The 72,089-nt window shown below is 34.6% G+C and overlaps 1 non-coding gene across 1 annotated transcript; it reads right to left on the bottom strand.

The window, feature by feature from the left end:
• Positions 1-51,290: 51,290 nt before the first annotated feature.
• LOC131894017 (U6 spliceosomal RNA) lies at positions 51,291-51,396 on the bottom strand. Its single transcript, XR_009374806.1, has one exon. It is a non-coding gene; the product is annotated as a U6 spliceosomal RNA (small nuclear RNA).
• Positions 51,397-72,089: the final 20,693 nt, after the last annotated feature.

The following is a 72,089-nucleotide window of genomic DNA, read 5'->3' as shown; positions in this document are numbered from 1 at the left end:
TCATTTTCTCTTTGTTTTGTGTTTTTTTTTATTTTATTTTTGATTTCTTTTTTCTTCCTTCTTTTTTAACATTTCTGCATGATTACAATGAGAAAGCAAGAAAGGGTGTAGAGGTATGGATGTGGGTTACAAGGGAGGATCTGAGAGGACTTGGGGAAGAGGTAACTGTAATCAGAACATATTGTATCAAAAATGTATTTTTCAATAAAACATTAAAGGAGCAATAAGAGATCACTCAAAATGTTAATGAATATAAATAATGAGAACTACTAAATTCTAAAATGTTTAACATTTATTTATGAATCATGAAACTTCAAATTCTGCAAATATTTGTGACTCTTCAAGATGCTGATTTTCAATCCCCTGCTCTGACATAACACTAGTTACTCAAAATACTGTTTTAATGAAGGAAATACAAATTAGGTGTGAAAATACCAATTAAACATGCTTTCTATTAGTTTGTAAACTACTACTTCAAAAATATCACACAGTGAGAACTCTCATTTAGTAACCTTGAAGTCAATGAATCATTAATTATGAATATCCTTGAGATTAACTATTCAAATAAAGTTTAAGAAACATATTCAATAATCCCTTTTATATTTCAACATACTTTTCATTACACTTGATATAAACTTAACAATATTAATAGATTTAAAAGTTTTGCTTCTATTAAACACTGTCAAAACAGAATGTTTTGTTATTTTGTCTTTATTATTAATTGCTGTCCAACTTTTCTACTGATTTTTTAAAAATTGAATTCATCTTTCATCCCACAATTAGACTTAGAGATGAGAAATAAAATAATAGATGAAGTATTACTCTTTTGAGTTGCTGGATTTCCCTTTACACTAATTTGGTAAACAGTTGTCACTTGGAAGGTATTATTTTTCTTTCTACCATTCTTATAATATCACCCTTCCTATAAGTATCTTTCCCAAATTCATGTCATTTTTTTCCCACTGATTTTAACAAGGGACATTTGTGTGGTCATTAATTTGGAACCATGTGTGGGAGCATGGTTGAGTCACCAATGAGTACACAAAGAAAGGCAATTACCTCCCATTTCTTAGAATCAACCAACAGATAATAGTTCTGCAGTGATAGATAGTGCTTGCTGAACACCATCATACCTGATAATCAACAGACCCATTTTACAAACCACGGTGGCAGTGTTAAATTGTGATTGGAAGGTCTGTGACACATCACGAAGAAGCTTTTCTCCCTGTCTTCTAGGTCTTATCTATTTTTCTGCACTCACCTACATGGTATTTCCTAAACCTTAATGTGGATGGTAGAAATGTCCTGCTTAGGGCTGAGAATCCAACTCTCACCTATTCCTAGTACTTTCAACAGCTATGTGTCTCTATATACTGCCATTCAACTAGAAAGATATATTCTTCAGATTAAAGTTGATAGTAATATTTTCTATTGTGTGTGGAGGAGAAGATAAGTAAAGGTATCAGGTGAGAGTCACAGAGTGCATTATATACATGTTTAGAATTGTCAAGGAATAAACTTAATAAATTTATGTGTGTGTGTGTGTGTGCATTTTTGTGTTGTGTGTGTGTGAATGAAATAACTTTAGAATACATATTTTGAAAGGTACTTTAAAGACATTTTATGCCAGAAATACCATGCCTAAATGTGTTATCAAATTATTTATTGAGATTTATTAGATTGAGGGAAAAAAAAAAACCTTTATTGTGAGGAAATGACTTTGACATCAAACAGTAGTTAGAATCAGGTATAGAGAGAGGCTGGAGAGAAGACCAATGATTAAGAGCATTTGTTGATTTTGCAGAGGACTGCAATTATATTCCCTATACTCACATCAGACAGTTCACAACGGCCTCTTTCTTTGTGTTCTATTGTTATGGGGGGAAGCCATGGTCAAGGCAACTTTTATAAAACGAATCCTTTGACTAAGAACTTGTTCAGAGGCTTAGTCTATTATCCTCATAGAGAGGCAGATCATCCTCACAGAGAGCAAGTAGACAGCTGTTGTGCTGGAGATGTAGCTGAGAGCTTTTCACCCTGATCTTCAGGCAGCAGGGAGAAGGGAGTGAGGTGTGTGTGTGTGTGTGTGTGTGTGTGTGTGTGAGAGAGAGAGAGAGAGAGAGAGAGAGAGAGAGAGAGAGAGAGAGAGAGAGAGAGAGAGAGCGCTTAGGTCTTTGCAACCCAAAGCTCACCTGCAGTGTCTCTTCTTCTAGGCCAGGCAAGCCACATCTCTTAATCTTTCCTAAACAGTTCACCAAGTGGGGACTAGGCATGTAAATATGTCAGCCTATAGTAGTCACTCTCGATCAAAACATCAAAGACTCTAAATGCTGCTGCAAGGAATTTGCTTTTTCTGGCCTAGCTGTAGTACCAGCAACCAAACACCCCTCCAACACCATCACCACACACACACATAAATAAATACATATTAAAAACAAAAATGAAATAATCTTTAAAAGAACAACTGATTCTATTATAGGTTAGCTCAAAATGTCCCGCAAGAGTCTCTTAACCTTCAGACTCCATCTTCTAAACAGCAGTGAGCAAATGTGGTCTTTGGGAACTTATTTGAGTATGACGATTCTAAACACATGCATAATTTAAATAACCCCTTGTTTCTTTTTTTTTTTAATTAAGAAATTTTCTACTCACCCTACATACCACCCACAGAACCCACCTCTTCTCTTCTCCCACCCCCCCAAGCCCTCCCTCCCAAGCCACCCCCCCCCATCCCCATATCCTCCAAATCAAGGTCTCCCATGGGGAGTCAGAAGAGCCCTGCACACCAAGCCAAGGTAGATCCAAGCCCCTCCCCGCCTCACCAAGGCTGTGCAAAGTGCCACACCCCAGGCACCTGGCTCCAAAATGCTTGCCCATGCACCACGGATGGATCCCGATCCCCCTGCCTGGGTGTCCCTGAAATAGTTCGAGCTAAACAACTGTCTCCCTTACCCAGAGGGCCTAGTCCAATCCCATGGGGGCTCCACAGGCACTAGTCCACACACAGTTCATGGGTCTCCAGCAGTGTGGCCGGTCATCTCTGCACGTCTTCCCATCATGATCTGACGTACCCCCCCTCCTACAGAACCCCTCCTTCCTCCCATCTACTGGATTCCCAGAGCTCAGCTTGGTGCCTGGTTGTGGAACCCTGCATCTGTCTCCATCAGTCACTGGATAAATGTTCTATGATGACAGTTAGGGTATTCACTAGACGGGTCACCAGAGTAGAGAAGACAAGTCCAGGCACCCCCCTCAGTCACTGCCAGCAGTCCAAGTTGGGGTCATCCCTGTGGTTTCCTGAGAGCTTCCCCGGGACCCTGGCTCTTCCCACTCCCATGATGTCTTCATCTATTACGATATCTCTTTCCCTGCTCTCACACTCCGTCCCGGCTCCAGCTCGACCCTCCTATTTCCCTATGTTCTCACCCCAATTCCTTGCCCTCCGCCAAACCACCCCAGCCTGCTCATGTAGATCCCATCCACTTCTACTTCGCTGGGCTGTCCATATGTCTCTCCCAGGGTCCCTCCCTGTCAGCTAGCCTCTCCTAAGCAATAGGCTTCAGTCTGGCCATCCCTTGCCCTACATCTAGTATCCACTTATGAGTGAGTACATACCATGTTTGTTCTTCTGAGTCTGGGTTACCTCACTCAGGATGATATTTTCTAGTTTCATCCATTCGCCTGCAAATTTTATGATATCATTGTTTTTTACTGCTAAGTAGTACTCTATTGTGTACATGTGCCACATTTTCTTTATCTATTCTTCAGTTGAGGGACATCTAGGTTGTTTCCAGGTTAACCCCTGGTTTTAGAGCTGAATGACTTTAAGCTGCTTTGGAAACATTGAGGACCAGTATCTACCTGAAGGAGTTAGGTCAGTGGTAGTATATCATTGAAGTTTATACTTTTCTGTGACTCTCCTTCCTCTTTCTTCAGATCATGCACTATAAGTAGCTTTAATTCACCATGTTTTTCCTGTCATAATTTCAGGATGCTCTTTCTCTTCATAAGTACAGGAAAAATAGATCTATCTCAACATAGACGGAAGAATCTGAAGCCATGAGCCCAAATATATCTTCTTCTTTAAACATGTTTACTTTGAAGTGTGTGTGTGTGTGTGTGTGTGCGTGCGTGCATATATATATATAACACTGAGAGAAACCTAGCACAGTACTTCTTGACAAATATTAAGTTAGGTTAGACCTTCAGATTTTCATAAGCTTTGTTTTCTAAATTAGGCTCTAAAGACCTGACTGTTGAAATGTATTTGTGAGATTGCCCTAAAACAAATTCAGTAAAACAAATATAAATAGAATTATTATTCTAAGGTAAAGAAACCAATAAACTGTAAGTTTTATTTGGGCTCACTTAAATTTGATAGTTTAATGACCACTGTGTGGTTCTTTGTATCACAAGCGTTTTTAAGGTCAAAAAATACTTCTGTAGGTATTTTCATAACAAAAAATACCATACTTGCTTAAGTATGAAAGGGCTACAAGTGCAAGCATTTCAAATGTTGTCTCCAATAGTTTATCTTAGCTTCATAATAATAAGAGTAATTCTTTGCAGAATACTTTAATCCAAAAGCCAAAGTGAAGGTCAACATGTACAAACCTTGGACTGATAAAGTACAGCCAGAAATATGATTTCAAGTGGATGCTAGGAAATTCAATTTTAGACATTTTTATTGAAGTGCAGGACTGAATTTAGAAGGAGGAAATAGTCATTATAGTTCATAGTTTGAATATTTATGATTTATAGCTTGCTGTTTCTTCATACTTAACTCTTAAGCAATCACAGAATATCATCTTACAATTGACTAATATTATCCATCTGCCCTCCATTCTTTCCATAGTTAAATTTTAATTTCATCATGATTTCCTACAATTTATTCTTTTGGTTTTTTTGGGTTTTTATTTTTAAGGAGGTATATAAACACAGGCTAGGAAATAAATGTAGGTACAAAATGATTAACATAGACAAGCATATGCCCCACAAAAACAAACAAGCAAACAAACAAACAAACAAATGTCCCAGTCATTACAGCTTTGGTGCTGCAAAGAGATAAAGGTCTTTGTTTAAGTGAAGTATTTTTACTCTGAATCCATATTTCCTTTTAATCATTTGGATGCACATGTTTCTTCAGCACTTGTAATATCAAAGTTTCATTCCTGAGATATTGTAGACAAAGTTTATTCTCTCAATATTGATGCTTTCTGACTTATTTTCTGTGTTTGTGCATGTGTGTGTGTGTATTCATGTCTGTGTGTACATGTGGGTGGTGTGCATGTGTATACATGTGTGTGATATTTCAATAACATTTACATAGAAATGCTGATAGTCTTCAAAGGGAATAATCTTGGATATGCAGATTCTCCACAAAAGTATACTGTAAAACTGTAATAAGAAACATAGGCCCTTATTTTCTGTAAGTGGTAACAGTATAATCTACTGGAAAGAAGGGATAACTGTCTCTTAGGGGGCCAATGCCAGAGGTAAAGGGTTTTTTGTTTGTTTGTTTGTGTTTTTGCACTAGGCAGTCAGGCACAAGTAAGCAAGTAAGGGGCAGACCTATTTGTTGGGTTCATGTAAAGTATCGACCTATTGATTCCTTCAGATTTGCAATTATGGCTGAAGAAAGGAATGTAATGAGGAGGGAGACTACTGCCAGCAAAAAATTTTGAGAAGGAGATGGATTTTTTGCTAAAGGTATACTGAAAAGATGCTAAACTCATACTGCCATATGAAAGCTGACAACCCTATAGATCAGGAAATACACAGGGCTTTTGAACCAGACCCTAGTATGTACATTGGGAAAAGAAAAGACTAAGAAGCAGGAGGAAAAACAAATAAAGAGAGAAATATATGGCAATATCAAGCACATTAATAAAGCCGGCCAAAATGACCTTGAGTATTAAACTTAAATGGAAGGGCAATCTGGGAGACATAAGATATTAAACACCGTAGCCCTGACTGCTGTCTTTCCTTTGGACTCTCTCCTTCCTTTCCCAAAACTCTCATCTCAATCCTCTCTGTCGTATCTCTTGTTTCATTTGCATCTATTTGTGTGACTTCTTTCATTAATTCTGCTAAATATTTGCCAGTTCTCTTACCTTCTATTACAAAATGATTTGCTTCAATTATTTTGCTATTTCAGTTCTGATAATTATAAGCCTTCCATTTTGTTGTTGCTTTTTTAAGTTCCTTAGATGCCACTTTACACTCTTTGTTTGAGATCTTTCTTTCCTTTAATGTAAACTCTCATTGCTACAAATTGTACTCATTACAATTCTTGTGTACATGTTTCTAAAGGTTAAATGTTTATTTTTATTTCCTCCAAGGAAAATTTTAATTTCCCATCAGACACTTTTAATGATCCACTCTTTGTTCAATATTCATGAGCTTGAGTAAATTCTGCACTTTCTCTTTCGGTTGAATCATGGTGGACATAAAGGATGAAGAAAATTATTTCTGCTCATTGAATTCCTTAAGACTGGTTTATATTCAATAAAATGTCTATTCTAAAACCAAAAGACATGCGCTGATGAAGAGAGTATATGTTCTGCAGCTGCTGGATGAGAAATGCTCTAAGTGCCTACTCAATTCATTTAATGTGAGTTCGAGGCCAGCCTGGTCTACAAAGTGAGTTCCAGGAAAGACACAAAACTACACAGAGAAATTCTGTCTCGAAAAACCAAAAAAAAAATCTCTAATTCTTATAGTTCTTCATGGATTTTTTTTCTACATGGACACTCTATCCATCCGTGAGAGTGTAATATTAGAGTATCCCAGTGTCTGTGTACTGGAGCCTAGTTCTCTACTGGGATTTACTTGTCTTGACTTATTAAGTTTCTTGCTATAATGTTTTGATGATAAAATGACTAAAAACCACCAGTCTTCTTGATAAGTCATTCTCCTGAGAGTTATACAGTGACCTTTGACTTTTCTAACTATGTTTCTCATATAGTCTATTTTGTCACATATATATACATATATTTCCGTTTCTTTTCTGTTTTCTCATAATAGTCTTATTTTACCTTCCTTATATATATTCACTGAGGCAGACAACCAAGGATAGAAAATTACATCACACACAGATACAACGAGAAGACAATAGCAGTGGCCGTAAAGACCTGCCCAAAACATGGCTCTTGATCTTCTTTTGCAATTCTCCCACCAGGCTGTTCTAATTCTAAAATTTAGCCTGTTTACTTTTGGAGATTTATCAAAAGACATGGATTCACTTATTTTTTTTTATTTTGTCATTGTATTATCGCTGTTATGATATTGTGTTCCATCATCTTTCATTCAGGTTTGTGGATAGATGGGGAACTGTATCGATGGTGCTTGATTCCTATTTCTCATTTTTTTTTTAGTGTGTCTATTGTCCTTCACCCACACACTCATGGTAGGAATTATCTGCCCTACACTTTTAGGAGTGAAATTTTTTAAAGTATCAGTGTAATGTCGGCCAGGTATTCATAAATTCAGCTTATTTTATCCCTCCACTTTTCCTTTAGTTATGCAAAGAAAGCTTATTGGAGACAGTAATTTTATAGGATTGTTTGAGGACCCATGATGATGGCCAATGGCATATATATATATATATATATATATATATATATATATATATATATATTCTGGATGTTGCTTTTCCTTCTCACTTTCACTTGTAAGTACTCCTTGATGTGAACTGGCAATTCTCTAATGCTGAAGCTGGTCTTAATCTATTGAGATATTTGTCAAGTTGAGCTGGTATAATAAGTGTATAGCAGGTACTGCTCTATGAAATGTTTTGTATTGCATGTCACAGGAATGAGACAAAATTTTGAGTCATACTTGGCTCTTTTAAAACTTCCACGGGGCTGGGTGGTGGTGGCCCATGCCTTTAATCCCAGCACTTGGGAGGCAGAGGCAGGCGGATCTTTGTGAGTTCGAGGCCAGCCTAGTCTACAGAGCTAGATCCAGGAAAGGCGCAAAGCTGCACAGAGAAACCCTGTCTCGAAAAACCAAAACAAACAAACAAACAAAAATTCCATGGAAATCTCTGTGGGCAAGGATAAGTAGAAAAACAAAATTCTGTACTGGAACACAGCATTAAGTATCTTTAATCATCATCCTTGATTCTGGCATTGGGTACCCCCATGAAGAAGATACATCCTATTGTTCTAATGTATCTCAAAGGATATATTTCTCAGACTAAAATAGAGCATGCTCATATTCCTCCTTCTTCTTTGTCACACGCCATATTGTCAATCACATACAACTCCTACCTTGTGTTTCTCTGAAATTAGACTCTGTCTTAAGGCAGCCACCTTTCCGTGCAATCAAAAAGTACAATCTCCATGCACCACCACTGTCCAGCTCCTAGCACTCAGGAGGCAGAGCCAGGCGGATCTCTGTGAGTTCAAGGCCAGCCTGGTCAAGAGAGAGAGAGATCCAAAGCTACACACAGAAATCCTGTCTCAAAAAACCAAACAAACAAAAAAAGTATATAGGGTTCCAGACTTGAAATCATGTAGGAGTTCCTGACACAGAGTAGGCTAAGATAAAATAAGCCTCTTTTTAAGATTTTTCTCAGCTACAGTACCCTTAAGATTCACTGTGAAGTTTAGAAAATTCCTTTATTGAAGTGATCCCGCTGGAGTCCAGGTCTCCTCTCTGTTTAGGCTACAGTTCTTCAGGGGACCAATTTCTGTGCCTACAGAGCTTGTTGAGACTGACTTTTGTCTTTATTTCCACACAGGGAATATTTTGTGACCCAGCAGTGGACCTGGTTTTATGGTGAAGTTAAAGACCTGTCTGATTTTCTCAATGCTAGGGATAATGTTTCCTTTTGTAACTAATAAGAAAAAAAAAATGTGTGACAGACTTGACAGCATATGATTATCATCGTTCCAACCAATCTTCTACATGGCAGTTTAAACATCAATTGATTATTTTGGGTGAAACATTCTACCAGTGGTGAAAAGTAGCTATTTCTGCCCTTATTATGCCTTGTATACTTAACACTCAGCATTATTTCTGTTAAAAACACTGTATTTTGTCTCATAATGTCATTTTACCATTTTGAAGCCATGAGGCCATGAGTATTTTCAACTTGGTATGTCACAATCTGTATGGAATTGCCCTGCTTGGACTTCTTTTTGTTTATTGGTTTGTTTGTTTCTTTTCTTTTCTTTCTTTCTTTTAATTCCAATAATGTAAAATTTAGAGCCAGGCCTCATGTCCTTTGAGAATGTACTCATCCATGATCATTAGATTTATTCACTGTTTGGTTGTTTTACATGCTTAAGTGTTCATTTCTTTGTGGCACAGAGTGTTCCTGGTGCTCTTGTGCTTTGCATGTAATAGACCTGGAGATGTTTCATAGTATTTGAATTAGAAGTCTGGTATTTTATGCTCCCTTGAGAAAACGTCATAACTTGAATTCACACAGATAAAATATTTAATCTGGAAATATACAGCAAGTAATGGTTGTTAGTGCCTTAATGCCAGCACAGGGGGAAGAGGCAGGCAGATCTCTATATGTTAGAGTCCAGGACAACTTAGTCAGCATAGTGATTTACAGGACAGCCTGCTCCATACAATGGAGCACTGTCTCAAAGAAAACACACATGCCAGGCGATGGTGGTACACACCTTTAATCCCAGCACTTGGGAGGTAGAGGCAGTAGGTTCTCTGTGAGTTCAAGGCCCACCTGCCTACACAAGAAGTTCCAGGAAAGGCTCCAAAGCTACACAGAGAAACCCTGTCTTGAAAAATCAAAAAAAAAAAAGAAAAGAAAAAGAAAAAAGAAAACACACACACACAAACCACACACACACACACATGTAGCAATTTAATTAAAATTCAGCATCACAGACCACTTAAAAATCAAAAAGGGACCAGGTATGTTTCTTAGACTAAAATAATAGAAAGTTTTATTTTTATGATACATTATGTAATGCAGAGGACATATGTATTATAAAGCACAAAATTAAAGAATTAACTATAATAGAAATGGAAATAAGGAAACCTATCTATTACAGGAAATAATACTGTAACTTGTATATTAGAAATGATATTATCATAAAGAATTCCTTATTCATAGTATGTTGTCTTTTCATATTTTAATGCATTTATTTATTTTTATTATTTCTTTGAGAATTCCACACACTGTATTTTGATCATATTCAGCCCCTTTTCCATACCTAGTAAATTTTGTGTGCTTTTTTTTCTTTTAAAAATTCAAGATCAATTTGTGTTGCCCAGCTTACTCTTGAATTTCTTGTCTTCTACTTGTGAGTGGTTAACATGCCAGGGACTACACCCTTAGAAAAAGTTGTCTCTCTCTCACAGAAATGACATTTGCCAAAAGCTCCAGAGTTAAGGGTGGGATTGTACACCCAACTTGTCCTTCCATGTTGGTATTTTATCTGGCTTGGGCTTGCACGGGTTTTGTACATCTTGTCTCAGTGACTGTGAGTCTGTATATGCATCTGCCTTGCTATATACAGAAGACAGTGGGTGCTTGTAGTCACGCTCTCCTTCAGGCTAATGCACTCTTTCTGCTCTCTTTTGTAATGATCCCTCCCTGAGCCTTGAGCAAGAGCAGGGTGTGCTATGTATGTTCCTTTGGGGGCTGAGAATTCTTCAGTCTTTCACTTTCTGCACCTTGTCTACTTGTGGGAAACTGTGTTAATCACTATCTACTGCAAATAGAAGCTTCTCAGATGAAGGATGAGAGGTTCATTGATCTATACGTGTAATGATAAGTCATTAGGAGTCAACTTTAATTTTATGTCTATTACAATATTGTGTATAAGTATGTGAATGTGTGTGTTTGTGTGTGTGTGTGTGTGTGTGTGTGTGTGTGTGTGTGTGTGCACCATGGCCAGTGTATATAAGGGGATGGAGGACAACTTGCTGGAGTTGGTTCCCATCTTCTACTCTGTGGGTTTTGGGGCCTTGGGCCACCATGCATAGCAAGCCTCTTTTCTCATTGAGCCATTTGCTGGCCCCATACTATCTAAAACATGTCTAAGTAAATGACAATAGAGTATCTGGACCAACCCATTTGTTCAAATTATTCAGCAAATAAATACATCTTATATATAAAAGTACATTTTGACACTTTTTCCATATTGGTTAAATTTATAGTGTTGACTTTTCTTCTATTTTTCAACTTTTCTATATTTGTTTACATTTTTAATAGGAAAAGCTACAAAAACAAGTCATGATTTCCTTGACTCATAATGTGTATCGGATCCAGACTCTGTTGTAAGTGTGTACTGTATGTCTGTGTTCAACAGGACATCATGAAGAGTTTGAAATACTTCAATAATTCCATTTTCTGTATTTATTACAGATAATTATCATTTTTATGAAATGAATATGTAAGCTGAGAGAGAGTAAGTATGTACAAATTATAAGTAATATATGTGCTTAAGATCAAATTAGTGATCCTTTGGTAGGCTTGAAAGAAAACTCAGTTTCAGTTCCCAGTTAAAGTAGTTAGACAATTCTATAATTTTGTGTTTTGAAAATATAAACTGCTAGTATAGCACTAGCTAATTATGACTTAATCACAGAATAGCAAAAAAGACTACAATAAAATGACTTAAGTACTGTGCTTAACACTAATATTTCAGGTGAGGTAATTGAGAAGCAAATTTTAATTAAATCTCCCTGTGTGTGATATTTTTTTTCAGAATAACACAGATAGTATTTTCTACAAACAGATTTCTAGTTCAAGAGTTCATCATAAAAAAAAATCATAATCCTAAGTAACAGCTTTACCTTCTTATGTCACTACAGATTGTTGATTACCGACTAAAGCATTGTATTTATCATTTTGATTTATTTAAAGATTTATTTCAATTATGTGTATGCATGTATGTGGGTGGTTATGTGCATGTGAGTATAGATATCAACAAGGCTCAGAAAAACATATAATTTTTCTGGAGCTGGAGTTACAAGCATTTGTGAGTCACTTTGTGTGGTTAAAAACTATTGATAAATCTTTCTAGCTATGTTATTATGTTTATATCTTTTCACAGACATATTGAGGGATACTTGACAAGCATATGATGATATTCTTAATGTTGGTGAAATGTTTTGATATACAAATACATTCTGAAATAATACTAAACTCAAGTTAGTTAACATGTTCCCTTCATTATCTCAGCATTATTTGTGTGTGTGATGATAACAATTACTATCTCCTCCTTAAAACAATTCCTTAACAATTACTATTTCTTCATTAAATTCCAGGAATAAATATTAGTCAGCAAATTGTATATATTACATCTAAGGTATTTCTATTTATGTGTTTTATTTAAATTTATTTTAATAGCAGAGAATAAAAAATGGACAATGTTTATACAAATTTCAATTGTGACAAAAAGTCTAAATAATTAGAAATAAAAGCAAAGGAATTTATTTGGGCAAAGTTTTGGAGTAATTATAGTCCCTAGTCTCTTAGATCATGCAATGTCTCAGGGCATAGATGAAAGCAGGTGAGGTATTTGTGGGAATGTTACAGAAATAGCCACTAACCTAAAAGAATCATTCCCAACTGAAAATTCATGAACTTTTATTATTTGGATTCACATTCTTGTAAACATTGTGATGTATGATTTCTAACTAGAATTACCCATTATTCCATACTTATAGCATTGTAGAGATTATCTAGCACCACCTACCCATCCAGCCCACGTACCCGAATTCCATCCAGTCCCTAGTAATGACACACTTTTCGTCACTTCTGTGTGACCCATATTTTTCAGCTTTCACTTGGGAATAAAATTAGTCAGCGCTGGTCATGTGTGCTTGACTCCTTTCCCTTCGCACAGTTCTTGCCAGTTTCATTCATGTTGCCAAAAGTGACGGGATCTATTCCTTGATGACAGTTTTGTATTTCATCGCATATAGCATCATCTTTTTCTGAATGAATTACTCAGTTGATAGACCCTGAGCTCATTGATACAGGAATGTAGTGGTCACGATTTTACTTTCATTTGCTGTATTCTGACCAGTAAGGTTGTTGGATAACGTCGTCTCTTTTATTTTGAAGGACTTGCTTGAGAATATCTTATAGGGAAGGTCTGATAGATATATATATTTTCTCAATTTGTGTTTTTCTAACAATGTCCTTATCACTTTATTTCAGAAAGATAAGTTCACTTGGTTTCGTTATTCTTGGTTGACAGGTGTATTCCCTTTAAAGTACTGTGGAGATTCCATGACATTCTTCCCAGCCAGTATTTTCTTGTAAGAACTCTGCTGTCAGGAAAACTAGTACGTGAATCTAATATTTGATCCTTTTCTTTGTTGCCATAAGAACATTCATTTCTGTGTTTTTATATTTTTAAAGCCATAGTATATATTTATGTTATCAAGTCAACGAGTATTACTATGACATTTTTTGTGTATGTATATCAAGCACCATGGAAATAGTTACCTCCTTATTAACATTTCTTGTCACCTCACTCCTTTCAGCTCATTCTTTTTCTCTTTTGTAATAGTCTGCCTTCTATTTTTATGCCTTTTTAAAATTCAAATTCCACTTATAAAGCATGTAAAAATGAGAGCTTTGTTATAAATGCTTTGTATATGTACAGAAATAAACAGGCACACATGGACAAAGGCTAAAAAACTAAAAAGAAACAAAAAGAGATGATAATAATAGATGATTGCTATGGATGATTGGTTAATAAATAAAGTGCTGATTGGCCAGTAGCCAGGCAGGAAGTAAAGGCAGGACAAGAAGAGACAAGAATTCTGCGAAGTGGAAGGCTGAGGCAGGGAGATGCTGCCAGCTGCTGCCCTGAGAAACAAGATGTAAGATCCCGGTAAGCCACGAGCCATGTGGCATGGTATAGATTTATAAAAAATGGGTTAATTTAAGAAATAAAAGCTAGATAGCAAGAAGCCTGAGCCATTAGGCCAAACAGTTTAAGTAATATAAGTATTTGTATGTTTATTTGAGTCTGAGTGTCTGTCGGCCCTGGGCGGGACTGGAGATAAATCTAGCAACAGATGTTAGGGGACGTTGGTGTGGGTAGAAAGACACATTAAACGAATGAATGGCTACTGACTATGACCTTAAACTTTAGAAATAATTTTACTTTGTATATAAAAAAATATGACAAGTGAATGGTTTTAAAATGAATAAAAATATATTCTCTATTATACTCACCAAATATCATTGCATACTAAAATAACGAACATGGAAATATTGTTCCTGTCCATACATACTAGCAGTATTTATTCCTAAATATATCCTTCTCTTAGCATAATGTTAATTGTATGTATGTTTTCAGGGCTGATGAATATTAGGTATTGGATAATCAGTCATTGTGCTTGTCCCTGGGTAAATCTATTTCTTTCCCTCTTAGCATTCCTGTTGCCTGTCATTCTTTGTGTATGACTGATGCTATATGTCCTGGTTATATATAGAAAGAAAGAAATATATATATCCGTATCTGTGTACATATACATATAAGTATGCAGTAACAATTATTAAAAAGGAAACAAAGATTTTTAAAGAGAAGAAGGGGTTATATGGGAAGACTTGGAGGTAGGAAAAGGAATGGAGAAATATAATCTGAAACATTTTAAAGATGAATAAAAATAAAACTGAAAAAAACACCTATTTTTATTGAAAATGTGTGCAATATATTGAAATCATAGTTTCTACCCCATTGCTTCCCGAATTTTCACCACCTTCACACCAGCAAACAAAGCAGAATAAACATAGAAAAAGCACAAGAATCACAGAAAGGCACAGACATACACATAGAAACAAAACATATCAAAACACAAAATGATAAACTCATAGCATAGTACAAAAAGAACAATAAGATGAGAAATGTCCAAAGCAACATGAGACAATAAATGTAGAATAACACCATTGACTTTCTGAATATAAATTAAATAATTCATGGAGATTAACAAATTAGAAAAAAGAAACTTCATCATAGCTCAGGTGTCAACATATTTTACACATATGCCAAGGTATATAATATCAGTTTTGTTTTGTTGTTGTTTTTAGAATGGTTACTTGTACCTCTGTCACTCTCTCCCCACTTGGTGTTCCAGTCCCATTGCTTCTGTGGCTGCTTTCTGCCTGTCTGACTATGAAAACGCTGCTATTATGTTGTAGAAGTGATCTGGTTGCAGCCTCTACTAAGTAACAGGTAGATTATGTAATGTACTCAGTATCAGACATTTCATTCTCCCAGCAGGCAACATGGATCTTAACGAAAAAGGTGGGGGAATGTTGGCTATTTCTGTGTTCAGTTATCCCCCTGTGTTTATTTTGAGGGTTTTTAATACTAAAGGAATTCAGTTCTTACCTTATGAATATTGCTTTGTATCGTCATTAGAAGAATTTGAAATTTCAATAAGAAGCATAAAAATAATTTCATCATACCTGTGCTTATTTTGTGTCACATGTTAATATCCTTGTTACTCATTCCTATGCAGGTCTCACTTTCAATTATATAGTGGCTAGAGTTGAAAAAACTTTAGGAAACATTACTATTTCACCTAGTAAAAACTCACAGTATGTAATATTTCCATGGGTTGGAGTAAAATAAAAGTTAAATTTCTAATACAATCTGACATCATTCTCTCTACAGTCCGACTGAGTGATTCTTCCAAATCATAATCTATATTGATTATACATAAATATGAACCTGCATGTGGTCTGTCTTTGAAAATGAATAGAAACATGTTAAGAAAATGAACATTTTGTAAGAGCAAAAGAAAATTCATGTGTCAAATTTTTGACATTCTTTTAAAGAAAAGAGTGACATGAACCAGATTACTAAAGTTATTTTGAAAGATCTTGACAGAATACAAATGCGTAGACAGTTTTTACCATAGAATTTTTGCGGCAAGAAAAGTTCATATTTCTTATTGTTTGTACCTGTTCTGGTTGATTTTTGCCAACTTGATATAAACCTAAATGTATGTAGAAAGAAGAAATCTTAATTTAAAAAAAATGCCTGTATAAGATCACACCGTAGCCACATCTGTGGAGTATTTTCTTGATTAGTAATTGACATGGGAGGGTACAGCTCACTGGAGTAATGCCAACCATTGATAGATGATCCTTCGTTGTATGAGAAAGCAGACTGAGCAAGGCTGTAAGAAGGATTCATCCTTGTTTTCTGCCTCCAGGTTTCTGACCCCAGTTGATTCTCTAACTTCCCTGACCTGATTTCCCTAAAGGATGGAGAGCTGTAAGATGAAATAAAACTTTTCTTTTCCTTTTTTTTTTTTTTTTTTTTTTGGCTTTTCTTCGAGACAAGGTTTCTTTGTATAGTTTTGGTTCCTGTCCTGGATCTCGCTCTATAGACCAGGCTGGCCTCTAACTCACAGAGATCTGCCTGGCTCTGCCTCCCAAGTGCTGGGATTAAAGTTGTGCACCACCATCACCTGGCATAAAATTTTTCTTAACAAGGTGGTCTTGGGCTTATTGTTTGATCAACAGAATAGAAAATCTAATTAAGAGCATACCAAAACTTTTGACATAGATATTCTGCTATTTCAGTTTGTATAGATTTTTAGGATTATATATTTTCTGAAAGTAAACTTACTTTTGTATCTTAAATAATTTCCTATAGTGTGTAACATGAATTGCTAAACGATCTTATTAATATTAAAAAAAAAACCTTTAGCCAGATATTGGGGTGAAAACTGAAAGATCGGAGAAACAGAATAAGCCAGCCATGTTCTTACCTCTATGAAATCCTCACTCAAGAGTGAGTGTTCCTGTTTCCTCATGCCTTATATACCTTTCTCTGCCCTGACATCACTTCCTGGGATGAAAGGCATGTGTGCTTCCCAGTATTGGGGTTAAAGGTGTGTGCCACTGCTGCCTGGCTCTGTTTCCAGTGTGGCCTTGAATTCACAGAGATCCAGATGGATCTCTGCCTCCTGAGTGAAAGGATAAAGGGTGTTTTGTCACCACTATCTGTCCTCTATGTCTAATCTAGTGGCTGGCTCTGTCCTCTGATCCCCAGACAAGTTTTATTGGGGTGCACAATATATCACTACAATAGTAGAGTAAGCTTTTTTTCCCTATTAGAACCACATACAGGTATACCATTCACTAAGACAAAGTCTGTGGGGGAATTATCAGGATAACTAAAGTGGAAAGTACTGTCCATTTCAGGTGCCATGATTTTCTAGGAGGGGATGAGATTCTGGTCTGAATCAATAGGAGAAATTGAGTGAAGAACAAGTCTCCATTATTCATGTAACTCTGGATGCAATGTGACCAGCCACCTCCGGTTTCCTCAGTCCAATTTTTTTCTTCACAATGAGCTATAAATTAAACCTATGAAAAATTCCTTTTCAGTTGCTTTTGTCAGAATATTTTATCATATTACTAGGAAAAGTAACTAAGACAATCATACAGATCTTTATATCCAACATATATATATATATACATATATATATGTGTGTGTATATATATATATATATAGTGTTCATTTGTAGAACAAGGAGGTATACTAAAGACTGCCAATCAACATTGTATAGCTGTTGTTGTCTGATTCTGCAGTGAGAATTCTCATGACTCATGTCCACACTTGAGGGAACAGAAGCACACTGAAAGGTTTAGAAAGGGTAGGTAGTAGCTGTGGCAATATTCCATGAGAATTTAGGAAGGATAGTCTCTCACAAACAGAGAAAAATTTCCCTAAATTAACTCATTTTAAAAGAATACACACTTCTTATGGGAAAAAAATGATCAGAAGTCATTAGAAGCACACACTATAAATGTTTCTAACAATCTGTAACAACGAGTATTGCAATTTTAAAAACTAAGAATTCTTATGGTCCAAGCTCCTCCTTTGTCCTTTTTCTCTTCTTCATTTTGTTTTTAATTATGTTGGTAGACATTGGTAGAATCGTTCAGCGCCAAAGATTTTTTGAGAAACAGGGGAAATATAATTAGAAAAATTAAGCAAATAAAAATCAGAATGTGTTTCATATTAACGTTTGCTGTAAGTGGAAACGTTTGTCTAAAAATGAGGCCTTATTTATGTCTGGAACAAGGGAGAGCTTAAAGCAACCTCTGGGGAAGTAGACTAACCCCTGTGTCCTTCAGTGTGAAAACAGCAACATGGAGGCAATCCAGAGCATCGAGGGATAAGAATCAAAGAGCCTCTTGTCATGTATTCCATAGCACAGAATAACTGCAACGAGAAAAACAGAAATACATTGGTCCTCAGAATGAAGAATCAAAATCCTGCATACTTAAAAGAAAAATTTGACCAGCATAACTCTATTAATGTACAGGATAAACTGTTTACTTAACAAGTGTCCAACAGATACACAACAACACATACACACAAACACAAAAAAATGTAGACGTTTCCTGATTTACATGTCTTGATTCTTATCAAAGTTTTTTTTCATTCCATGTAATTATTTTCATAAATTAATACATTAATAAGCATAGAAAATAAAAGGTGTATGATAAAGAATGTCCAAATTTCCTTTTTTATATGTTATTGATCCTCAGGCAGGGTTATGTGTAATCTATTTTTATAGAATATTTGTTTAAATCAACTTATATTTTGACGTGTGTTCCCCAAAATATCAACATAATTGGTACCCATACGTGGGTAGATATTTTATCTGAGTACCCCAATAAAGCTTTTCTAAGGATCAGAGGAAAAAGCCAGCCACTATAGTAAACATAGAATCAGGCAATGGTAGCACATGCCTTTAATCCTAGCATCCAGGAGGCGAGATCCACTGGATCTCTGTGAGTTCAAGGCCACACTGGGAACAGAACCAGGCATGGGGGCACATGCCCTTAATCCTTGCACTAACCGTGGAGGTCTGAAGATCTGTACAGATAGACAGGAAGTGATAGAGCAGGGCAGAAAGAGGAAGTGATGTAGCTAGGCAGAGAGAGAAAGTAGGAGAGCAGGGACAGAAAGGCATATAGGCGTAGGTATACAGGAAGTAGGTCTTTCTGGAGGCTGAGGGTTGGTAAGGTGAGGTTGGCTGTGGCTTGTTCTATTCTTCTGACCTCTCAGTTTTGACTCCAATGTCTGGCTCTGGGTTTTTTATTAATATGACAGTTTAGCAATTTGTCTTACAGGTAGAAACCAACAGCTTTCTACTTGGAATTAAGAACTAATGAACAAGAGGGAAATCAGGCATGATACTGAAAACTTAGCCAACTACCCATGGTTAATGAAATTGTGCATATTGAAAGAGAACCTATGACTGCTACTTTACTAAATCAACATAACCCCTAGCTGCATTTGAAATATTTGTCCTTATACCCACAGACAAGTACAGTCCTCATCCTGCATTATGGAAACTTGAGTTTGCAACAAATGAAACCATTAGAGAAAATCCACCTAAAAATAAAAATTAATAGCTTTGGAACCTAGAACCTACTCCTATATCTACAATTCGATTTTGTATCTAAGTGTCAGAGGTACTTGCAGGAGAGGGGCCAAAACAATTGGAAGAGCCAGAGGAAGAAGAAGTTTACTGTGAGAATTGTGCCATCTAGAAGTGTCAGAAGCTAGCCCCATTAAACTTTACAAATGAAGCTTAATATTTATAATATAATTTGAAAATATACTTTTAATTCGTTAGAGATATTATGCAATATATTTGATCACTACACTCTTTCCTCAACCCATTCCATATATAACCAACCTTCATAATTCCAAATTTCTTGTGTTCTATTTTACTTTTTATTTAGTCACCTCTGGGCTTCTAATTTGTGCTGTCCACATACTTTTCAGTGTGGGACTATCCAGTGGGTGTGGTTGACTTACAGGAAATCCATAAGAAGATAAAAATTGATTGTATTTGAGACTTTTATACACTTGTTCAATGATATTTAATAATATATACACTTGTTTCCCTATTCTACCTTCCATTATACTTCCCCAACAGACCTCTTTTCCAAACGTATGTTTTTTTTTCTTTCCTTGACAGTTAATACTATTGATATGTGCTTATGTGTGGGGTCACCCACTGTATTATGGCAATTGTGCAAGTGGCAGCGTCCTCAAAAAATAATGATTCTTCTTCCCACAACAACTTTAAACTGCCCATGGCTCTCCAGTTAGAGACGGGGCCAAGAGATCATTTACTTCACCTAGGCTGAGATATTGGCTGGCTTCATTTTATATAGGTCTTCGGCAGATAAACATGGCCACTGTGTGTCCATGACTTTATAACCACATCATATCCAGAAGCGAGCATATCACTGCCATTCTTCACATCATGTGCTCTTACACCTTTTATATTTCATTTTTCTGCTCAGTTCCTTGAGCCTTGATGGTGACCACATTGATACAGTTGTCCCATTTAGGAGTGAATATTCAGTTTCTTATTCTCAGAAATTTGACTATTTACGCATGTCTCCGTTAGTTGCTATCTACTGCCCAAAGAAGCTTTTCTGACAAAGGCTGAGAGCAGCCAAGGTCTATAAATATAGGTATAAACATTTAGACAGCAATTTGATATCATGACCAATTGCCAATATAACAATAGGTTTTACCCAGGGCCTAGTGCGGCCACAGCCATGGACTCTGGATGAGAATTATGAAAGTAAGTGTGAAATTTGCTCCTATGGAGCAGAAGATAAATCCCTTCATAATGCAGTAAGATACACCACAACAGTTTTGTGGCTATTGTGTCAGTGGACATATCTTGCCTACATCAGTATTGCAACATAGAGGGTCTATAGATTTTTCTTGCTATTCTGAATATCCTCAAGAGAAGATAATATTACTATTGTTCTACTGATTTGTTAGTAAAAAAGGAAAATTTAAAATGAGGACAGGCCGGGTGGTGGTAGTGCACACCTTTAATCCCAGCACTCGGGAGGCAGAGGCAGGCAGATCTCTGTGAGTTCGAGGCCCCCTGGGCTAAAAAGCAAGTTCCAGGAAAGGCACAAAGCTACATATAGAAACCCTGTCTCGAAAAACCAAATAAATAAATAAAGAAAGAAAGAAAGAAAGAAAGAAAGAAAGAAAGAAAGAAAGAAAGAAAGAAAGAAAGAAAATGAGGACAGAACCAAATTATACACATTATATTATCTTGCCACTTTTAAATCAAGGTCCTATACAGCACTTTCCTTCAGCAATTAATTCTTCTGTTTCGTAACTCAAACAGTGTAATTTTCAAGACATCTGAGATTCACTCATGTCTTAAAAATGGCAAGGAAATGTCATGCTAGCTAATCTTCGTCAGGTATAACATTTTGGATTCATTAAAGTACACAAATTTAAGCAGCACATTTTAGTCTAAACACCTTTTAATTATCTGTAGGACAATTATTCTTTTAATCTTCTACAAGTCATTGAATACCTCATCTTTTCACTTTTGAAGAGTGACTTCATTATCATTGGTCCCAGAGAAGAATAAATGGCTGTAGTAGAGTTTATTGTGTACCATTCCTCCGTGGACTGAAGCTCACCTGTGCTAATGAGAACAATTTATCAGCAGCATCTTGTCAGGACGCGTAAACACAGATTCATGCTTTGTCTTGCTCTACCAGAATCTTGCAATGGTTGCTAGTGATTCTCATTGAACTGTCCATTCTTTTACACAGAGTAGTACCAGAAGTGTATTACACTAACTCTAATTCAGAGTTTGTCATTTCCAAGGACCTCCTAATTAGGGCATATTCTGTTGGTTAAATCTCAATTACTTGTCAGATTTTATATCATACCATGGCAATTCACCCTGTAATGTGCAACACTAGGAGTTTTAAATTTTTAACTATAGAGCTCACATTTTATATTGGTATCTACTTACCTTATAATATAGAAACAGCTGTTCTCTAAAACACCATCTAATTATTTATACTGAGGAACATGAGGTTCTTACTATTTGATTTTAAGATGTAGAATGTCTGTGGTGAGTAACTCCACATTAACACTTATATATTAGCAGAATTTGAACACTAATTTTCTGTGTGTTTTAGTATGTTATGAGAGTTTGGCTATATTCTTTTGAAATAAGAAGAATATTGAATATGAAATAGAGTATAGGTGAAGTAGAAACTTAATCAGGGTTAAAAAAAAAAAAACAGAGGAAACATTGTCACAATGAACTACATTCTAGATCAAGTTGCTTTCCACTACCAAGAATAAGTGTTGAGAGAGAGACGTGCAGCCGAGAGTGTGTTGACTCAGATATTGAGTCATGTTTTGTAGAATTCATCAGTATGAGATCATCTTCAAGTCAACAGTTTTTAAAGAGTGTTTACAGTTTGTTCCTTTTCACAGTAGGTAATAGGATGCTTGTACAAATATAAAAGTAAAAGCCAAAGTGTGACCATGAACGAAATGTACTTGAATGTAGAAATACTGCCTTTAACATAAAATGCAATCAGAGTATCAATTGTTCTCAGCAACAGGAGTCATATAGAATAGCACATTCTACAGCCATGTTTCTTTAATTTTTTACAAGGAAGTTGTTTTTCTACTTGTAGACTTGTATTAATTTTTACTTATTCACCTGTGAAATAACTTATATCTACATATATGTGTATTTTAGTCTCTTCCAAATAATAAAGAGAACATTCTGTGACCAGAGATATGTTTACTTGATTTTGAACAGTGTCATTCAGGTACATGAGATCAGACTTTTTTGCTTCATATAAGCCAAGTGGATATTTGTGGAAAAATCTTTTCCAAATTGTAAGCCTTGTTATTTGTAACACCGGAGAGTATATAAAAAAAGAATGCCAAAAGAAACTGCATTAGACCACTATTTTCAGGTAAATGTGAGATGTTCTGACATGACTAGTACTCATAAATCTGAAAGCAGTGTCTAAGAAAAAATTTGCAACTCATCTATAAATCAGGTGAGCCAGTTCCTGTAGATTAAAGACATGCCTTCTCCTTCAACATTCTCTTTTCATTGACAGTGTAATTTGTTTCACCTATTCATATTTGATAGAATAACATCAAAATTACATTCCATAAAACTACAAATTATAACTACATAAATTTCTGTAAAGTACCTTTAAATTGTACTGGAATGTATCTACTTTTTTTTAAATAACCATGAATAATATATGAATATTAGTGACATGTATCAATAAATATAACTTGAAAAATAAACTAAAGTCTATTAATAATGCAAGGAGAAAATTGAATACTTCACTTGTAGAACCCCATAAGCCCTAAATGGCTTCCAGTAATATTAACTAATATTCATTATTTATATTCATTCATCAAGTTGTATAAAATATGATACTACTTCAAGATACGTTTTATGCTTTAGTAATACATTTCTGAAAGTTATAATGTATTAATATCCCAATTATAAGAATTGTTTTTTAGAATCTAATATTCACTATTTCCTTTCATTCTCTTTTCTTTTTTCCTCTTTTTCCTATGTTCTATTATTTATTTTTCCTCATAATTCCTTCTTTCCTTCCTTTTCACACTCCATGATGAAAAGCATGCCTGGCAGTGTTCAGGTAACAACAACATATAGGACATGGGCCTAGGGGGAAAGAAAACACTATTGTTTTGGCAAAGGAACAAAGCAATAAATAAACCCTAATGGTTTTTTTCTATATGCTTAGATCAGTACCTCACTCAGCCATCATCAGAGATGCCACTGCTATTAGTAGACAGGATAAAACACTCAGACACTCCCTCCCCCAAATGGAAAATGTTAACAGAATGAGGAGCATTGGAACACTCAGTTCTAAATGGGAAGTCTTCATCAAACACCTCACTTCAGGAATCAGGAAATGCTATGAAAAAGGAAGAACAAAGATTCCATGAGCCAGAAGGGGTGGATGACACCAAAGAAATGATGTCTCCCACATGCATCAAGACTGACATATATGTGAACTCATGAATATTGTGGTTGTGTGTACAGGGTCTGTCAAGGTTCAACTGTGACTAGGTTCCAGTACTGAGAGAATGAGATGGACCAGAACACTCATCCCTGTAATTTCTCTCTTGTATTTCTTTGTTTGGGTATTACTGTTTTATTGTCTTACTGATCTTTTGCTTGTACATTATGGTTTCTGATTTTGTTTGTAATGTTTTGGTGAGTGTATGTTTCTTGGTGTGTGTGTGTGCTAATACATGCATCTGTGTCTGTATTTTGTGTGTGTATTTATGTTATCTTTCTTCTTCATTTTTTATTGTTTATTTATTTAGCCTGTTTTTTTTATACAAGACATAGAGAAAGAAAGAGTGTAGGATTGAGTAAAAGCTTTGATCAGAATATATTTTGCAACAATATTTTCAATAAATGTATATTAAATTAATTAAATCAATTTAATTGATCATGTATGTACCTGTAATCTGGAAAAATGGTGCAGAATAGCCTAAAGTTTGGTTTCAGCCTGAGAGTTACTTAATGTTGTCAAAGAGAAGATTAATCTGTTTTCTGTGTCTTAACCACCTACATAAAGCTACAGGATGAGAGAAGAATTAACTGGACTGGAAGAGGCTCAAGAACTGCTTATTTAAGACAATAATCAGAACATGGCCTCAAGGTGCTTCTCCATGAACACAAGTTGGAGGTATTGTAGAAGATATTAAATATTCAATTTTATTTAAAGTGAGTATCACTTTCTGCTGTTTCCTACCCATTTTTATTCATAAAGCATTAATTGTTCAAAATGATTATTAAGCAGTTGTTTTTATGATTTTAAAAATATGTGTCTTGGGGTGCCAAGATGCCTAAATTTTTAAAGCAAATTTTATTTTAAAATTATTGCCTGGGTTAGAACTTTGGTTTCCATATGACAAATAGAAAAATGCTACTCCCAATGTTCATGATTCACAGGCAAACACATACATACACACATACACACACACACACACACACACACACACACACACACACGGATTAAAAATTAAAAAATAAAATAGAGTAAACTTTAAAAAAATACCAATATCTTCAAAGTAATCATCCCAATAATGTTAGCTCTATTGTCTATCAAAGGAGAGAAATCTAATAAAGAAACGAGATTGCTTTCCTCGAGACCATGACAATTTTATGAAATCATGTGTTTTTCCAGAGAAATAAAATTACTTAAGTCATTATCTTTGTTTTATTTTCATGACAGTATTACCATGATATAAATAAGCATAAAAACAGAATTCAACTCCTGTTAGCTAATATGTTAAAACTTATGGAATCTAAACAAATTTAGAAAACCCCGTTAAACCAATATAAAAATTGAAAGAATATAGCATAACAATTTATCTTTTTTTATTGAAAAAAATTATAATGATTCCAACCTAAGCCACTGTCTCATAGGCCTTTAATATCAACCTTGACTTGAAGCTCAATGTGATGACTCATTTTACCACAGCATTTAATAAACACTGGAAAGTGTATAAGGACCGTCACTTTAACAAAATACGTGACTTAATAAAGACTTTGCACTCATCACTAGCTTCCTGATTTACTCCAACATACTTATAAATATACAGACATAGCTTCATCCACATATTCCAAAATACTTATATAATAAATCATTTAAATGGAAAATTTAAAAAGCAGAGCACACAGAATTTTGTATTGGGGAGATGTAGAAAGGAGCCTTCACTTGTGCAGTACAGGATGACATAAAGACTCCTTTTTATTTTATTTTTTAAATAGAGCTACAGAACAAAATAATAATCCAGAATAAAACACCAAAGATCTCCACAGAGAGACAGTCACCAAAAAAAAAAAAAAAAAAGAAAAAAAAAAGAAAGAAAGAAAAGAAAAGAAAAGGGAAACGGATTTGGAAATAAAACTCTGGTTTTCAATATAAATGGATAGACTCAGGGGGTAATGGTATACAACAAATGGAATTATGAAAATTATTTTTATTAAAGAATTTATCCTGGGAAACACCAATGCCTATTCAGATGGGGAAAAACTGTGGGTCTGACGATAATGCAAAAATCTGAATACAGGTGAAATTTTAGGCGGCAATGGTAGTAGAATTGTGTATTCTAAATTAAGAAAAGAAGCTTTGGGGAACCTGTTTCCCATGCTGGATTATTTTACCCAGCTTCTGTGCAGAGGAAAGAGGTCAATCATGACTCATCTGGAGGTGCCATGCTTTGTTCAAGCCTATGGCCCGCCCCTTTCTGAATGGAGATGGAGGAGGAGTGGATGGGGAGTGGGGTAGATGAGAGTCTGGTGTACTGGGGTACAGTTGTCAAGGTGATGGGAGGGAACACAAAGAGAGGAGGCAGGGGAAACTGTGGCCAGTACATAAAATAACTGAAAAAAAATTACTTAAATGAAATTTTTAAAAAAGTGCCATACTAATTTCCATAGTGACTGCTCCAATTTACATTCATTCCAACAATGAATAATCATTTCCTTTTTCCCCATCCACACCAGCATTTATTAACATTAAAAAAAAATACTGGAGTTAGTCATTTTGATTAAGTTGAATGATGGGTAATATTTTGAACACTTTGAAGTGTCCATTAACCATTTGTATTTCTTCTTTTGATAACTCTTTATAAAAATCAATGATCCATTTTTTGACTTGGTTGTATGTTTATTAGGGAATAAAAATAATACCTGTCCAGCATATCTTAATTAAGATTCTACTTCAGGTTCCATATTGCATAAGCACTGTCTGAGATTACACCCAATTAAGAATTTACTTTATAAAAAGGAATGATGACTCATTTCCCAGGACAATACAAAAATTTTAATTAGTAGTCCACAGCCTTGCCCATCACCTAGAAATATCATGTCCAATTTTTGTGATATTTTTATATTCTTTGTGATGACTCTAATACAAATAAAAAATGTCCAAATTGAGTAATAATATGGCTATGGAAAAATATTATTTATTTGATAATCCTTACCTGTGAAAATTTCATTTAATTTTAGTTTGTCTAATTTATAGTTAGCAAAAATTTATAATTGGAATAGATAAATATTTTCCATTATGGAGTAATCAGCTTTCTTCTTTAATAAAACTTGATGTAATTAAAATTGAACAAAAAATTAATGTAATTCTTTTGCAAATGAAATGATCAGGAAAATTTCTGCATGTTTGTATCATATATGATTTCATGACAAATAAAACATCAAACACTGGTATATCTAGAATATTACCATATTGTTAAAATTCAGTAGAAATACTTTTATGAGATAAATTCAGTGACACAACTTTCCTATTATGTATGCAATATAATCCTAATCAAATTACCACTATAACTTTCACATATATATACACAATAGAAGCATTTAAACAACCTTGTGTTTCCCAATTTTGTATGGCCTCTTCCACATCCCTTTTCTTCAGACTGTAAATCAGACAGTTCAGCAAGGTAATCACAGGGTATAAGAGTGTGAGGCTATTTTTTATAGAGAGAGTAGGAAGAACCTGAGTGGAGATATATAAAGAACAGAGTTCCTTCAATAATCACAACTGAAGTCAAGTAGGAGGCATAAGGGGAGAGATCTTTGAACCTCCCCTTTGCAGAATAGTTCTTCTGGATTTGTGAGATGATGTAACAATAAGAGAAACAGATTCCATAATGGTACTGTGCTCTACTAACCCAAAATGGTGAATATAGTTAACTCTTCGACCTGTATATATGAGCAAGAAAGTGACGGGATATGAGGAATGTCATTGAAAGAAAGAAACAAGAAACGAAGATTTATCTCATTCGACCCACAGAAGCATCATTCAAAGTACATTATACTGTGTATTACACTATCTGCAATTCGTACTAGGTAAATTCCTGCCAGGAGTCGGTAGGAAGCTCTTCCTGGACATGTGTACTACAAACAGCAAGGAATGCCTGATGGCCTAGTACTGATCAAAAGTCATCATTGCCAGCAGGGTACATTCAATATCTATAAAGATATAAAGAAAAGCTACAAGGCCAATAAAAAAAAATAGATTTGGGTTTGGCCAGTAGGTCTACCAGCATCTTTGGTTTGATAGCAGTGGAATAGCAAAGGACCAAGAATGAGAGATGGCTGAAGAAAAAGTACACTGGTGTGTAGAGCTGGGATCCATCCTTATGATTATTCTTTTGTACATAATTACAAAGCCATGTTTGGCTTGGAAATACATATCATGTAACACTTGGAACTACATGATTTGCCAAATTTGTCCTATGAACAAAGGAGCTTGTGAAATTTTCAAAAATAAAAACAAAACAAATATAACTTACGTAGAATCTTTAGTTTCTATTATATCCTGTCAGTAGAGGTATTAAAGGGAGAATTTAAGAGACAAGTATCCCAGGTTATAGTGTTTTCTTCTCAATCATTGCTTCCATGATGATATTTTTGTGTTTTATTTTCTTGTGCATTACATATGGTAATAATACACACACACACATATATATATGTATATATAAATCTGAAAACAGACAAGATCATGTAAACCATTGAAATAGATTAAGATGATGCTCAGCATCATCAAGCACTTATGTTTTCAATATTTACTCAGCACAAGATAAATAATGCATATTTTGAACTAAAAATTTGTGCTAAAAATCACTGTTTTTATACATGAATATAAATAGAAAAAAGAACACTCTTAATAGAGACAAACTCCAAATATTCAAATATCTATAAACACTATAGTTGAACTACATCTCACCCCAAAGAAAAAGTTTGAGTCATCTAAATGCTGATGCTAGTAAAAAAATAATTGACTCAATTTACCACTTACATGTTATTTCAACTGAGCAGTGAAATTTTGTTTCAGGCTTGTATTTGGCTGTACTCACCACAATCAATAAAATCCTTAGGGATGTAGAACACATTATCCATTTTAAACACTTATACTCAATCATGTGTTTTGCTTTGTAACTTGCTATGTAAAAATAATGACTCAATCCATCATAAGTTAAAGTCTTATTTAATAATAGTTTAATGTATAAAATCATGGTAAACATTAATAAAAGTTAACAAATAAAAGTGTTTATGCATAAGTTTAATTTTAGATCAATTTAATTCTGGGCAGTAAAGTTTACAAGACTTAATGGTCAGTTTATGATTGTTACATAGTCACAAAATAGAAGATCAAACAAAAAATATAGGCCAAATGTCTCTGATGAATAGTTATAAAAAGTATGAATAAAGTACTTGAAAACAAAATTTAAGAATATGTCAAAATGATAATCTACCATGATCAAGTAGGCTCCATGCCTGAGATATAGGGATAGTTCAATATATATAAAGCAATAAATACAATCCCACCACTTAAGAACAGTAAAGGAAAGAAAACATATGAATATAGCATTAGATGCAAAAAAAATGATCTTTGATAAAATATCTAATATCCATTCATGATGAATGTCCTAAAGATTTTTGGGATAGAAGACTCATATGTCCTTATAATAAAAGTAATTAATAGCAAGTACACTGCCAATTCAACTTAAGTGGAGTAAGACCAAAGAATTTGCAAAAAAAAAAAAAAAAAAGGAATAGGACAAGGACATCCATTCTCCCCATTACAATTCAACATTGTGTTTGAAATATTAGCAAAAATAAGTAAAACTAGAATATAAAGGGCAATTAAATAAGAAAGAGTCAAAGTAAGTTTATTATCCAACGAAAGATTATTTAAACAAAGACCTTATGTACTTCACCAGGAAAACCCAACAGATGATGAATCCTTTAGCAAAGTAGCATAATAAAAAATTAACACACTAAAATCAGTAGCCTCCTTTGTGCCAACAACAAACATATTGAAGAAAAATATCAGGGAAATAACAAAATTCACAATAACCTCAAAATGCAGAGAGAGAGAGAGAGAGAGAGAGAGAGAGAGAGAGAGAGAGAGAGAGAGAGAGAGAGAGAGAGAAATAATAAATAAATAAAAATTTTAAAAAACCCAAAACCAAACAAACAAACAACAAAAAACTGTGAAATAAATTTAACCAAAGAAATGAAAGACTTCCAGAGAACACTTTAGGACAATGAGGAGTGAAATTCAAGAATACGCTAGAGAACAGAAGGACCTCATTTATTCTTGGATAGGTAGGATTAATATTTGGAAAATGGCCATCATACTAAAAGCAATCTCATAACTGCCATCTACAAAATTGCCATCAAAATTTCAGTGAGTGAGTACCAAGACAACCAGGACTACATGGAGAAGCCCTATCTCGTAAAATCAAAGCAACTAAACAAACAAAAATTTAGCAGGGCCATGATGGTACATGCCTTTAATCCCAGCACTCAGGTGGCAGAGGCAGGTGGGTCTCTGAGTCTGAGGCCAGCCTGATTTATAGAGTGAGTTCCAGACAGCCAGGGCTACACAACACAGTAAAACCTTATCTAGAACAAAACAAAATGAAACAAAAATTGCAATGAGATCTTTCACAGAAATTGAAAAAAAATATTTAATTAAATATGGAAACACAAGAGACTCCAGGTATCCAAAACCATTTTAAACAATAAAAAAGCCAAAAAATAAAACTACCTATATACGAAGGAAATAAAGATGGCAAAAAGAATCACTTATTCCTAATAGTGGAAGTCTTGTATTCTCAAAATGAAAACTAAAATGAGGAATTCAGGAAGTTGTTTTTGCTTGGGTTTTCTTTTTCTTTTTCTTTTTTTAAGCTGTGAAAGAACTCTAGCATAAGATTCCAGAAATGTATGCTGATAAGTCATTTAAACCTGAATTGTAATTTTACCACTCTTTTTAACACAATCTTGGTAAAGTAATTCTTGCTTGAAATTATTTAGAAATTTTATTTCAATAGACACAAATACACTTGACCAGTTATCATACTGGCCTACATATCAAGCCCACATTTTGAAAATCATAACTGTAACTCCTTGTAATGTTGTTTCTTACATGTGAATGCAGACACGAATTAGAATATCTGCTCTTTGATCTTACAAGTTTCTTGTGTATGCATGAGTTCAGAAGCCCTATTAAGCTGTCGAAAATAAAGAAGGAAAATCTTTCATTTTCTATTTCTAAGTAAAGTGCCTTGCAAATCACTTGATTTGAAGTTGTTAGATATTTGAAAGAATAGTAAAGATGTTAAATGTTAAATTGTTTTCAACTTTCAAAATTACGGCTCTTGTGTGTTCATCCAAATTGACTAGACTACATCAATTTTTAGCAATATAATGCAATTATATATACTATGGACTGAAGTCCCTGGAGTGAAGTCACACCCTACATTGAGCATTATTCAAAGCCTGGTTGATAGAATAAAATGGTTGAGGAGGGGTAGGAATGTTGCATGTCCAGATGCTAATTACAAATTATCTTGGGTTATCATTAGCTCCTGTAATAATCTCTGATAGTTAAGGTTTTTTGTTTGTTTGTTTGTTTGTTTTTTATTTAGCTTGGTTTTAGCTGTTGTTGCTAACTTGATATAAACTTGAGTCATGTAAGAATAGGGAAACTCAGTTGAGAAAATGACTGCATCAGATCAACAAGTCTGTAGCATTTTCTTTATTAATGATTGATGATGTGGGAGGGAGCAGTTCAGTAACGATAGTCCTAACTCCTGGAAGGTTTCCTGAGTTGTGTAAGAAAGCAAGGAAACCTATGTTTAATAATTCAGGCAGTTTATCATATAAAGTAAGTGTATGGTTAGGATGCCGACCGAAATTCTTAAGTTGTTTTTATAGAAAATCAATATCAGCAATTTTCATATGCTTAACAGATAAACATTTATTTTCTCTTATATTTATATAACCTTTTTAAAAGCTACTGAAGCAAAGATGGAAAAATTACTCTAAATTTTAATATTATACATAGGTAACTAATGGATCGTACTAAAGACTTAAGTTAGTGGAGTCTATATTTTTAAATTTTATAAGGTAAAAATCAATTTTCAGTCATAAAAGTTTATGTATATTAAAAAGTTGTTAAAATTGACACTGCTCGTGCATCAAATTGACACAATCTAAATATAATCATGAAGAATCAACTACCACTAGCTCTGAAAACACACACACACACAAATACACACACACACACACACACACACACACACACACACACACATATATATATATATATATATATATATATATATATAGAGAGAGAGAGAGAGAGAGAGAGAGAGAGAGAGAGATTGAGGTTATGAATTTGAAAAAGACCAAGTTGGGTATCTAGCAGGTTTGGAGAGAGGGAATAGAAAGGTAATGCTGTAATTATATTATAGTCTCAAAATAAGAATTTACAAAAGGAAACTGTTATTACTATACATAAGCTTCATCTTTACTTTCTTTTACTTTGCTGGAGAAACAAGAATTTTATTACTTTTCCAAGTCAAGAAGATTAAAATCCACTTTTAGTCAATGCTGTTCACTTTCTGCTTTCCATTAATTTAGTGTCCAAGAATTCAGAAATGTAGATTAGTGTTTAAGTAAAAAGTAATAATCAATTAAGACGTAACATGCCTTAAATTAACACTAAGTGATACAGCTCAAGATGCAACTCACCGCTTTTTTTTTCTGCACTTAATCTGCAATTCTGTTCCTTAGAAGGAAAGTGTTTTAAAGTGCTCTACACTAGAATCAAAGCAAAGTAGTTCAACCAAACTCAGCTAATGCTTTTTCCATAGCTATTTAAAAGTAACATACAACCAAAATTTCTGATTGGAGAAAATTTTCACAGATTTTTTTTGACACATTAAAAATCGCCTACAGCTTCCTAAACTACAATCTCTCAAGAGTCACCATTTTTGTACTATAGTAAATTAAAGGCAGACTTGAAAAAATGGATGATCTTCTAATGGTTTAAAAAATAGTTATTTTGAAAATTTTGAAAAATAGTTCTTCATTTAGACATAAAAATCTCTGGATTTTCATTCTCTGTTCTTTAAGTCATCATTTAGTGAAACTTCAGTCCTTGGAGCTTATGTCATTTACAGTTAAATCTTTCTCTATCATCCACTCATTAAAATAAAGTTTTTCATTTTATTTTACAATAAAAAATACAGCTTTCTGAGAAGGGTCTACAGGGCTATAGGCACACTAAAATGTTCCAGGAACTAATTAATTGTATTTAATTTTGAAAATAGGATAATTATCACTTTATGGGTAGCATTTTTTTCCACATGAATTTTTAGTTATAACTTTCAAGTTTCAGTTCTATACCTATTTCAAGCTTAAGAGCATTAAAAAAGGTGAGGGCTTCCTAGAAGCAGTCAAGTACTGCCTACTAGTCTGTGTTGGACCCTTTACATCAAGGTAACAGATGGATTTGTTTTCTTGTAAAAAGCCAAATAATAAATTCTTTAGCGTAATTTTTGTCTTATTTACCATATCTTTTTTCTCAAAATACTCATCATTGCTGATATTGTGGAAAATAGCCATAATATATATGTAAATGCACAAATGGACCAACATGGGGCCCATGGCTATGCACAGTCTGTTAACCTTTAATTTAAATCATAACTATCAATGAGGCACATAAACTACTGAGCCAAAATTTTCCTAAAATATGTTACTATAATATGATAAGATGCTTATATTTCTAAAGACAAATGATTAATAATAATTATGTAAAGCACTCATCTATCAATTATTCCATAAAACAGCAGTGCACAAATTTTAAGAATTTTGTTTACATTTAAGTGATGTGTTGCTCCATATTGGAAACTTTATTTCATCTTGCTTTTCCATGGTTTTGAGAATTTGTGCTGTTAAAATATTTATATTTAGTTAACAGTTGCATGCTCACAAAACATGCACCATCAATAATTTTCACTTTGATGCTTTTTATGATAATACACAGTAATTGGATTCAGCAGTAAACCCAAACACAGCTCAGAGGCACTGAGTTTCCAAACGGTTCTCTCAAAACTATGTTGAAAGAAAGGAAGCAGTGGTTTGATGAGGCATAATAGGGTATGATTTAGAAATATGCTTATTGAGCAAAAAACACTAAGTTGTACACAGTTTATTTCTTTCATCGTTCTTGGCAACATCACCCACAGTGGTAAAAAAAAAAAAAAAAAAAAAAAGTTGTCGTTTTGTTATAGATCATGATTTTCTTTCACCTTCTAAGACTTAAGTGAATAGATGACTCAACCAGGTTGCCATAATTTGACAAACATCCTTCATCTTAAATAGCATTTTTGATGTCAGTCCGGGACTGTGACACAAATTATTTCAAGTAGAGTTAAAAATATGATTAATTCACTGGATTTAAACCATTTAATTTCTTAAGATAATTTCTTAATTGACTTACTTAATTGAAGTACTTGCCAGAAGACATGAGCTTCATTATATTTCTCTTATTTTTAATGTTTTGGAGAAGTTTTTTTAATAATTATACTGAATAAATAAGAATTATGTAAATTTAAAAGCTAAGTAAAATGAGCAGGTTTGTTATTTGTTTGATGTTATGACAGAGGGTTTTGATAAGTATTCCCAGCTGGCCTGGAACTTACCAAAGAGATCAGATTAGCTTTGAGCATACTGCAATATCCCTGCCTCTGTCTTCTGTGTGCTAGAATTACAGGCATTATCATTGAACTCAGCTTTAAGGACATTGTTTATAAAATGACCTATATTGACTGAGTTTAACTTCATTGGTCTTCCCGATAACTAAATTATAAAAATAAAACATTTAAAGTTAAATATAAAAATTTTGTGTCCCTAGTTCTAACTTACTAATTATATTCTTTCACAGTTTGAAATAAATAATCATAATTTTATGAAATTCTATAATAAAGATGCTAGTTATTGTATTATTTATAACAGTAAAAAACTGATTTCAGAAGCAGTTGACCTACATATAAGGAACTCTACAATTGTTTTTTGTGCTTCTTTTTGGTAACAGGTTGGTTGTTTTTCTCTTTGGGGACATGATTTTATTTTGTTTTCTTGGTTTTGAGGAGGTTTTGTTGTTGTAGTGGGTTTTGTTTGTCTTTTGAGAAAGAACATAAAGTTGGTTGGGTAAGGACAGGGAGAGGATCTGAAAGGACATGGACAAAAGGAAGAATATATATGATCAAAATATATTTAAATTTAAACATGTTTTAAATAATAAAAATATCATAAAGAATAGAAGTCATGATAATACATTATTTAGTTGTTTTATGGATAGCTCACTTTGCTTAGCATGTTTTTATTCATTTGTCAGCAGACAAGTTTAAATGTCATGAATTGTGTTAAGACAATTTAGCCATTAAGAACAAAACTATTAATTTAACCCTTAAGGTAAAATATGATAAGAAATTACATACATAAAAAGTTTGATAGCAATCTCATTATCTAAATCAAAATCTCATTAGTAAATCATGGATGTATTCCTGTACACAACAATGAATGAAGTTCAGTCCTGGGAAATCAGCAATGATATAGTACTGAATTCCATATCTATAACTTTGCAAAAGTTTTTACAGTACATTATCAGAAAAAATATATTATTTGCATTTTTAGAGTTATATTTTAAGTGACAAGTCAAATGTTCCCTAAGAGGAGTCCTTGAAGATGAGCAAGAGCTCTATTGTGGTATCTATCCAATTCCCCAGAAATAATTAAGAAAATAAAATATAACACTAATAAATATTTATGTTTCTTGCTGTCAAGTGTTAATTTTCAAGTGATTGTTTTTTTTTTTTAATTATGTGAGATGGGCAGAGTTACCTATTGTGTAGATAAGGAAAAAGATATTAGATCTTACTAAATTTGGTGAAAATGCCCTAGTAAATGCCTAGTCTCAAACAGTTTTCTGATTTAAAAATTATATTTCTTCAAAAATGTTCAAAGATACTTTCTTCATTTATAGCTGTTAAAAAGTACTTATAAGCCGGGCGGTGGTGGCGCACGCCTTTAATCCCAGCACTCGGGAGGCAGAGCCAGGCGGATCTCTGTGAGTTCGAGGCCAGCCTGGTCTACCAAGTGAGTTCCAGGAAAGGCGCAAAGCTACACAGAGAAACCCTGTCTCAAAAAACCAAAAAAAAAAAAAAAAAAAAAAAAAAAAAAAAAAAAAAAAAAAAAAGTACTTATAAGTCCCACTCCAATAAATTGGGATATTTTATATTATCAAGGGAGACATGTATATTTCTTTTAGTGTATAATTTGTAATTTCATATCCACTCAGGAAAAATTAATGTATTATAATCATTTTCATCAAATGGAGCCAATTATTTGGTGATATTTATGAATTATCACTTTCATTTATACATGCTACCTATATAATAAATACCATGTCCATTATTAGTCAACTGACACTTGTATCTGAAATAATTTTAAAGTAAATGAGTAAATGGACTGAGAGTATTGATAGAGTAGAAAATATAAGTACCAGGTTTATTGGGCCAGAGAGTAGTGTGGTATTATTCACACAAGAGCGATGCATGTGCAGAGGTCCCCAGGGCTAGGAGAGATGAGGGTGATATTGAAAGCACAGATGTAAGGGTTTGAGATATGCATCTGAGAAGGAAGACATGGACATGACAGAAAATAGCCAAGAGGAAGGACAGACCTCAGAATCTGTTCAAATTTCAACTAGGGGGGGAAAAAGAACAAGGACAAAATTATTGATTCTTTTATGCCTTACTTAAATTTAAGTGAATATGTGACTGAACCAGTTACCAGGAATATTACCAACATCTTGCATCTTAAGTAACATGGTTTTCTAGAAGTATACTACAAATTATAAGAAACTGTATAATGAATGCAGAACCCTGCTCACAGAACGCATTGCCGATTTACCTTCCAAGCCCTGAACAAATCAAGGGAGTGTGGAGAAAAACCACAATCGGCCTCTAGAAAATATGTTTTTGCACAAGTAACAGATAAGATGTTCCACATTTCTTACTATCTCATTTAGTTGTTAATTATTTAGTATTGCAAAGGACCATTTTCATACATGTATATAACGCACTTTAAGTGGATATTCTCTTTCCTAGTGGCTTTTTCTTAGTTTCAATCTTGCTTGTTACTTTGCTTCCTTCTAAATTACTTAGTTACTTCTCAGTTACTTAATTACATCTTATTTACTCACTGAGATAGTCTCTCAATCAAATCCAGACCTCAAGATGATGGCTAATCTCACTTGATCTGGGCATTCTTTATACTCAGCCTTCTGAAGCTAGAGTTACAGGCTGGCTGCCACACTACCCAGTATTTATGTGAGTTCCTCAAACCCAATGCTCATGCTGCGTGGCATAAACTTTAACTTTCAAGCAACACACAAGCTCCTTTACAGACCTTTTATTTTTCTCTTTCTGAGTCTTCTTGGTTTTTTTTCTTTGGTTTGTAATAACAGCAACACTTTCCTTTGTGGAAAAGTATAAGCCATAGAGCAAAGAGCATGATGACACTGATTTTAAAAATTGAAACCTGGCCCCAGGATTTATTTCCTGTGTTATTCCTATGACATTGACCATGTCCATTAGATACTATAGATAGATTTTATATATAGTGATATATATATATATAGATAGATATAGATATATAGATAGATACATAGATGATAGATAGATAGATAGATAGATAGAGAGAGAGAGAGAGAGAGAGAGAGAGAGAGAGAGAGAGAGAGATGATAGACACATAGATAGATAGAGTGAATAATTCATGCTATCAAAAAGTTGCTATGGGGTGCTGTTTATAATAATTATGAAAGTAGATTGTGTTTTTCTGCTAAAACAGCCAAAAATTAGCTCAAACTACCTCACAATTGATACTAAATTTTCAATTAGATCTTCATGACACCAAAGAACCACTGTTAAAATATTGTACCTTTTAAGACAAGGTAGATTTTACCTTCATAGTAGAGGAAAAGACCCAAGTACTGGAAGTGATGGAGAGAACACAGCAGTCAGTTTCAAGATGGTAGACAGTAGCACAAAGTCTGACAGAGCTTGATAAACAGTCTTCAGAAACTTTGTGGGCATGACTTTGCAAACACAACTTTATGTTCATTCATCTCCCTCAATATTCCAATGAGGAGTATGACTGTAATACAACAGTAAACACATGTGAAATTACCACTTGAAGGAAAAGTAGATACATTTTATAAACACTGTGTTCTTACAATCAGCTGCCTTCCTACTACATATTCAAAACTTACAAAGTAACTGTTGAAATATATTAACATTTTACATATTACTTTTGAGATAATATAATAAAGTTTTTAAAAACACTTCACTATTGAATGACTTTTAATGTAGCTAGAGTGTCTTGTAACATTTTTTTTTGTTCTCCTGAAATGATTGATCATCTTAGTAGTGAATCACACAAAAAAAGAAAGTTGATGCTTAACCATAATGGGACAGAAAATTTTAAATATTCCATTTTGACCATTAGACATTCTTCCAGCTTTTCATTATTTAGTCCAAGTATTGTCATGAAAATGAATTTGTCAATGTTACAGAGATAAATGAGTGAGCAGATCAGACAGAGCTATCTGCTGGTTCTTCAGAGGAAATCATCTCATTGTCCTGTTACATCAGTGATGAAGCTGTCTGGGTTTTATGAACATCTCTTTCCATTTAGTCACTTTAAAATATTAATGACACTATGATTTAACCTCAAAGGAAATTTGAGAAGGTTCTTTGAAAATACTTCCAAGGTTGAAGGCAGAAATAAGACTAATCAAATTATCTAAAAGATTAGGATACTTGTGAAAGTTCATAAAGTCATTAATGTTAAGATAAAAGTATAAGTCAAATATGATCATTCAGAGACTCACAATATTCAAATTTTACATTAAAATATTGGAATTGGTAATCATATACTAATACAATCCAAATAGATATTTTTTTCTATCTGCAATTTATTAGAGAGAGTATTGTACCCTTAAACTGTGTGAGTCACTTTGTTTCATGTGGTATGACTTAAACGCAGTAAATTCAGTCCTTAAAGGTTGATTCTATGAACATAAAGAACCAATGACTTTCACTGGAAAGTTATTTTTTGAAAAGTTAGTACCTATGAGGTGGCTCACCTGGTACAAGTGCTTGCCACAAAGGCAGACAAGATAAACTCAATTCCAATTCCCAAGAGTCACATGATGAAAAGAGAACCAGCCACCACAATAGAAAGACTTATGACTGCCACACATGTACAGCCATGACAAGCAAAATTCACTACCTCTGAAGAACTAATCCTTGGTACAACAAAACATCAGTTATGCATAGATTTTATCTCTCTGACCTAGGGATTTATGTTCTGATCCTAAAGATAAAAGTATGTTTTTCTCTATAGCATTTGTGATTCAGATGAGATTGTTCCCAAAAATCCTATGTTAGAAATTTGGTCTCCTATGTGCCAATCTTGGGAGCTAGTGAATGCTACAAGAGATGGAGCCTTGTGGGAAATAGATAAAAGGGTATACTCACCATCAAAGGGTTAGCATTGGTTGTTATAAAAAGAGCAAGCCTGGCCTTTGAAACCAGAATTGTACATCTGACTTTACATTGCAAGATGAGACCTTCCTGCATGCTCCCCTACAATGTAATGTATAGTGATGTAGTACAATGCAGGATGGTAAACGTACAGTAAAGACCTCAACCCATCACAGTTGGATACCCAGAACTGTGAGCTGTATACACCTCTTTTGCTTCTTTAAGTTTTTGTTTTGTTTTGTTTTGTTTTTTTAGATCCAGATTCCAGCACTTTGTTTTGGCAGCACAAGATGACTAATGCAATACTGAACATGACCTCTTTTTTTAAACATAATGTTGTAAGCAATTTAATTTCTTTTCAAAATTTAACATAGGCACACCCCCTCTATTACCACCCTTTCCATTCTCCCATCCCCTTCCCACCAAATTGCATATTTAGATGATATCTATCTCCCACCTCCTCTATAACTCCTCCCAGATCATCCCTATGTCCCACTCCTCCTCCAAACATCATGCTTTTGTGTTTGCTTCTTTTTCTTTCTTTTATTTTGTTTAAGGCTATGGAAATGGTAAAGTTTAAATGGCAACTTATCAGAACTCAGATTTACCAAGAGGAGAACCTCAGTTGAGGAATTGTCTAGAACAAATTACCACATGAGACTATTACCATTTTTATTTGCTTTAGGAAGATTGAATGCATTGTGAGTGGTACTATTCCCTAGGCTGAGAGCCTTGGTCTATAGAAGACAGGAGAAAGCTGGTTGAAGTATTATGGATGTGCTTATTTCTCTCTACACGTGGCCTGGATGTGGTATAACTAACTGGTTATGTTCCTGCCTTGGCTGCCCCCAAACAATGAACTGTAACCTGGAATTGTGAAGTAAAGCAAACTCTTCATTTCTTAGGTTGTCTGGGTATTTGTCACAGCGGCAGAAATGAAACAAGGACACCTACTCAGTCCAGTTAGTACAGCCTGTATACAACACGTAGGTGTTGTTATCCAAAGGAGCATAGTTAATATACCGGGAGCCACACCCTTGAGAAAGCACTGTTCCACTGCAGTCCTTGATGACTGCTAACTCTTAAAGTCTCTCCAGCCGTCTTCCACATTGTTCCCTGAGCTTGCAGTCAATGACAAGGAAATATAGATATTCCATTCATGGCTGAGTGCTCTCAAGACACCTATTCTCTACACTATGAGCATTTGTGAAATTCTGTGTTAGCCATTGTTCTTGACAAAAGAAGCTTCTCTGATGAATACTGAGAGCTATGCTAATCAATAAGAGAGGAGTACTTACAAAGCAATTATGTATTATGTCCATTTACTTAAGCAAACATAGTAGCATGTCCCCTAGAACCTTTGACTTTTCCAACCTCACATTCTTGTTGAGATATACAGCACCGGGTATGTGTTTCGTCCGGTGGAGCACTCTTAAATTCAATCAGAAAAATGGTTGGTTATTCGTACAGTATTTAAGCCATTATTGTACCCATAGTTTGGCAGTAAAATTATTATTATATTTCACAGGGTTCACAACAGGATAAGACTTGTGAGGATGTACCCCTCCCTGTACCCCACAACGTGTATAGCATCTACCAGCACTGTGAAAACTAGCCAATAGGGGAAAGCTTTTAAAACTGTATCACTTTGATTTCTCCTTGCCCTGTGACCAAAGTAGTAGGATCTTTCTTATCATCATCTTCTGTTTGGGAATCTCCGAGATTTATCCTAATCAACATCTCAAAGGAACATATTTTACCTACTATTTTATAAGCTTTTAAAAATATAAAACAAAGTTACAAATAATACTGTTTCAAAATATAATAATCTTCTGATCAGAAAAATATATGACAAGGAAAAGAGAAGGCAGAAACATTTTAAGTGTTATACCTAGGTACAAATTTCTTATGAAATGGACAAATTTTCAACTATGAAAACTAAAACATCATTTAAACAGTCATTCCAAAATTCAGACAAGCTTACCTTATTTATAAAACTAAGTAGAAGTAGTTACAGTGCTGAGAGTCAACTCAACTACATTTTAAGTCTAAAAAATGAGAGCATTATTGTTATAAACATTCATATTAAAATTCAATTAAGGAAATGTAAATATTATGTAAGTAAGCATTATTGATGCAACTAAATAAGATGTTAAAGAAAAGATTGTCAATCTTAATTTTTATGAACATAAACATTTTATATTTAAAGTTAATAAATGTTTTTATGAAAATAAAAGAATGAACATGAAGCTCACTTAATAAACAAATAAGACAGTATATATATATATATATATATCAGAAAGAAAAATTCCAAATAGAAGCAAATCAATGTTTTAATCTGATGCTCAATATTTCATGCAGCACAAAGAGAAAAAATGATTTGCAATGCCTTTTCATCTCCCAGAGGTCTTATGTTATAAAAACTGTAGTACGTTCTATAGACTTGTCTAAGTTCAGCTAAGATTTTGGTAGCTGGTGTTTTTCAACCATCACACAGACTTTTAGTACAATGACAGGCTTCAGTGTTATTAAAACATCTTTATACAGTTAGATTCCTCTTCACCACTTTTTTTTTCCAGATTGTAAGATTTTTATACACAATAGTATTCTCTGTGCTGTCAAAAGTATTCCTAATACAGCATTTCTCACACTTTCCCAAGAAATTCTTGCAAGTTCCTGAAAGCCTGCTTAAAGCTTTGAATATGATCATTAGATATGATCAGTCATCAGTTTCACATGAATCTCAACAATAAAAAAATAATAAAATCTCCAATTTTGAGTATCATAAGGTTAGAAATTCCTTGCTTAGTTTTTGTTTGTTTTGGTTTGATTTGATTTGTTTGTTTTTTAGTTTTTTGCTTTGTTTTATATAAAGTTTTTGTTGTTTATTGCTTGATGGGCAATATGATAATCCATTGTTTCTTACAATAATGGAGTATTTGCCTCACTAACAAATTTACTCAACCTCCTTTTTTTATTTTACTCCTGTCTCTGATGAATTTTTTTACATAATTATTATTTTATTTCAATGTCAAATTATAATGAAATATGTTGAAGCCATAGTAGGGTCTAAACTTCACATGCAAATGACTTTTGGCCTCAAAGCCCCCTCAATGACACATGTGAGTAGTCTGAATCCAAGCCAAGCATTGAAGAGCTATGTAGAGTTAATGTTATTGGTAAATATTAAGTGAGTAAAAGTACACAATTTGTTTATAACTCTTTTCTATTCCTATGTAATTTTAAGATAAATAAATGTGAATACTAGCTATAGCACTGTGATAAAACCAGTACAAACTCACAGAGATGAAATTCAGCTGTGCTGAGTTTATTGTTCTTAAGTCAATATACTCTGAACCATATCATCTTATACATTCCACTATTCTTCAGCGACAACCACAAAGAAAATGATTCTGTCAGGGGATTAAAATGACTACTAGAACAAGTGTTCCACATATGAGTATAAGGGAACAATTAAGAAATAGAGTGGCGTAAAGCCTACTGGAAACAAAGAATAACTGGAGAGACCTCACCCTGCTTGTATCGAATGCAAAAGGATTAAATAAATAAATATTCACTAAAAGCAAACTGTAGATATAATTCTAAATGGTCTTATTAAATAAGAAACACAGAGCCAAGTAAAGAGTTAAAAGCCCAGAGATTGAGCAGCAGCCAAGAGCTAAGATCACCTTATCTTACCACTCGCTGTTGCCGCTTCCCCTGAGAGAGAGACCTTCTTCATGTGTCCTGGCCCTTTATTGCCTTTCTATTCTGCCTTCTTATTGGTTGTAAACCCAGCCGTACTTCCTCGTCACTGCCTGTCTATATAGACCTCCAGGTCTCTGATTGGTACTGGGATTAAAGGCGTGTGTCTCCATGCTGCCTGTGTCCTTGAACACACAGAGACTCTGCCTGCCTTGTGATGGGATTAAGGGCATGTGCTACCACTGCCACACTTCTGCTTAATGGCTACGACCTCTGATCTCCAGGCAACTTTATTTATTAACATACAAATAAAGTTACATTTCAGCACAAATAAAATATCACCATATAATTTCAATAAACCAATTCCTGAAGTTCCAGAATGACTGTGCTCTACGCCATCAAAAGCAAGGCCTTTAAGAGTGTCCTTTCTTTCTAGTTGGTTTATGTATATATGTACTTATATATGGTTTATGTATGTATACAAATTAACAGTGCAGCAAGAAGGGAACAGGAGGTACCACAGTGCATAAACTGGACTGCACAGATTCCAACTGCTCTCATAGAGGAAGGGCAGCCCTAAGCCAGCTCCTGCTAGGAATGTTGGATTCCATGTCTCTCATACACCTCCATACTTGAGTTCCATGAATAAGAAATCTTAAGTACCCTGGTATCTAAGATACATGTGATACTCAATGAGATATTTGTATACTATGGGGAGAGCATTATCACTTCAGGAACCAGGGCTTCCATATCTGTGAAACCATAAGCACAATTTTTTTTCTATGAGTAGTTGCATGTGATTAAATCTTGTTCTCCATTGCCTCAACTCTTCCTTTGGCATTTGGAGTGATTTTTTTTTTTTTTTAATTTGGGGAAGCAAATAACAGGTAGAGGTTTATGTTTTCATGAAAATGTTTAACAGATACCTTCTATTTCAATGTGTATACTTCAGCTTCTTTTACTGTTACCTCATCACAGTGCTTCAGGGACAGAGGGGCCATTTCTATGTTATCAGATGCAAGAGTTATGATACAAGTGGTGGATCCCATGTTATGATCTGATGAATGTTTATAATTTCATAAAGCTTTTGCATACTGCTGTAGAATGTTCTGTATGGCAAATGTGTTGCTGATTGGTCAATAAATAAAACACTGATTGGCCATTGGCTAGGCAGGAAGTATAGGTGGGACAAGGAGAATAAAGCTGGGACGTGGAAGGCTGAGTCAGAGAGACACTGCCAGCCACCATGATGACAAACAGCATGTGAAGATGCCGGTAAGCCACGAGCCATGTGGCAAGGTATAGATTAATGGAAATGGATTAATTTAAGCTGTAAGAACAGTTAGCAAGAAGCCTGCCATGGCCATACAGTTTGTAAGCAATGTAAGTCTCTGTGTTTACTTGGTCAGGTCTGAGCAGCTGTGGGACTGGCAGGTGAAAGAGATTTGTCCTGACTGTGGGCCAGGCAGGAAAACTCTAGCTACAGCATACAGTTTTGAATTTTATGGTTAATATTTATAATGATTACTGACATAAGATATATGGATGGAACTACAGGCTTTGTCTGCACCAAGCTGAGTCCAATAACCTCTTGATATTTTAGTGTTTGAAGCTTAAACAGATCCAGATCCAGATGGTGGTCAAAGCCAAAAAATGTGGAGGCATTTCTCTTGCCTAGTAGAAGAGGTATGTTTTCTCCTTTCTCTGTTACTGTCTCCTTTAGTTTAAATGGGCCATGCATGAATTTTCACAGAAAACTTAAGGTGACCTACTTCCTAATTCCTTATATATACTGCTAATTGTGACTAATTATGCTCTTCTCTTTGTCAACTCCCTTTCTGAAAAGAACAAGTTATATGATACAGCAGCATGTTTTTAGCTGATGTTTGTTAATTGGATTTTATTATCAGGAATCTATTTATTAGAAGAAAAATAACAAAACAAGCATACTCTATATTACATGCCAGTTTTACATGAACTTGCTAGTTAAAAAATCATTTTACACATTCTTAGGTTGATGTGAGATAAAAATCATACATAAAGGCAAAGAAAATATTAGGTCAAAAGTACACAAATTCAGATAATTTCCTAGAAGTAAAATAACTTGGGTTTCATTCAATAGTTGCACATAGATGGTGAGTCTTCTACTTTAATAAAGAAAGAGTTCTAAGTCCTAGGATACACTAAGGCATATAATCTGTGCTATCTGATTTTTTTTATTTATTCTTTTCTCATGTATTTCATTCTGACTGCAGTTTCCCCTACCTCCACTAATCTCAGTCCCAGCCACACCCACACACCCACACATACAGTCTCCCAGATCCGCTCCTATTCCATCCCCCTTTAGAAAAAAGCAGGTCTCCCAGAGATATCAAGTGAACACAGCTTAACAAGATGCAATATGACTAGATACCCCTACTCTGACTGTTAGAAGTCCCACGGAAACACCAAGCTAACAACCATAATAACCTATGCAGAGGACCTAGCTCAGACCCATAAAGGCTCCCTGGTTATGAGTCCCTGTGAGGCCTGTTTTGTAGACGAATTTCTAAACGGTCTTATTAAATAAAAAACATGGAGCCAAATATAAGAGTGAAAGCCTTAGAGATCATGAAAATAGTGAGAGCCAACAGCTAATCTTACCTCACCATGCTGCGGCATCCAAAGTGAGCTACTCCCGGTCTACCCACGCCTTTATTACCTTGCTCTTCTGCCCTCTCATTGGGTCTTTGCCCAGCTACCTCACTTCCTTGTCACTGCCTGTCTGTACAGACCTCCAGGTCTCTATGGTTGGTACTAGGATTAAAGGCATGTGTCACCATTCTTAGCTCTATTCCCTAGTATGGCCTTGAAAATACAAAGACCCTACCTGCCAAGTGATTGGATTAAGGACATGTGCTACCATTGCCTCACTTTCGTGTTTACTTAAAATGGCTTGCTATTTCCTCTGATCTCCAGGCAAACTTTATTATTAACATACAAATAAAACATCACCACATTTCAGCACAAATAAAATATTACCACAATGTTTAGTTGATTCTGTATGCCATGTTCTTGTGGTGTGCTTGACCCCTCTGGCTCCTAAAATCCCTCCTCCCCCTCTTCCACAGGATTCCCTGAGCTCAACCTAATGTTTGGCTGTGGGTCTCTGCATCTGCTCCTATCAGGTGCTAGATGAAGCCTCTCTGATGATGATTATGCTACTTCTGGTCTATAAGTGTAGCAGAATATAATGAAGAATCATTTCATTGATTTTTTGTTTGTTTGTTTTTGGCCAGTCATGTTTGGTTCTATTCTAGGTCTCTGGTCTATTCAGCCTCTGGTTACTGGCTATTCAGGCAGTGTAAGGCACTGGCTCCCTCTTTTGGCATGGGACTCAAGTTGGGCCAGTCATTGGTTGGCTTTTCCACATTTTCTGTGCCACAGTTACCTGAACACATCATGTAGGCATGACAAATTGTAGGTCAGAAGTTTAGTAGCTCAGTTGATATCCCAGTCCCAACACTGTAATGCGTGCCTGACTACAGAAGGTGACCAGTTCAGGCTTTGTATTCCCCATTTCTAGGAGTCTTTAATAGGTTCACCTTTGTGGAATCCAGGGAGTTCCCATTGCACTGTTTCTACATCACCCCAAAATGCCAACCCCAATTCCAGTCAACTCTCCCAGTATTCTCTCCTTCTGTGCCTCCCATCACATACTTCCTCCTTTTCCACACCCCACCTTCCCTCAGTCTAATCCTCTAATCTATTCTATTTCCCTTTCCCAGGGAGATCCATTCATCCTCTGTGTAGCCCTACTGGTTACTTAGCCTCTCTGAGTCTATGGATTGTAGCATCATTATCAGTTACTTTACAGCTAATATCCACTTATAAGTGAGTCCATTCCATATTTGTCTTTTGGGAATCTGGGCCACCTCACTTACAATGACTTTTTTCTAGTTGCATCCATTTGCTTGAAAAAAAAATTTTTTAACAGCTGAGAATACTCCACTGTGTAAATGCACCACATTTTCTTTATTCATTCTTTGGTTGACAGACATCTAGGGTTTTTTTTTTTTTTCTTTTTTCTGTTTCTGGATATTATGAATAAAAGATGCTATGAATGTAGTTGAGCCAATGTTCTTGTGGTAGAATTGAGTATCCTTTGGGTATGTGCCCATGAGTGGTATAGCAGGGTCTTGAAACACATAGATTCTATTTTTCTGATGAACCACCTTAGTGATTTCCTAAGTGACTGTACAAGTTCATTCCCACCAGCAATTGAGGAGTGTTCCCCTTGCTCCACTGCTGTGGGATGGTCTGTATGTCAAATGTGTTGCTCTGATTGGTTAATAAATAAAACACTGATTGGCCAGTAACCAGGCAGGAAGTATAGGTGGGACTAACAGAGAGGAGAACTGAGAGAACGGGAAAGCTGGGGACATGGCCAGCCACCGTCAGGACAAGGAAGATGTAAGGTACCAGGTACCGATAAGCCATGAACCATGTGGTAAAGTATAGATTAATAGAAATGGGTTAATTTAAGATATAAGAACAGTTAACAAGAAGCCTGAGCCATTAGGCCAAACAGTTTAAATAATATAAGCGTCTGTGTGTTTATTTTATATGTGGGCTGTCGGACTGCCAGGGCTTGGTGGGACCCAGAGAGGAAACTCTAGCTACACTCCACATCCACCCAGAATGAGTTGTCATTTGTGGTTTTAACTTAACTATGCTAACAGGTATAAGAGGGAATCTCAAAGCTGTTGTGCTTTGCATTTCCCTGATGGCTAAGGTTGTTGGACATTTCTTTAAGTGTTTCTCAACAATTTGAGAATCTTCTGTGGATAATTCTCTGTATAGATCTCTATCTCATTTTTAATTTTATTATTTGGAGTTTATTTTATGTGTATGTTTTTGTGTTCTTTATATTTTGGAAATCAGCCCTCTGTTATATGTGGAGTTGGTGAAAATTTTTTCCCATTCTGTAGGCTGACTCTTTGTCATATTTATATTGTCCTTTGCCTCACAGAAGCTTTTCAGTTTCAGGAGGTCCCATTTGTTAACTGTGGATTTTAACACTTGCACTATTAATGCTCTGTTCAGGAAGTTGTATCCTATGTCAATTTGTAAAGATTATTCCCTACTTCCTCTTCTATAATTTTCACTATATCTGATTTTTTGAGTCATTTGATCAACTTGGAATTGTTTTGTGAAGTGTGATAGATGTTGCTCTATGAGCGTTCTTCTACATGCAGACATTCATTTTGACCAGCACCTTTTATTGAAGGTGCTTTTCTTTTTCCACTGTATATTTTGGGTTTATCAAAAATCAGGTATCCATAGGTGTGTGGATGTATATCTGGGTCTTCAATTTGATTCCATTTATTAGCCTGTCTGGTTTTATGCCAATAACATGTGATTTTTGTTACTATAGCTCTGTAGTATAGATTGATGTCAGGGATGGTGATACCTCCAGATGTTCTTTTATTTTATAGGATAGTTTTAGCTATCCCAGATTTTTTTTTTAAGTTATACATTACTCTTTCAAGGGCTATAAAGAATTGTGTTGGAATTTTGATTGTGTTGAATCTGTAGATTGATTATAGTAAGATGGACATTATTACTGTTAATCCTAACAAACCTTGAGCATGGGAGATCTCCCAAACTTCTGATACCTTCCTCAATTTCTTTCTTCAAAGACTTGAAGTTTTTAATCATAAAAGTTTTTCACTTCCTTGATTAGTGTTATCCCCAAGGTATTTTATGTTATTTCTGGCTATTTTGAAGGCTGTTGTTTCTCTGATTTCTTTCTCAACCATTTTGTCTTTTGTATAGAGGAGGGCTACTGATTTTTTTTTTGAGTTAATCTTCTATCCAGGTGGATAATCTTCTATCCACTGGAGGAGTTTAACTGCTGTAGAATTTCCCCCATGGAATTTTAAGGTCACTTATGTATACTATTATATCATCTGTAAATAATGTTACTTTTAATTCTTCCTTTCCAATTTCTATTCACTTGATCTCCTTTTGCTCTAGCTAGAACTTTATGTACTATATTTGGAGAGATTTGGAGATTTAGAGAGTGAATGGCCTTTTCTTGTTCCAGATTTTGGTGGAATTGCTTTCAATTTCTCTCCATTTATTTTGATGTTGACTATAGGCTTGATGTAAATTGTCTTTTTATGTATAGTTGTGTCACTTGTATCAGTGATTGCTGCAAGACATTTATCATGAAGGAGCATTGGGGTTGTCGATGGCTTTTTCAGCATCTAATGAGATGATCATTTGTTTTTTTTAATTTCTTCAGATTGTTTATATGGAGAATTACATTGACAGACCCCAATATATTGAAACATACCTGCATTTCTGGTAATAAGCCTACTTCAACATGGTGGATGATTTTTTTTTGTGTTGTTGGATCCGTTTTCAAACATGTTAACCTTTTATTGAGTGTTTTTGCATCAACGTTCATGAGAGAAATTTGAGGATTATTGACATTAGCTCTTCTTTGAAATTCCTGTAGAGTTCTGTGCTAAAACCATCGGGTTTTGGACTTTTTTTGCTTGGGAGACTTTTAATGATTGTTTCTATTTCCTTATGGATTAAAATCTATTTAAATTGTTTATCTCATCTTATTTCACTTTGGTAAATGGTATCTATTGAGAAATTTTCCATTTCTTTTAGGATTTCCAATTTTGTTGAGTACAGGTTTTTGAAGTATGACTTAACAATTCTTTGGATTTCCTTGGTGTCTGTTGTTATAGTCCCTTTTTTTTTCAGATTTTGTTAATCTGGGGATTCTCTCTCTGTCTTTGTTTTTTTTTTTTGTTTTTTTTTTGTTTTTGTTTTTTCGAGACAGGGTTTCTCTGTGTAGCTTTGTGCCTTTCCTGGGACTCACTTGGTAGCCCAGGCTGGCCTCGAACTCACAGAGATCGGCCTGGCTCTGCCTCCCGAGTGCTGGGATTAAAGGCGTGCGCCACCACCGCCCGGCTCTCTCTCTGTCTTTTAGTTATTTTGCATAAGGGTTTGTCTATCTTGTTGATTTTTCTTAAAGAATCAACTTTTTTTCGTTGATTCTTTATATTGTCTCTTTGTTTCTATTTTATTTATTTTAGCTTTCTGTTTAATTATTTCCTGGCATCTACTCTTCTTGAGTGTATTGGTATCTCTTTGTTCTAGAACTTTCAGGAATGCTGTTAAGTGGCTAGTATGAGACCTCTCCAAATTCATTATGGAGGCACTTAGTGCTATGCATTTTCCTTTTAGCACTGCTTTCATTCTGTCCCATAATTTGGGGTATGTTATGCTTTCATTTTCATTGAATTCTAGAAATTCTATTATTTTTTTCTTCTTTTCTCCCTTGATCCAGTAGTCATTCAAATACAGTTGTTCAATTTCCAGCAGTTTACAGGCTTTTTGTTGTTTCTGTTGTTGAAATTCAGCTTTAATACTCAGTAATCTCTTGGTATACTGGGGCTTATTTTCTTGTGCCTACTGTGACTTTCTTTGTGACTGGGTATGTGGTCAGTTTTGGAGACAGTTCTGTGAGGTGATGAGAAGAAAGAATATTCCTTTGTGTTTCGGCAAAATGTTCTGCAGGTATCTGTTAGGTCTATTTGGTTCATAGTGTCTTTTAGTTCTAGTTTTTCCTAGTTTAGTTTTCAACAAAATGATCTGACCATTGGTGAGAGTGAGATATAGTCTCCCACTATGCATGTATTGGGTTTGAAGTGTGATTTTTGTTTTAGTAATGTTTCTCTTACAAATGTGGATACCCTTGCAATTGGGACATAGATATTAAGAAATGCCATCTTGGTGGATTTTTTTTTCTTTGATGAGTATGAACTGTCCTTTCCTAGCTCTTTAATTTGGGTTTGAAGCCCATTTTGTTAGATATTAGAATAGCTGTACCAGCTTGCTTTTTTGAGTCCATTTGGCTGGAAAACCTTTTCCAACTTTTTATTCTTGGTAATATCTATGTTTGATGTTTGGGTGTGCTTCTTATATTCAGCAGAAGGATGGATCCTGTTTTTGCATTCATTCTGTTAGCTTGTGTCTTTTTATTGGGGAATTGAGTCTATTGATATTGAGAATAATTAATGACCAATGATTATTAATTCCTGGTATTTAGTTGTTGTTGTTGTTGGTGGTGGTGGTGGTGGTTGTGTGTGTGTGTGTGTGTGTGTGTGTGTGTGTGTGTGTGTGTTTTCTTTCTTTTTGTTTGCCTAGTGTGAGACTATTTTCTGTGTTTTTATGGGTGTAGTTAACTTCCTTGGGTTGGAGATTGGTTTCTATTATCTTCTGTAGGACTGGATTTGTAAAAACATGGAATGCTTCATGAATTTGCATGTCATCTTTGTGCAGGGGCCTTGCTAATTTTCTCTTGTGTGTCCAGTTTTAGTACATGGACTGACAATGTGAGCACCTGCCATCTAATTTGTAAGACTAATATCTGCTGATTATACAGAAAGAGTAATGGATAATTGTGCTAGATTTTTTATGTCAAATTAATATAAGCTAGAGTTATCAAAAGAGGGGAACCCCAATTGGGGTAATGCCTGCATAATACTGGGCTGTAGGCAAGCATGTAAGACATTTTCTTAATTAGTGATTAATGAAGGAGGACCTAGCTTATTACTGGTGGTGCCATCCTTGGGCTGGTGGTCCTTGGTTATATAAGAAAGCAAAATGAGCAAATTGTGCAGAGAAAGCCATTTATCAGTCCTCCTCCATGGCTTCTGTATCATCTCCTGCCTCGTGGTTCCTATCCCATTTTAGTTGCTTTCCTAGCTTCCTTCAATGATAGACTACAATGCGGAAGTGTAAGCTGTTGTATAATATTTTGTTTGTATTCTGACAAATAAAGCTAGCCTGGAGATCCGAGGTTGGAGCTAGCCACTAGTTAACCATAGAGGTCAGGCAGTGGTGGCTCACACCTTTAATCCCAGCACAGGAGGAGGAGACAGGAATATAAGGCAGGTGGAGACAGATTCTCAGCTCCCCCCTTTGGTCTGAAGACTCTCACAGGTAAGAAGTTTCTAGTGGCTGCTGCTCTGCTTCTCTGATCTTTCAGCTTTCACCCTCAATATCTGACTCCAGGTTTTTATTGTTAAGACTAATTAGGATTACACTTCATCTGGCACCCAAATGCTTAGCAAGAATTTCCACATAAAGCTTGAAAAAGCTTTAGAAGGATTCTTTATTTTTTTAAACAGACTCAAATTTGGGTTCTTGTTAACTGCTTATTCTTGCGTAGGCTTTGTTTGCTGGCAGCAAGCAGAGTCACAACTCCTTTGACAGACAGCTTCCTGACTCAGTGCTAGCAGCAAAAACCATATGGCTCTTTTAAGAAGCCCTGCTACCAAACACTTAAATGGAGTTTATGAGCAACATGGACTCAGAAGTGCCCCAGAGCTGGGGCAGTAAGCATGGCTCTCGCCAATGCCTCTGCCATGAAGCTGGGCTCTTAGGAAACCAGACAGGGCAGAGCCAATCATCAGGGCAGAAGTTGCTGTCTTATCCACACTGATCAGCTGTTTAAAGGCTCATGTGCTCTTAAAAAAAATAGATATGCAATAAAGATAGATTCAGAAAAAAAAGCCACCTCTAAATGGTTTACAGTATGTTTGAAAAATATGCATAGGCTTAGGAGAGAGAAGAGAAAGGAGAGAAATAGTCATAGATTTAAAAAAAATGACTTAAAATAATAGTAAAGTCCTTAAGGGAATAGAGTAATAAAAATTATGATAAGCCACGTAAAGATGAAAAACACAGTCTGGACTCTATATTTTATACTGTTATCTTTTGAATTTTTGATTGTTAATAGTCAAATAATAAGTGCTGAGAGACATTTGATTGTGAAAGCTACTGAATTAAACCATCCTATATATTTTAAAAATATCTTGACTTCAAAATTTAAATCAAAAGATATGCTACTTTGGAAAAGAGATTCTGCTTTTATTTCCACAGGAAATGAAAGGCTCTGGATTTGTTCTGGGTTAAGAAAATTCAGATCAATGAAAATGCCCTGAAAAATCTCTGATAGGAACAGATGGCACAGATGATGATTTCAGAGAACCTCTGTTACAGTTTCTTCTTAGTTCTACATCCAGAAAGGCCTTTGTTTGTGTTCTGACAAATAAAGCTTGCCTGGAGATCAGAGGGTGGAGCTAGCCACTAGTTAACCAGAGGCCAGACAGTGTTGGCTCACACCTTTAATTCCAGTACTTGGAATGAGGAAGCAGAAAGATCAGAATGTCAAGGCCACCCTGGGCTACAGAAGATTTAACTGCTCTAAAAGAGAAACAGATCCTGTGGGTGGTGGCTCACACCTTTAATCTCAGCACCTGGGGGGCTCATGCCCTTGATCCCAGCATTTGGGAGGTTCACACTTTTGATCCCAGTACTTGGGAGGCTCACCCCTTTAATCCCAAAAGTAGGGTGGGTTGGAGACAGGACCTCACCCCATTTGTTCTAAGATTTTGTAGAGTTAAGAAGTTTCTAGTGGCTGCTACTCTGCTGCTCTGATCTTTCAGCTTTCATCATAATATCTGACTCCTGTTTTTTTATTTAATAATACTAAATAGGATCACACTTCAGTAAACCAAATAAATCTTTTCTTTCTCTACTTGCTTTTGGTCGTGGTCATAGGAATAGAAAACTTAACTACAACAATAACGAATAATATTTCCTTGTTTTTGAAGAATCCTAAGCACAATAATTCTTAATACAAACACCCAAGGCCAGGCTTGGTGGTGCATTCCTATAATTTCAGCATGGGGAAACAGAAGCAATGGATTACCACAACTTCAATGCCAGCATGGGTTACATGGGAAGTCCCTGTTTCAATGGTGGAAATGAAAGCAAATTAAGAAAACAAATATAAACAAACAACTACATTGTACTTAATTTTCACACTGCATAATCCTTATATTTGGCCCAGTTTATGCATTTGTCTTGAGCAATTTCTTTTTTATATGAAATGGTATGGTGGTTTATGGGGTGCATTCTTTAAATTTGGGGATGATATAGGACTGTTAATATGATTGAACTCCTTGATGGTAATATTATGGCTTTAAGAAACTTCAGTTCATCACTTGATTTAATTTTTTTTTCCTTTAAAATATTGTTTGGAAAGGGGAGTACTGTCTTTGTAGACAGTCTTTATCAGTTTTGTTGAAGATTCTGACTTCAAGTAAGATTGTGGGCTGGGGAGGTTCTTTCCATTTCATATTCTATTAAATTTATGTTTTCTCTATTGCCTTACATTAATTGCAGTGCAGCTGCTCTGTAAAATAAGGTCTTGGTCATAAGTCAAATTTTTATATATATGTTTTAAGTCTAATAATATATTGTGTAGAGAGTGCTAATTTGTTATCATTCTTCATAGATATTTATCAACTTCTGATTTTCAAAATACTCCCAAATGGTATATTTTTAAAATACCAAATAATAATATATTGCAAACCTGACAAAGTTCAGTGTATATGTGGAAAATGTTTTAGCTTCTCAGCATTCACATGTTTCAAATTAACTAAATTTTCCTTATTAAAGATGATATAAAACTAGACCATGAAAGTACTTTAGGCTGTAGCAGGAAAACATGCTATTGTTCTGAACATTTTCTTTTCAAATCCCTTAAAGTGAATTGTTTTGCTACAAAAATATGGAGAACATCTTCCTAATAGCATCAATATCTTATTCTGGCATGCTAATGAAGTATTTATTTTAGTGTTTTTTAGTAATCTTATCTTGGTAATGATTTATCTTAAATTAATATTCTTTCAAAACCTATTAATTTTGTTAATTTATGCATATATTAATAATGAAAGTAGTAATGATTTACATGGTTAACATATTTATGCAGAGGGCAAAATTATGGATCCTTCTCAGTTTCAACATATGAATTTATAATTTCTTCCTATAGTTTTGTGTAATGACTTTTATATATGAGGGAAAAATCTATTTCAAACTATCAATAAACTACTGCTGCTTTGATCATTTAGACATATGTAGATAATGCATCTCAGATTGTTTGAATGGTTGTTCTACATTCAGTGGCCAGGGTAACTGAAGAGGGACAGGAATTACATGGAAGGACAGCAAAAAGGTGTCATAGAATATTATTTTAAGATGTGTTACATTATTTGTGCTGTGGAACAGTTGTTTAATGATGTAAAGATGTGTTGCATTCTTTTATGTTGCTGTTTAACTCTGTGAGGCTGTGTTACTGTGCCTGTCTAAAACACCTGATGGTCTAACAAAGAGCCCAAAGGCCAATATCGAGGTAGGATAGGTAGAGATGGCAGTCAGAGAGAATAAATAGGAAAGAAGGAAGAAAGAGCAAGAGAGCAAGGAGAGGAGGTTATCAGGGGCCAGCCATCTAACTACACAACCAGCCATGGAGTAAGAGTAAAAGTAAGATTTACAGAAGTTAGAGAAAGGTAAAATCCCAGTGGCAAAAAGGTAGATGGGACAATAAAAGTTAAGAAAAGCTGGGTAGCAACAAGCCAAGCTAAGGATGAGCATTTATAATTAAGAATAAGCCTCATGTGTGTAGTGGTATTTGCCCTGCCCATGTCCTTGGGCTATAGGACCCAAAGTAGTTGGTACTTCTTGCCCTTCTAAGTGACCTCTTAAAAGGAAAGGGAGAAGGGTCATGAGTCTCTTCTCCCTGCTTCCTGCTTCCTGGTCTGATTGATTCACCAGATAGATTCACTCCCAGTCAGAACAGAGGATTGTGCTGGCTCTGCAGCTGGGATCCCACTGTCTCTGATCCCAGGGGCAGGTGGTGAATAGAGGAAGAACAAAATGGCACAGGCTCTGGGAGGTTGTAAGCAATCTCATTTATTAAACAAAGGACTGAGGTATTTATGTGCGTAGTTTTTGGCAGGCTCTGCTTCCAGCTGCTGTGGTATTTCCTGGTTGGCTCTGGGTCTTACATTGCAGTTGTCATCTTGGGGGTCCTGGTTTCAGGCTCCTCTAGGTCAGGATACTACTGCGCATGTCAGAGCTCTCTGCTTAAGGCATGGCCCTGTGATTTCAGCCTTACCTGCTTCAGAGGATGACTTCAGCTCTTTACTAGGTTCTGTGTTCGTGAGTGTATTTCCTCAATTTATGTCCTAATAAATGCCTATTACCCATTTAATAGACTTACATGGATTGATCTTAATTGAACTAATGCTGTTAGTTAAACAGCAACATGTGTATATTTATTAATATAATAAGTTAATATCTTAATATAAAATAGTGTATATTTATTTGGGAGCTGGATGGCAGGACCCTCAAAGAGTAAAGGGCCCCCCAAAAGACTAAAGAACAAAAATGGTTAAAACAACCAACAACAGAAAGGACTAGATTAATGATATGAAAGAAAGACAGAATCTTAAGTGAGTCAAAAGAGCATGTTTAACACAAGTGAGCATGGCCAATGCAAGTGAGCATTTCCACCATAAGTGAACATGGGCAAGGCATGTGATCATGACCAAGGCAAGTGAGGATGATCAAGGCAAATGGGTGCTCACCTCACTTGCAGGCCTTTCTTCCTTTGCTGATTTCTTCCAGGATAGACAGATTTGCTAGGATCCAATTGATGAAACTATAACTATGACATTTAAATATAAATAATTGAAATTTCACTTAAGTAAATTGTCATTATAATAAAGTCATTTCCCACACTTTTGGCTAAATTTACTTTTCACTTGTATTTACACGCTAACTGTTGATATGAATTGGATAAAACTTATATGAATAAATACATATTTACATGCACAAATTTTTACATGTAAGCATTGTTTGAGTAAACAGCAATTAATGAGACCATAAAGTATTTTGACCATTTATAATAAAGATGCTAAATTAAAAAAATACACTTTAAATATAACCCACAACTATAATGGAAGTGTTTTGGAAGTGCATCCATTGGGACTGAGCTCCAAGACTCTATATTTTAATTGATTGTAGGTTTATGAGGTGGTCTCTATCTAAGCAAAGAAGGTTTTATTTGATGATGGGGATGGAGTATACTTACCTGTGGGTATAAGAACAAATGTTTAGATATTGCTGGTTCAATAAATTGTAGTTATAAATTTTCTTGTGATATCCATGAGTTCATTTCACAGGGTAGACAACTAGCTGTCAGCAATAGGCACGATATCTCTCTTGTTGAGTATGTCTATGACACATATACCTTGTTTGTAACCAAGAGCTTTCTAATTGTCCAACATATTTATGGCATCCTGGAAGCACTAACATTTTCATTTATTAATGATCAGTTAATTTCTTCTTTGATTATATGTATGATTAAAACTACATGAACTAAGTGATTATTCATATGAGACAAAACAATACTCAGTTTTATTTTGTGTTCATAGTTTTGCTTATTCATTTCTTTGTTTTTTTTTTTCCTATGCTAGGATTAAATGGAAGGCCTTTCACATGCTAAATAAATATTCTACCATTGAGCTAAATTACATTAGAGTTTAGTTTAAAACTCCAAGCTAAACAACTGTAGCTTATGGGATCTTTATCCTCCTACTCGGTGCTCTCATCCAGCCTTGATTTGAGAGGGTTTATGCCTAGTCTTATTGTATCTTGTTATTCCATGTTCAGTTGATATTAGTGGGAGGCCTGCTCTATTCTCAAGAAAAATTTGACTTCCTTTTTTACAAAATGTTTTTATGTTAGCATTGATAATGATAACTAATAACAAACAGGTTATTAGATGTAACAAGTAAAGTTAGATATATTGGATAGAACAAGTAAAGTTCAATATTGCAAAGTTATAACTATATGTTGGCCTTCTTTCTGATAATTTCTATTGTTTCATGCTATAATTTTTCTAAACTTTACAAATCAGTATTTTGGTGAAAATGCAGTACCAGTTTTAAAATGGAAACAGTAACTTAACCAAATCTGAAACAAATAGGCATACATATCTACAATGAATGATTATTTCTTAGTCTTAAAATACAATATATTTAAAAATCAGCTTAACAAACATATTAATTGTGCCAACAAGTTGCTGAGTTTATTCTGACAATAACAGCATGGATATTTATTTGTAAATCAGTATTTTTGAGAGATACCATCAGGCTTGTAATGAACTCATGGGTATAAAAGACCCTCCTGTAGAATGAAGACCTCTAAATCCACTGAGCAAAGCTTATATATTTACTGGGACCAAAGCAGCATGCAAAGCACCTACATGGGTCTGCACCAGGTCCTTGCATATATATTGCAGTTTCCAGTTCAGTTATTTTTATGAGAATCCTGAGTGCATAAATGAGTGAGTCTCTGATTCTTATGCCTTCTCTGTGGCTCTTTTCCTTCTGTTGGTTTGTCTTGTCCAACTTAGATGTAATGGTTTTTATTTTGCATTATTATATTTTATTTTTTTATGTTTTGTTTTTATCTCTTAGAAGTCTGTTCTTGTCCAATGAGTGACAAAAAGGGAGTGGATCCAGATGGGAGTGGAGATGAAGAGGCACTGAGAGAAGTAGAGGGAAGGGAAATTGTAATTGGGATATATTGTATAAGAAAGTAATCTATTTTTAAATAAAATGGGGAAAAGAAACAAAATTAGCATAAACAAAGCCTAAGGTTTGAGAGAGAGAGAGAGAGAGAGAGAGAGAGAGAGAGAGAGAGAGAGAGAGAGAGAGAGAGAGAGATCTTCCTGGTTTCAAGGTAAGAGGCCTAGACAGTTGGCTCAGCAGTCAATGGTGCTTCCTACTCTTGAAAAGAATCCCAGATCACTCCCCAGCTCACATATTGGGGAGGTCACAGCAGCCTGTAGTTCAGCTCCAAGCCATTGGATACCAACTGCACATAGAAATACAAACATATACAAAAATAAGAATAAATAAAATAAAATATAATATGAGCTTTTCCAGTATAAATTTGACTGTTTGTATAGTTCATATTCACAAAAAAAGTGTTTTCACAAATAGTATGTTAATAATTGTGTTAATAATAAAGAGTTTTCAAACTTTTTATTCCATTACTTTGTTGTCATTTTGTTTATTATAATTGGCACTGTTATTAATGCTCTGTATAAAAGAGATAATTCATGTAAGTATAGTATTTCCACTGTGTTTAAACTTTTTTATTTTGTTTAGCATGTTACTGCTTCTTACATGCCACATGAATATATTATAGAGATTCAGCTGTATATTAAAGCTATATACTTTGAACGGCCAAGGGTCTGTCAAAAGGCAAGCAATTTATTATGGAATATTTGGTGTTATCCAGTTTTTAATATTTCAGCTGTCTTCTGCTGTGAAATTCTTGTGTGCCCAAATACTATAGACCATTTAGCAAACAGCTAAGCTTCTCAGACACTGTTCCACTAGGTACTAAGTCCCCTGCTGAGTCTAGGAGACTAGCAGGCTCCTAGATACATAGCTTTGTTTCTTGTGAAAATGAAGCTCCTACCATCCCCTTCCTCCCTACCGAGGGGCTTGGCAGAGAGATTGACTAAGGACAATAGGATGTTTTACATATCGAGGTGCAGTAAGGACTGGAGCAGAATTCCAGAGGCAGACACAATATCTCATGGCCAGAGAGGGGAGGAAAAGTGAAGGGTAAGGCAGGAACAGAGGACACAGAACTGTGTGGCCAGAGAGAAGAGAGGAAGACAGAGGTTCTGTAGAGGGTAAAGGAGATCTCTTGTAGAGTTTATCAGGGCCAGGGTTAAGGAGCCAGGAAGGATATAGATGGAGGACCAAGAAACAGAGGACAAAGTTCAGGTCAAAAGCATAGGCACTTACTAAAACTATGAGGACAGGAAAACTGGACACAAAGAGGAGCTGAGTGTGAGGACAGAGCTGAAACTGTGTAGATAGAATTGACTAAGAAGAATAAAGTGAATGGACTAGAGAACTCAGTGTGCTTAGATTCAATTGATATCCCTCAGATTAGTGTCCTTAGCCGCTTCTAGCATCTGTTCTGGACCCTGATAGAAATCTCCTCAAGGCAGGCACTTGTTGGAATTCATTAGCTACTAGAATTTATTTAAGCTTTTATGAAAAGGAGCAGATAATTTGTGGTCCTTAGGACTGAATGCAGTAACTCTTCATTTTGCAGTTGACAGGAAGCCTAATATAAACTGTCTTATATCTGTCTTTTCTGTTTAAAAATATTTTTCCTTCTCTCTTGGGAAAGCATTTAAGAATTTAGTAGACAAACAAGGAATACATAGTGCTCTTTCTCATAATTTTCAAGGTGGTTTTTACAAATTTATAAGCCTTCATAAAATGAATTAAAATTTCAGGATTTCCACAGCACTGCCAACATTTAACCTCCCCTGTAAAGTTTCTGTTGCTTATGTAGGTGATTTTAATTTTAACAATCTCTCGGATTCCTAAGGTTGCTTTGTAAGGTCTTTTGGATGTTATGCTGGTTGAGTTTATTTTGTTTTAATTTTGATGGACTTTTTCTTTTCTCTTTTATCATTAATGTGTTTGCCTTTCCTAATCTGTCTTTGTTTGGTCAGTTTCTTAAACATGTTCTTTCACATTTCCATACTTTTAGGAGTTTTTTTTTTTTCATAGTAATACTGCAATTCCCTTTTATTCAGGATGAATTTATCATATTTTTGCAACATTAGTTGAAATATATTCCTTATCTTTCTGAATTCCTTTGGTCTATTTGTAAAAAAAATACACATATATCTAAGTAACAACAGTTAATGGAAAAAGAGGCCACATATTTGAAATGGAGCAAGTCAGGGAACATGGAACAGTTGGAAAAAAGAAAATGAAGGAGGGTGATGCAGTTATATTATAATCTCAAAAAAAAAAATCGTGACTATTAGGTCATGATGATAACAGTTTGTATGAATATATCCTGAATGTTATGCTGTTGATTTTAGCTTGTCTTTAAGACAGTTGTTGTTATACCCTTCTAAAGTATTGTTTTACATGGTAACATTCAAATTTAGGTGGTAGCACTGTAGTTAATGCAACTTTGTGTTTCTCATCATCCTTTTCCTCCTCTCTATTATGACTCTTTCTCCATGTATTATATATACGTATGTGAGAGCATAGTAAGATATGTATATATATGAGTCTCAATAAAATGTGATTATCTGTTACTTTGTGTTTTCACATTGATTTCACAACTATATTACCTACTAAGGGCGTGTGCTACCTGAGTTCTTGTTTACTTAAAATGGCTGGCCTTTCCCCTGATCTCAAGGCAAGCTTTTTTTTACTAACATACAAATAAAATATCACCACATTTCCCCTTTTTTTGTCTAATAAAAATAAAAAAGTTATAACTAATATAAGAAAAACTATATGCAATAAGTATAATAACTGTATACAATATATATATAAACAATAAATATATCAACAATGTCTAGTCCATTTGCATTGACAAATTAAGAGATAATATTCCATTATCTATCCTATTTTGGTGAGTCCAAAATGTACCTAATTTACTTTCTATTCTATCTTCTATTACCAACAGAAAACTATCTTATAACGTCTTTCAAACTTACACACCTTACACCTTCTTAGTGAGTTTCTTTCCTGAATTTCTTAACAAGGAAAATTGTTACTTCAACTATCTAATCTTCAACTCCCTCAGAGACCCGAGATGGAAACAATATTACCTAGTAAAACAGGAAAGGCAAACAAGTGACTTCCAAAAAAATGTGAGTTGACAGAAACAGCCAGTTGCCTGGACAGTAACCCAAGGTTTCTCTGCATCATCTTCGGCTTATGGGCTTAGCGTATCTAACAGACTCATTTGTGGAGTAGGATGTACACAAAGCCCATAGCTCGACCTCATTCTGTGGGAGTGTTCCATGTACCAGATAAATTTGAATTCTGCCAGTGTCCTGTCATGATTCAGGATTTTAAATTCTGGAAATTGCTGATGTTATTAGAATCTGGCTGATCATTCTTCTTAGTTTGTTGGTGGCTTCATCTTAGCATCCCATTCTTCTTGGCTTATGATTGGCTTCATCTCCTTATTAAATGCCAGTTTACCATTGAGAGGTGAGACTCAGTCAGCCTAGTTACTCCTATAAGAATAGCTGCTCTAGCTACTGTTCTGCTACACACCAGAAGCTATAGGTCCACTGCCTACTCAGCTGCCTTTGAAGAAAGAGGCACTGTACCTTTTCAGGATTGCAAAGCCACTTCAGCGATGGTGCCATATCATCCTAGCCTCAGAGGACACCTGTTGCCAAAGCTGCAACCACACTTGTCTTGGCAAGGATTGGTAGTCCTTTGCTTTGTGTCCTGTTTGTCCATTTTGGACAGTATACTGTCAGCAGTGGATGCACTTTGTTGCCCAGTGGCTAACATTTGCCACAACAAAGGTTAACTCCATATGCATTTTCTTCAATGCCCATATCTTCTCTGAAGTAGATTGGTGCCACCTGGAGCAGACATGTCTCATAGTCCTAAAAAGAAAATCTTTGTTACTAAAACATTTTAAATGACATATTCTATAGATCACTGAAGGGTTTGAAGATGACCTATCCATCTAAAGCATATCTCTGCTTGAAAACATACCTAATATGACTACAAGTTTGATTGTAATGCCTAACTACTAACTTTCATTTTTTATATCCTAATAGTTGGTAATAATAACATTCAAGGATTAGCAAACTGCATTGTTAAATGAACTATATAGGTACAATATCCTGAACAAGATTAGAAATCATCCTAAACAACGACAGTACCTATAACTCATTAAACAACTAAAAGACACCCACCTCACCTCTTAGGAATGTGGGTATCGTGTTCTTAAAATTACTTCCTGTTGTTTGGGGGTGAAGATATCTTTAGGGGATCCTGAAAAGAAAAATTTTGGTTTAATAGTCGAGTCCTGGAAAAGGTAGCTGTATCATTTGTTGTCCAGTCTCTGCATAAGGCAAAAATGCAAGGCTTGTTTCAAGTCCTTTCTTGAATAGTCTGTGAATCTGGATCATCTCAGCTAGCCATCTTGTAATTGTTCTGAGCAGTTTGTTGTTCAAAGTTGATCTTTGGATTTCTTCAGATGTCTCATTTGTCCAATGTTCTTCAGATTCCTTAGCCTTCATTCTGCTGAAAGACAAAAACAAAAACTCTTCCCCAAGCCTAACTTTGGGGAGGTTCCCTTTTAGCAAGTTATATCTGATTAAAAGAAACACATTTGTTAGTGGTGTAAATTAGTTTAAAATGAATAGTCATGGAGGTTGATGAAATATCACCTCTTCTAATTAAGAGGTCTCTCTTGTTCAAATCAAACATTTATCAAATTTCATGGTATCCACTGCTTATCTTCTTCTGTAGAAACAAAACCATACAAATCCTAGTACTAACATTTATTTTTATTTATATTTTCTTCAACCTGTGTGTATATATATATATATATATATATATATATATATATATATATATATACACATACATTCATTTAACTTCTTCGGTGTATTTCATTTTTTAGTTTATAATTTAGTAATTTAATATATAGTCAATTATTTATGTGTATTTACAGTTCCTATAAAGATGTTTATGCTATTTCATTTAATAAAATTTTTAAATCAGTATTTTGCATAAACAAAATAGTAATTGTTTTCCCCAAAAGAAGAATAAAAATGAAAACTGTAGGAACTCAATTAAAGAAAGAGATCTTATTGCAAAATTAAATGTTAGATTTCACTATTCCTAAAATAATGAATGTTATTTATAATCTATGATAATTAAAAAAGTGGACAGAAATCAATTTGGTCTTCACTAGATTGCACTAACAATGCCATATAACATTAATAACATAATTTACAAGATAAGATGTTAGATATTTTGTTATCAAGAAAGAAACTCACTATTTTAAAGTTGCATATTAACTCATGATATCATGGATGATGTATGTGCAAACACATAAGTTAATTGGAATTACCATAAAAGAGAAATGACTAGAAAAAATGATCAAGTCTTAATATTAATATAAATTCATGTATGAACAAGGATTCAATGTCTGGATTGGAGATATGGCTCAATGGCTATGAACACTGGCTTCTCTACTAGAGGACCAGAGTTCCATTCCCAGGACACAGGGCAGTTTACAGATATCTGTAACTCCAGTTCCAGGCAATCCCATGCCCTTTCTAGTTTCTGTGGGTACCAGGAGTGTACATGGTACAAAGGCATGCATCAAAGTGAAGCATTCATACAAATAAAAATAAGGTCTTTAAAAAAAAAAAATGGAAACAAGGTATTCATTCACAAGAAGGGAACAAACCTAGATGTGCTACAAAGAATCAGTGGTCATCCAAACCATGCAGCCTGGTTTGCAGTGTAGCCTAAGATGAGAATATCATGACTTTGGCCAAGTTCTGTCCTGTGGTTCAAGCTTTGCAGAGTGCTTTACAGAGACAATGTTAATTGGGAGCATGAATTTTAAAATGCTATTTCCAAATTGAAATTGTTAAAGTGACTGTAGTTCATGACTTTTGGTTGTTCCTGTTGCTGATGAAAAAAAAAAAAAGTATGTGCTTGACATGGCATGTGTATGAGGAGAGAAAACAACATTTTATTTACAATATAAAATTATTTATTTCATAATTCATGTATGCTATTGGGAAGTGGTTTTCTTGCTCTGCTTTTTATTTTATTTATTTATTTATTTATTTATTTATTTATTTATTTATTTATTTATTTATTTATTTATTGGTTTTTCGAGACAGGGTTTCTCTGTGTAGCTTTGCGCCTCTCCTGGAACTCACTTGGTAGCCCAGGCTGGCCTCGAACTCACAGAGATCCACCTGGCTCTGCCTCCCGAGTGCTGGGATTAAAGGCGTGTGCCACCACCGTCTTGCTCTGCTTTTATGTGGTTCCAGAGATTGAACTCAAGCAGTCAGGCTTGCAAAGCTAGGGCCTTCTCTACCCACCTGCCCAGCTCACTGGCCCTTATTTATGTTTAGAACATCTTAGTGATACCATGGAATTCGATTTCATGCCACTGATGAATTTATTGAAGGATAAATTTTAAATATCTTTCAGATTATCAAACTAAAATATCATAGTTTTATATACTCTACATTTTGAATACCATGGCATCTGCATTGCTTCTAAATATGAAGATTAAATTTCTGAACTTTGTTGTAAAGGAAACATCAATACAAATAGCAATAGTTGATTATGTAGCTCAGAGATTTCACTATACTCTGGAAATAAGAAACAGAATAGATAAAATATTATGTATTAAATGTAGAAAGTGCATCCATAAAATAACAGAAATATTTCACAGAGTTTTTTGTTAAGTAATAAGGTATTGAATTACCCATGACAGAATGTATTGCTTTTTCTAGATTCACAAACAACTAGGTTTCTGTTCAAGATCAAGTCTTCCTCTGAGCTATATAGAAGTAAGTAGCCTTAAGTGGCTTGACTCATAGTCCCCAATCTTTTTATTTGGAACTACAACAAAATGTTTTAGGTATCTGTAACTTACAGATCATATGAAGGCGTAAGAAATTTGAGTGCAGAATTACTCTGTGTGCAAAAAATAAGTTGGCAAGCCAGGCAGGGAAGGATGAATGCTTGGAAGGATGGAAAGGAAGGAAGAAATGATTATCTACATTGTAATCTTAAAATTAATAGAAAATTACAGAAAAAACCCATGTACATTACTTAAATAGATGCACACACCATGAATCCCAGCACTTAGGTTGCAAAGGCAGGCCAAACCATGGGAGTTAAAATTCAACTTGTTTTATCTATTTCCAGGCCAGCCAGGGCTACACAGTGAAACCTTTTCTCAAAAAGAAAATAAAACAACAACAGCAACCAAAGAATGAAGAAAAATATTGTATTTTTGTTAACATAAAGTTATTTTAAATTTTCTTCTGTGATTATGAATTTTGTAAATGTAACAGATTAATTTCCAGGAAGCAGTATAAGTTTTCTTTGACAAGTGAGAAGTCACTTCATAAATTTTGAGTACATATTCAATCTAACATCTTAAATTGCCTGACAAAATTGTCAAACACGTCTAACCATTCCATGTGAATGATAATTATAAGTTTGTGTGTTCTAAGCTATTACACATAATGAATGAGCAAAGACATGTACTACAGGTAAACTATTCTTTTAAAATGGAAATATAGAGCTTACAAAATAAAAACAATAGCAAAATCTTTATAAACAGATGCTATTTATACTTCATTTTGTTTTCAATGGTTACATTTATTTCTAATGTAAACACTTGTCAAGTTTTTGATGAGCATTTTATTTGTTTTTATTTTTATAATATGAGCTTTTGAGAAATTTTGAAAATCGTAGGACAGAGAGTAATAAGAAAAAAATGATTACTAGATGCCGAAGAAATATATAATCATAATTAGGGCTGCATATTTTGACATTATTTCATTGCTTTTATTCCTGAGATTGATTATTTCTTCCCATTAAATCTGTTAGGGCATTATTCCTTCATGTCTTTCTAGATTTCAAGGGTTTCATTAGATAATTAATATGAGATCTCTCAAGTTTTCAATACAAGAAATTAGTGCTGTGAACTTGCCTCTGAAAACTGCTGTCATTGTGTCCCACAAGTTTGGATATGCTGTGTTTTCAATTTCATTCAATTAAAAAAAAAGTAAAAGTTTTAAATTTAAAATTGACTCAACTTTTGTTAAGTAGTAAGTAGTTCAGCTTCCATGAACTTGTATACTTTCTGCTGTTTCTGTTGTTGATACCCAGCTTTAAACTTCTGTGGTCAAGTAGGATGCATGGTGTCGTTCCAATTTTCATATATCTGTTGATACTTTGTTTCCTAATATATGGGTAATTTTGGAGAAAATTTCATGGTCTTCTAAGAATAAAAAATGTCCTTCAGTATTTTGGTGGAGTCTTCTGTGGATATATGTGTATTACTTTACTACAGCATTTCTCTGTTTAGTTTTTGTCTGGATGACCTGTCTATAAGTGAGTGTGGGGTATTAAAGTCATCTGGCATCATTGTCTTAAGGTCAATACGTGATTTTAGCTGCAGTACTATTTCTTTCATACAGTTGGTTGTCCTTGTGTCTGGTGTATGAATGCTTAGAATTATAATATCCTCTAGGTAGATTTTTTTTAAATGAATATGCATACATTCTCTTGGACTTTGATGTTATCTCTTAGAAGTGGATGTTAATGCTTCAGATTTGCATATATTGCTTCATTTAAAATAAGCACAGAAATTAGGTACCTTGTAAAGGATGAGGTGGAAAGACATTATCTTCCATAGAAAGGATAAGAAAATACAGTGTTCTAAAGAGATAAATGGAAAATTAGAGAAGGGGGATTAAATAAAGAAGGAATGTCATGGCAGGAAACATGGGGGAATGGCTCCTAACACTAAAGTGCTTTGGAAAGGCTGTATTGAAACCTACTATTGTAGAAGCTTGCCAAATTTTAATATTATATGTATGTTATATTATTATAGTATGCAATATGTACATATTAAAATGGGTGGAACATTGTCATAACTAGACATCTTATGTCACCAAGTAAAACCTCATTGAAATAATGGTTTAAATTTTCTTTAGTTGTTGGCCAAAGGAGTTCCCACCCCTAACCCTTTCAAACATCACAGGTAATTGGTTATTCCTCACAACCTGGCTATAAGACCTTATTGCTAAGTGGCCTTATATATTTACTTAGGTCATTGAACATGAAGAAATTGAGTTGTTATCCAAACAATACCCAAACATTACCCCTACTGACTAAATTTCATGAACTATAACATATTTTATTACTGTAGGATGGTAGATTACTCCTAGTAAAAGCATCTTTCAAACACAGCAGGGCTGATACAGATATTAACTCTCAGAGACTGTGACAGCATGCACAAGACCTGAATAATTTCAAAGCAGACAAAATCTTAGCACTGAGAATTCAGAAGAGGACACAAAATCCCATTCTTAATCAACTAACTCTTTGCAATTGATTCCTATAAGAAAGAAAAAAGTAGTTTTCTTCAATGGAATGTCACTGGGTATGTCAACCATACTCCAGAACACTCATGCCAAGAAATAGTTAGCCATACGAAGTAGACTATTTTAGTTGTTGATAACATTTTGTTTTGGTAATTTTGTGTCTTATAGCAATTGTTTTTGCTGTTGTTTGTTTGATATGACTTTGAGTTTTAGATTTTTTTTTTGTTGTTTTGGGGCATCTGAGAGAGACAGAGAAACAGAAAGAGACAGAGAAAGGACTTCAAGGTAGCTGGGCATGGAGGTTGGTAGGATTTGACATTAGTTAGGAAAGGGGAAAGAATATCATAAATAACATTGCATGAAAATAATTTAATTACAAAAAAGCATATAAGCAAAACCAAAACAAATAATAAATTATAAACCAAGAACATTTTTATGTTTGAGATAGTCTTACTGTGTAGTTAACACTCGACTGTAGCTTATTAGGCAGTAAACTTTGTCTTCCATCTAATAATTCCATTGCTTCAGTCCCTCAAATACTGATAACGATAGACATGAGCTACCATGGCTAGCTATCTGAAAGTTATAATGTAGCATCTTTTAGATGTTTTCTGAAATATTTACAAACCCAAATGAAATCCCAACATTGATTTTTTTAAGTGTTGTTGATATTCTACTGACAGAAAATTATGTATCAAAAGAAATTCATTAAATAAAGTCTTGTCAAGCATGGAGCATAGGTTTATCACTCATCAATATTCCCCTTTTTTGACAATTAATTGCACATGAATGTGTATGTGTTCCATATCTAGAAGTAAAATCTGAGTGTGTGCCATCCACACAGTATCAAATTAATTTCAAATAGTGTTATATGCTGAGTTTTCTCAAGGTATTAAAAGCTTCTTTGAGCTAACTAATGGATTATTTGTTATTATATATTAGGTATCAAAATACAGTCAGAATAATATATAAAAACATCTGTGTAATAATATCTTATATTATAATATAATATATTAAAGATATAATATATAATAGTACAATAGCATTGGATGTTATATTATTAAATAGACTAGCATGTGTCTCATTTTTTTTAACTTGGAGCCACAATATACAAAATATTTGGGTATAAAATTATATACCTGGTTCTGTCACAAAGATGACAAAATTTGTAAATAATAAATCAATTATATTTATAAATAAATATTTATTGTGGTCTCCTTCTTTCTACACAGAAAGATTTATTCCTCAAGTAACTCCCAAGGTTTGTTGTAGCTGTGTCTGGAAAGTAACCAAATGTGAACTATTATGGAAGAAAAATGGCAGTGCTTGGTTTCCTATCTAGAACTGAGAGAATGCAAGTATGTTTGGGACAACAAATGCCATCAACAGAACTGTTGAAGAAAACAGGCAGTAGTCATTGCCCACAGCACCAGTGCAGGAAAATGTTAAATGCAAAAATATTTTTAGAAATCTGAGATTAGAAAAGAGGCTAAATACTCTTTACAGTTCTTAAGCAAGCGGTCAATATCACTGCGATTTAATATTTTCAATGGCCTTATTGTCTTTGGCTAATAATGTTTCCCTCCAGATGTATACAATTTTTGGATTTTGCAATCTTTCTAGCCATTCTTCTTTACTGGTTATTTTTATTTAACCCTTTATATTTTATATGGTTTAGCATTTCCCAAAGTTTACTTGTAGCTGGACAAGGGAAAATCTGCCAAGAGAATTCCCAACCTCCCCTTCATCTAGTCCCTATGGTATGTCAGTAGCTTTATCATCATAGACCTGGTTAACAATGTATTGTGTTGCTCTGGCTGCCATGGATACCAATAGCTACACCTCAGACAGCATCATAGTATGTTTTAAGAGAAAAGCCAGCATACAAACATTTGATGACAGAGACTTGAGTTTCCTGTTCACATTGTGTCCACAGTCAGAGAGCGTTGAGGGAAGGATGCTGGCGCTCATTTTACTTTCTCCTGTCTATCCAGTATAAGCCACCAGCCAACAGGGTGGTGCTGCCCACATGAATATGGATTTTCCTTCCTCAGTCAAGACTCTCTGGAAACATCCATGCAAATATATCCAGGGGTGTGCTTCTATAGTGATTTTAAATCAAGTCAAATTGATAATAGATATAAATTTTAGAATTTCTATCAAAGTTTCAATATCTACCTACTTTACTTGGCACATAGTAGACAACCAATTATTTTGATGCACAGAGATCTTCTTTAATTATGTCAATGCCCTCAACTTGCATGTGCTTGCACGAGGCTCTACATAAAATATCAACATAATATTATTTACTTCAACCAGGACAAACAACTTTAAACCTCAAAAATAGCATAAATTCAGTGGGACTGAGCTGATATTTCATTCTTAGAATTATGAAAATGATAGTGTTATTACATATCACTGTATATCTATCTATTGATATATATATAATATGTATATATACACTTTTCTAGATGTTTTATATTTGAAGTACTAATTAAGATACTATACAACCATTAACATGAATTAGCTCCTTTAAAATTCTGAGATGGCTCAACATTCAATTAGTACAACAAATAATCATTAAAATGAAGGAAGCTCCTCTGTTTTACCTCATCATAAAATCAAAACTTCTATAGAATTTCAATTTAATTGCACTTTTCATATATGTAACAGATTGAATAATTTGCAAATAGTACTGGAAGCTTTGAGTATTTGTCATCTATAAAAATTCAAACTGAATTTAGTGACACGTGGGCACCGAAAACATCTTAGTAGAGAATTGTCCATGAATTTAAAAAAAAAAAAAAGAGTACAGAAAATATCCAAATGGCAAAGTCTAGGGAATGTTATACTAACAAGAGTTAGTACTGTAAAAGTCTTTCTGTTCCATAAATGGAAATGAGCAGGTGCTATTTGTTTTATTAACAACAGAAATCATAGTGACACAATCATGGGTAAATACAACTGTGAGAAAATCAGTAGTTGATGCCAGGTTCAGGATAGATATTTCTTACAGATATTCTCAGAATCCCACTGGGCGGTAATGTGCTTTAGTTTACAAGAAGGAATAAAAAGATTTCTGACTATGAGTGTTTATTGCTCTTCCTATGTACAATAGTTAAAGTATTATTACATATCACTGTATATGTAATAACATATACAGTTATTGTCTGTAAATAATTCATTTCTTTTTCTTGAGAGCAAATTTTCCCATCTTCAGTATCTTTAACATTCTCTCTATACATGATGTTCAAGTCTTTATTTCAGGCTTTTTTAAGATTATTCAACATCAAACCAAAATGTTAGAGTTTCTTTATTATGTTATACCATGAATATGATGACTGTTGCAGTCTAGCCTTAGTGCTTAAACACTATCTGTATATAGATGTGTTATTATGCCTTAAGAAAATAGTGATAAATATCTAAGTGATAATATTTATTTTGGCTTACAGGTTCAGTAATTCACATTCAAAATCAGCTGGATCCACTGCTTAGGGACTGTCTGAAGGTAGATTACCATAGAGTTAGAAGTATATATGTACTTCATGGAGGCCAGGAAAAAGAGAAAGGGAGATTTTAGGGAGCAGGATAAACATACAATTCAGAAACACATCATCACTCCCCTCCTTTAAAGAATGTCCCCCTTTCAGAATTCTACCACCTCTCAAAGTTTAATGACATCAGTGGATTAAAACATGTTTCCCCATGCTCTAACTCTTCTGGACACACTCTCCATTCTGGTTTGCTCTCTACTTTTGTGATAAATATCATGACCAAACGCAACTTAGGAAGGAAAGGATTTATTTTATCTTCCTGTTCATACTCTGTCATAAATGGAGTCAGCATAGGAGTTCAAGCAGGGTCTTGGAGGCAGGAACTGAAGCAGAGAATGTGGGAAAAAGCTGTTGACTGGCTTCTTCAGCTACCATTCTTCTTGTTTGTTTGCAGTTATTTTTCTCTTTTATTGAAAATAGTACATACTGATTACAGTTTCCTCTAATTCTACTCCTCCCAATTCCTCCCCATCTCCTCTCCCATTCACTCTCTTTCTCTCATTAGAAAAAACAGGCGTCTAAGAGATAACAACAAAGCAACAACATAATACATAAGATGAAACAAAATTCATCACATCTAAGTGGGACAAGGCAAGTTAACATATGGTCAACAGCCAAAAGAAGGCACTAGAATCAAAGACCAACTAATTT

The sequence above is a fragment of the Peromyscus eremicus genome, chromosome 16_21, assembly GCF_949786415.1.
Source record: "Peromyscus eremicus chromosome 16_21, PerEre_H2_v1, whole genome shotgun sequence".
Lineage (NCBI taxonomy): Eukaryota > Metazoa > Chordata > Mammalia > Rodentia > Cricetidae > Peromyscus > Peromyscus eremicus.
This window is presented reverse-complemented; position numbering and strand designations above follow the sequence as displayed.